Source organism: Schistocerca piceifrons, chromosome 9, assembly GCF_021461385.2.
Source record: "Schistocerca piceifrons isolate TAMUIC-IGC-003096 chromosome 9, iqSchPice1.1, whole genome shotgun sequence".
Classification (NCBI taxonomy): domain Eukaryota; kingdom Metazoa; phylum Arthropoda; class Insecta; order Orthoptera; family Acrididae; genus Schistocerca; species Schistocerca piceifrons.
In genome coordinates this window covers 189,377,095-189,449,183 of record NC_060146.1, presented here as the reverse complement: position 1 = coordinate 189,449,183, position 72,089 = coordinate 189,377,095, and the positions used below count along the sequence as shown (strand labels likewise).

At 43.8% G+C, this 72,089-nt stretch overlaps 2 protein-coding genes across 2 annotated transcripts; both read left to right on the top strand.

The window, feature by feature from the left end:
* Positions 1 to 24,387: 24,387 nt before the first annotated feature.
* Positions 24,388 to 32,482, top strand: LOC124717084 (cuticle protein 65). Its single transcript, XM_047243781.1, has 3 exons — positions 24,388 to 24,520; positions 30,389 to 30,679; positions 32,071 to 32,482. Exons 1-3 carry the CDS (start codon positions 24,509 to 24,511, stop codon positions 32,320 to 32,322), a joined length of 555 nt encoding a protein of 184 aa, XP_047099737.1. The 5' UTR covers positions 24,388 to 24,508; the 3' UTR covers positions 32,323 to 32,482.
* A 30,020-nt stretch (positions 32,483 to 62,502) lies between these two features.
* Positions 62,503 to 71,124, top strand: LOC124717234 (cuticle protein 63). The gene is made up of 3 exons (XM_047244034.1): positions 62,503 to 62,625; positions 67,893 to 68,192; positions 70,669 to 71,124. The coding sequence occupies exons 1-3, from the start codon at positions 62,614 to 62,616 to the stop codon at positions 70,963 to 70,965; spliced, it is 609 nt and encodes a 202-aa protein (XP_047099990.1). The 5' UTR covers positions 62,503 to 62,613; the 3' UTR covers positions 70,966 to 71,124.
* Positions 71,125 to 72,089: the final 965 nt, after the last annotated feature.

The following is a 72,089-nucleotide window of genomic DNA, read 5'->3' as shown; positions in this document are numbered from 1 at the left end:
ATGAATAACAAATCAAACATACTACGCTCCACTCAAACTCTTCAGTGGAAGCCAAACCAAAATGAAGATTCCATTAACTGACTAGCACTGAAGTCACACTAAAGCTCATCTCTGTGTTCCCAGACACACATGGGGCAAACTTATACAAGACTAGATTTTGAAGGGAGCACATCAGTAAAACCGGTAGTGGAACTAACTCTTGCCTCTGAAAATTAAGCTACTAGACCGGGGCACAAGGTGGTATACAATGAGTTTGTCTTAGTGCTATACTGCGCTCCAAAATATTAATTCAAATGACCAATTCAAAATTAAGTACACATACGCCAGCATTAATTAACGAGGAGTGACACCAGGTCGCTCGAAGAGATGACAACACTTAATTGAGTAACATCAAACACCTTCTTCGAGTTTTAACCAGGAGTTGCTTCCCGCTATACAAGTAAACATTTAACCAAGCACAAGGAAGGAACCCCAAAGAGAAAATTCAAATAAAACCCCCAAAAGATTATAAAGGACAGGGAACTCCAACTATTTAAATTTAAAAGAATTAGCTCTCCCCAAAGGCAGTGTAAACGCTAAGGCCATACTTAAGAGGCCACCGAAATTGGTTACAAAAAGTTTATACATTTGCTACTTTTCTTTAAAAGAAACACAAGGCTGCTTAACTTCCGCTGGACGTCCGGTATGGCTCGTGTAGGATACACCACGCAGCAACCCAAGCTAGGCGGTGCAAGGCACGGCGAGCAAAATCAGGAGAGCAGACAGGCAGGCAGCCAGCACATATCCTCCCTGCTGAACCGGCAGACCGCGTACAACCAACTCCACATACACGTGGTTGCTTCCCACCTCGTACCTCGCGGCGTCTCAGCAGGTAGCCCGAGCAAACTTCAACTGCCACTCGCCCCGCGAATGCGGAAAACAACAAGGCAAGCAAAGATAAGAAACATCGAAGGATTGATAATGGACATCCAAGAGACTGGCGCGCCAGTAACGAGCGCCATTTCTCAAAATTCTGTTCGACATTTGATGTATACTTTAAACAGTGAAACGAAGAAACCAAACCTAAATTTTCAGGAACCCACATCTTAAAAAATTAAAAAGGATGACAATTGGTCCTTTGTTCCCGGCCTGAGGCAGAACGGAACCACATTCATAACTCTAATATAGTGTCCTGGCGTAACGACAAGTGTTGCACGCCGGTCAGGAACGTTAGAACACAGAGGGGGTTGTGAAGAAGACGTCAGCCTATAGTACGCTGACCGAGCCAGCTCTAGGACGACAACGAGACAGCAGCGGCCTCTAGGCGAAGAGAACATAAACGACACGCCGCCTGACCGCAGCCTAGTTGAAGACTAGCCGTTCTACGCAGTGACTTAGCGACTGTGTAATTTCACTTGTATTAGGCATTGTCTATACTGATGAGACTTCTTATTTTGTCTGTCGCCCATTGCTTGCGACACATCATTGTAAATTCTCAAAGGTAAGTATTGTCGTTTATCTCTTACCGCAACAAAAATTCATTGATACAATTTGCTTGAATTGTAGCCTAGCGATCCGAGAAAGCAGGTTTGCTAGGCACACCATATTCGACAAGTAGGCAGGACACAGTACTTACAAACTGAACTTTAAAATCTAATCAAATTTTCTAAAATCTACAAAAACACAATCGGAATACGAGTTTCATTGGCAGAATGTTAGATTTACTATCAACAACAGTCTTGATCACAATTTATTTACACTACTGGCCATTAAAATTACTACACCAAGAAGAAACGCAGATGATAAACGGTTATTCATTGGACAACTGTATTATACTAGAACTGACATTGATTACATTTTCACCCAACTTCGGTGCATAGATACTGAGACATCAGTACCCACAACAACCACCTCTGGCCGTAATAACGGCCTTGATACGTCTGGGCATTGAGTCAAACAGAGCTTGGATGCCGTGTACAGGTACAGCTGCCCATGCAGCTCCAACACGGTACCACAGTTCATCAAGAGTAGTGACTGGCGTATTGTGACGAGCCAGTTGCTCGGCCACCATTGACCAGATGTTTTCAATTGGTGAGAGATCTGGAGAATTTGCTGGCCAGAGCAGCTGTCGAACATTTTCTGAATCCAGAACGGCCCGTACAGGACCTGAAACATGCGGTAGTGCATTATCCTGCTGAAATGTAGGGTTTCGCATGGATCGAATGAAGGGTAGAGCCACGGGTCTTAACACATCTGAAATGTAACGTCCACTATTCAAAGTGCCGTGAATGCAAACAAGAGGTGACTGAGACGTGTAACCAATGGACCCCATACCATCACGCCGGGTGATACGACGGTATGGCGATGACGAATACACGCTTCTAATGTGCGTTCACCGCGATGTCGGCAAGCACGGATGCGACCATCATGATGCTGTAAACCGAACCTGGATTCATCCGAAAAAATGACGTTTTGCCATTCGTGCACCCAGGTACGTCGTTGAATACACCATCGCAGGCACTCCTGTCTACGATGCAGCGTCAAGAGTAACCGCAGGCATGGTCTCCGAGCTGATAGTCCATGCCGCTGCAAACGTCGTCGAACTGTTCGTGCAGACGGTTGTTATCTTGCAAACGTCCCCATATGATGACTCAGGCATCGATACGTGGCTGCACGACGCGTTACAGCCATGCGGATAAGATGCCTGTCATCTCGACTGCTAGTGATACGAGGCCGTTGGGATCCAGCACGGCGTTCCGTATTACCCTCCTGAACCCACCGATTCCATATTCTGTTAACAGTCATCGGATCCCGACCAACGCGAGCAGCAATGTCGCGATACGATGAACCGCAACCGCGATAGGCTACAATCCGACCTTTATCAAAGTCGGAAACGTGATGGTACGCATTTCTCCTCCTTACACGAGGCATCACAACAACGTTTCACCTGAGAACGCCTGTTAACTGCTGTTTGTGTATGAGAAATCAGTTGGAAACTTTACTCATGTCGACACCGACGCCAACCTTGTGTGAATTCTCAGAAAAGTTAATAATTTGCAATCACGGCATCTTCTTCCTGTCGGTTAAATTTCGCGTATTTAGCACGTCATCTTCGTGGTGTAGCAATTTCAATGGCCAGTAGTGTATTACGGTGACCGGTTTCGACAACTACTGTGGTCATCTTCAGACCACTACTAGGAGTAGTGATTTACCACCAGAAGGAGGTTCTTGCTCATTGGTCTGAAGATGACCACAGTAGTGGTCGAAACCGGTCACCGTAATACATAAATTGTGATCAAGACTGTTTTTGATAGTAAATATTTGCAACACATTGATTAATGTGCACTGCCACATGTATTCAAAAGTAAAGAATGTTAGATGCCACGAAAGAAATTGAATTATCTAGTTAGCCGGGGGCTTCAGTTCGTTTTTCTGTGCCAGCCGAAAGCTAACACTCTGAACCCCTTCATTGTCAGTCCAAACCATCTTCCATCCGTGTCTTTTAAATAATGGACAAGTTGTAACTCTTGCTCATTCTAGAAAACACGACGAAATTTTCCTCGTGAATGGTCAATTTGGTAAGTCTTATTTTGAAGTCTATTCTGAACTGCTCTCTGAAGAGTTGTTTTAGGAACGTTGAACTGAGTACTACCTTCGCTAAGTCCCATTCCCTTTTTTACAACAGGCTGTCACTGCCTCTTCCATGTTTTCTGTAGACAACATTTAACGATTAGTCACTATCATCGGCAAGGAAACCGAGAAAATATAGTAATGTGTCGTAGAAGTATTAGAATATATATGAATACTAAAAAGAAAACACTAGGTGAGAAATCCGCTTTCGAGTCCCTGTCTCCCTCAAATTTTCGTATATTACCAATAATTTGATAGTCGAAGTGTAATGTTATTCGCAATTGGAAATACATTTCTTCTATGGCAGACTGCTGTATATGGTAGCAGTGCCCGTGTCTTCACACATGGATGCGTGTCTGGAGGACGTTGCATAGTACACTATAAAACACACACAGTCCAAAGTAATAATAATAATTCTATAGAAACGTTCAGACTTTTGAAACCAGCTGTTATAAATGGTGCTCTGGGTCTTACGCAATGGTACAATCGGTTTTCACCAACAAAAAGTGGTCGTCAGTCAACCGAAGATGACCCTCGACCAGGAACACCTTCGACTTGAGCTGATGTCTCACATGTTCAGAAAATGAACGATCTGGTGTATGCAAATCACCGATTGATTGTCAGAGAGATTGCAGAAGAGGTTAGCATCTCAACTGGGTCATGACATGAATTTATGACGAAAACATTGACCGGTATCGAGCTGCAGCGAAATTTGTTCCCTTTTGATGACAAAACAACAGAAAGAAAATAGAGTGGGCATGTGTCGGGAAGTATCTGAACAAGCCAACAGCGATGAAACATTCGTGCAAAGGATCATAACTGGAGTCGAAATCTGGTTTATCACACAGCACTGAGACGAAGTTCAATCATCGCATTGGACTGGCAACAAATCCGCACGCACCAAGAAAGCACGTCAGTCTCGGTCTAATGCCAAAGTGATACTCAATATTTTTTTTCGAATTTAGTGGAGTTGTGGATCTTGGATTCTCGCTTGAAGGTCGAACAGTGAATCGTGTGTCCATTCAAGGCTTTTTGCAGCTGTTACACGAAAGGGGACCTGAGTTGTGGCAAGACAACTCACGATTCTCGCCCACAACACTGCCCCCGCAGTTTTGCGCCAAAAGTCAGATGAGTCCTCTCCCCCCCCCCCCCCTTCCCTCCAACCACCGCGCAGCCTTAAACTCGCCAGGCCTAACTTCTTACGATTTTTCAATATTGAAACCCATGCTGAAAGGACACCGTCTTCAGTGTATTTATGACAAAAAAGCAAATTCCACCCCAGTCCTTAAAGGCCATCTCAAGTGCAGCCACGCAGGACTGCTTTGCGAAGTGGGAACGTCGCTGAGAAAAGTGTGTGAACAAGGAAAGGCAGTCATGTAGCAAGTACGGAGGCAACTAATACGGCCGATAAGCAGCGAATACAATATAACCATCTTCTTCCCTTGCAGTACAATGCCACTCGCGGAGTTTCCACGTTCTTTCCACATCTGTTCATTTCTGACACAACACGTGTCGGTTTTCCTCTTCAGTAATTATGTAGCATATTTGCTATACCAACTTTTCCATACTTTTTTTTCTAGCCCAGGGAATAAACAACACGCTGTGCTTGATTGTACCAGGCGCTTACAATTAAAGTGGAGCTGATCGCGAGGTCCAGTGTGGGCTGTAAATATCCTATGGCCGCGAAACTTAACAGATATGGTAACGCGCTAATGCGGAACCGATTTACTCTGGAAAATAATTAGTTACGCTTTTGGTCACCAGGTGCAAATTTGACGCTTACAGCATTTCGTCGACGTCTCTGGCGCTCATACTGAACAAACTGAGTAAGCCAAAGTTTATAACAAAATCAACATCCTTTCTCACTTGTTTGACCTTTTGTGTCCACGTTCCGCTCCTAAACGACTGCAGATCGAAAGATTTCTGTATGACTTTCTTGCATTCACAGCACCAGATCTGCCAAAATTGGAACTCATTTTTTCCCGCGTAAATTGGTTCCTCATTAATGCACTCGAATATCTACCAATTTTCACTGCCATACAATAATTACAGCCCATGCTGGAACTCTGTGGGTGGATGCACTCAAGTTTTAAACCACACAGTAGTATATATTTTACATCATGTGCTTAATATGAACCACTTCTTTCCGTTTGTGGGTGACCCCCGTAGCTTGCAGGATCTCCTTGAAGAAAGCACTGTCAAAATGTCTTCGTGAAATAAAAGCAATTCTGTCTTTGTACGTAATTTTGGACTAGAATGTGTTCAGAACGTGCCGCAATATGCTAATATACTCTACGCTATCGAATAAGTGGTAAGTCACTTATAACGATACAGGGAATATTCTTCTCGATGTAGCACTGAGTCCAATGACGCATACTTTCATATTTCAGTGACCTGGCATTTTGTGCTTAATAGGGATTTTTCTGAGTGCATCGCACTATCACTTATTTTCTAACATAAAAAGTATTCAATTTTAACTTCACCATTTCTTTAAATGTAGTATTATAGTCCTTTCTAGTCTCAGAATAATGCATTGACCACTAATATACAATTTTCAGTTTGTAACTCTAAACTCAGGACTGAGGACGCTATAATATGAGTCTTGTTGAAAGAGTATTTTAAGTAGTTACTTTGTTACCTGCAGAACTAAAGTTTTCCATCACTACAAAGACTTCGAAAATGACCACTGTTATACGCAGCAAGAATGAAAAGAAAAGTAAAAACCTTTCCACATTCAGTGACACTATATTTTTATAGTAACATCTGCAACGAACTGTAAGGGTATCATATTTCCGTTGACGTTAGAAACTTTGGGAATTTGTTTCAATAATAAGAGTATGTACAGACTGTAGGCACGCAATCCTGTCATTATGCTCAGTCATTGTCACCTACTTAGGGGCCCATCCCTTTCCAGTTACTGAATATTCTAGTGTTGATATTTAAAAAGCTACAAGAAAAGTAATAAAAGACTATCACTGTCAGTTTTGTTTGTTTGCTAAAAAGATAATTGAAAGTAATTAGTAATGATACCTCAAGAAGTTAACAGCGTTGTTCAATAATATTCAGAGGCAATATCATTCCGGCTAACCGAGTGAAGAGAAAGGAAAGTAAAGTGGCTTAAAATTAAAGTAATTCTGGCAGTTTCAAATCAAAGAACAGAGTAAATTACAGTTTGATATTGCTTAGTTCACGTATCTGGACTGTCAAACTGTTGAAAGGCAACAGTTGCTTATTTGATGGAGTAAATTTTCGTAGTAATTGCAATCTATTCGAAGTATGTTGCTTACCATGTCCAGGAATCTAGTCACGTAAGTAACGCTAATCTCAGGTTACGTAAATTTCTGTCGTAGCAAAATAACTACCTCCAGTCAATCGTTCACTTTTCAATCACGAATTTAAGTATCCTTTTCCAAATTAACAAATCTGAATATTAATGATATAAGCAAATTATATTTTTATCCATTATTATTACGTAACTTGTTGTCTTGTCATGTATTCATTGCTTTCTGCGTTATTGATCAGATACAGAACAGACAGTGTTCCAATTTCAATTAATTTCTACACTGTCTCAATTAGATCTGATGTGGACCTTTGAGGTGGGACCCCTTCAAGTTGTGTGAGTGATGGCACTCTTTTAAAATATTAAACCAAATCCAAAGAAGTAGAAAGTACTGGAGTAGAATGAGTTGTTCATTAGGATAACTTATTGTACACTTCTCTGCACTGGTCAAAATTTTCTTCGTCCTAAATCAAGCTCATTGGGAAAACACACTCACGGGCATATTATTGCATTACCCGATTAATAAAGGGAAAGTTGGAAGAAATTAGTAGAAATGAAATGAAATGTCGTGTGACGAGGGCCTCCCATCGGGTAGACCGCTCGCCTGGTGCGAGTCTTTCGATTTGACGCCTCTTCGTCGACGGGGATGAAATGATGACGATTAGGACAACACGACACCCAGTCCCTAAGCGGAGAAAATTTCCGACCCAGCCTGGAATCGAACCCGGGCCCTTTGGATTGACAGTCTGTCGCGCTGACCATTCAGCTACCGGGGGCGGACAGTACAGAACGATTGTGACTCTTTAACAAGTAGGAATGCACGTAGCTTGTGTACATAGTAGCCATCTTCGCAGACTACCACGTAACATTTAGATTAAGTACACAACAATGCTGAAAATGTTTAGAGGTGAAAATGTAAAACTACCACCGAAACAAATACAGGACTTACAAACTGGATGGAAAGGGAGAGATTGTACTATATGCCAGTTTGCAAACTGCAGTACAACGGATATGAAGTCTTATGAGGGGCAATAGAGAACAGTAAAGAACATTTTCGCGGAGATGAGGCGCAACAGCAATTACGTGGGAACGTATACATCCCGTAGCAACTCCTTTAAAGCGCGATGGAACGTTTAAAGGGAACGAAACATAGTAATGTAAACTGTGAGAGCCGTGTTGAGAGAAGCGGCGGAACTGCAAAAGGAAATAAAGTCAGCAACAAAACAACAGAGTAGTTACATTACGGAGTATACGAACTACATTTCGAAAATGAAAACAATGAGATTATGTTGTTAGCGTTCATCATCGTTAAAATTTCAGGAAGAGGCATGGCTGCGCTACTAAACTAGGACAGATTTGTGTAACTGCTCAAACACAGAAAATAGAGATGGTTTTTGCAGGATAGATAGAACATAACATTCGCTGGCGTAGAATTTAATGTAATCAACTGACTAATGCAATTATTGTACAATAATAGGACGACAATGAACGAGTAGATAGGTTGGCTGATGAGCTGTTATTTCAGTTTCAACCCCATAGTAACGAATTTGGGGTGGGAAATATGCGTCCGAAAAAGGACACAAGCACTTTTGTTTTTGTTGTTCCTGAATTTAATGGATGAAATTTAGAATTAAGGGCACCTGAGAAAGTCGGTCAAAAGGTAATACTTTCTATTTTTCTCGTTAAATAAAGTTTATTAAGTGAAAAATTTGATTAGAGAGCAATTCCGACTTTGCAACATTCACAAGATGATTATGAAAAATTTTGTGCTATTCCGCAAAGCTACTCCAATCCACTGCAGTAATAACTTTCTGTGTCAACAGATGTCAGTACTGCAATCTCTTGCAAAATGGCCGACATAGATGTTTGTATTACATAGCGTTCTGTGAAGTAATTTTTAACTACAGAAGGGGAAACGCCTATTTGCATTCATGAAAGAATAAAAAATGCGCATAGTGATATCAGAAATGTTAGGCAATGGGTTAGTCATTGTACCGAAGCCGAAGGGAAATCATCTTTGGCTGGCGAAACGAAGAGCGGCAGGCCGATGAATGCAAGGAGTCCACACAACATTGAGGGAGTTGATGACACCAGTCATGGCAACTGCCGGGTGACTATAGATTATTTGTTGATTTTTCTTGATGCAGTAATTTACCAACAGCCGTATGTATTGTAGAAATTTATTTTATGAACTTATTATGTGCTACCAGTTTCGGAATTACATTGATGCCATCTTCAGGCCCCACACGTCATAGTCGTAAAATCGCTATACACGGAAGGAGCCATATAACTGGATCCGTGAATCAAATCGTTATGCAACAGCTCTTGGTGGCCAGGCGACACAGATCATTTGCGTCGCATTACCTCCCTCAGTAAAAGCAGTGTGATGACGATTATTCAACAACTGGAATACTCAAAGGTACGAAGAATATTAAACGAAAAGATTAAATAGACAAGAAAAACAATTGCCGTCCAACTCATGCAGCGCTTGCTTTTGGAGAAAGAAGAGTGTTGAAAAAAATTGTGATCGGAGATGGAACATGAGCTCATTTTCTAAAAATCAGAATCGAAGAGGCAGTCAGTAGAATTGTATCTACAACATCAACGAAGAAGAAAAAATTAAAAAACGTGCGATGGACAGGGAAAGTTATGGGTACAGTAATCTGGGATGCAGACGACGTGGTTATTGTTGACCTTTTTGAGCAAGGATACACAATAAATTCTGTCTAATGCGTCATAACCCTCAAAAAGGGTTAAAGTACGTCTTTACCCAGTTCAACCAACAAAAGCCAAGGCGGATGTTCATCTCAGGCGTGACAATACAAGACCATACACCAGTCGTCACATCACCGGTAAGGCTGACAAAACTCGATGGGAAGTCTCGCCTCATATCCCATACAGCACTGACCTGCCACTATCAGCCCGCCAAAAGAAGCTCATTGTAGAATTCACTTTGAAGATGAGGAGGTCGTGAAAATCGTGAAAACATCGGTGCGTCAAAGGCTTCGAAAGTAGGACCGTGCTTTTTACTACACTGGAATACATGCCCTTGTGAAAAAATGGACCGAAACTGTGGAAATGGATGGGAATTGTGTTGAAAAGCCATAAATTATTCGTAAATGTTGTGGTTTTCAATTTATGTAGCTGCATTCGAAATTCTTGCCAAGGAGGCATTACTTTTTGACTGGTTCTTGAACGTGAAGAAACTATTTACGCTACTGGCCATTAAAATTGCTACACCAAGAAGAAATGCAGATGATAAATGGGTATACATTGGAAAAATATACTACAACTGACATATGATTACATTTTCACGTAATTTGGGTGCATAGATCCTGAGAAATCAGTACCCAGAACAACCACCTCCGGCCGTAATAACGGCCTTGTTACGCCTGGGCATTGAGTCAAACAGAGCTTGGATGGCGTGTACAGGTACAGCTGCCCATGCAGCTTCAACACGATACCACAGTTCATCAAGAGAAGTGACTGGCGTATTGTGATGAGCCAGTTGCTCGGCCACCATTGACCAGATGTTTTCAGCTGGTGAGTATGGCGATGACGAATACACGCTTCCAATGTGCGTTCACCGCGATGTCGCCAAACACGGATGCGACCATCATGATGCTGTAAACAGAACCTGGATTCATCCGAGAAAATGACGTTTTGCCATTCGTGCAACTAGGTTCGTCGTTGAGTACACTATCGCAGGCGCTGCTGTCTGTGATGCAGCGTCAAGGGTAACCGCAGCCATGGTCTCTGAGCTGATAGTCCATGCTGCTGCAAACGTCGTCGAACTGTTCGTGCAGATGGTTGTTGTCTCACAAACATCCCCATCTTTTGACTCAGGGATCGATACGTGGCTGCACGATCCGTTACAGCCATGCGGATAAGATGCCTGTCATCTCGACTGCTAGTGATACGAGGCCGTTGGAATCCAGCACGGTGTTCCATATTACCCTCTTGAACCCTCCGATTCCATATTCTGCTAACAGTCATTGGATCTCTACCAACGCGAGTAGCAATGGCGGGATACGATAAACAGCAATCGCGATAGGCTACAATTCGACCTTTATCAAAGTCGGAAACGCATTTCTCCTCCTTACACGAGGCATCACAACAACGTTTCACCAGGCAACGCCGGTCAACTGCTGTTTGTGTATGAGAAATCGGTTGGTAATTTTCGTCATGTCAGCACATTGTAGGTGTCGCCACCGGCGCCAGCCTTGTGTGAATGCTCTGAAAAGCTAATCATTTGCATATCACAGCATCTTCTCCCTGTCGGTTAAGTTTCGCGGCTGCAGCACGTTATCTTCGTGCTGTAGCAATTTTAATGGCCAGTGGTGTATATGCACGAAAAAAACTGCGAGATTTATTTTTTCTGGCGTATTAGCGACGGCAGTGACAGATTGAACTAACAACTGTAAAGAACAGACCTCTCATTTGTAAGCAGGCAGCGTTAAGTAGTGGATGTGTGACCGTTGTGTGTCAGCGTCGTCGTGTGACAAATCACAGTCGAGCAACATTTCTGAATGAAGTGTGCAAGATATTTTCCACAATTTTATGAAGAATACAAAGGTATTTTGGTAAGTGTGCACACCTTGAGTCCTGATCCAAGCCAACGATGTGTCGACGATTGCTGCATGTTAATTGCAATGTAAGCTGCGAACAATTCTTCTCTGTAAAACTCTGCGCACCGGAGAGAAGCTCACAAAATGTCATTGAACTGTTCTGTCTCATCTACCCTGAAGCCTGGATGTCACATTGTTTGTCACATTGTAGGATGCACTACATGGGAAGCAGTACGTGGCGATGGGGGGCTTATCGATGCAGGAAGACCTTGAAAATGTTCAAATGTGTGTGAAATCTTATAGGACATAACTGCTAAGGTCATCAGTCCCTAAGTTTACACACTACTTAACCTAAATAATCCTAAGGACAAACACACACACCCATGCCCAAGGGAGGACTCGAGCCTCCGCCGGGAACAGCCGCACAGTCCATGACTGCAGCGCCTGAGACCGCTCGGCTAATCCCGCGCGGCGAAGACCTTGACTCCGATGTCTACCAGCAATTGGTACCATGCAGGCAGAAAGGCCCTCCCGGTAAGGTGGTGTAAGGCCGTCGCATTGAACGGAGATTATGTTGAAAAATAGGGTTTTGTAGCCAGAAGAGTGGGGAATAATATGGTGCACTGGAAGCATGGACAAAACCAATCTGCTTTCAGAAAAAAAATGTTTTGCATTATGTATTGAACACCCCTGAGAACCAGTGGCTGTGTCAATTCTCTAGCAGTGGGCCCGAGCAGTGTCCCTGTGTGCCGTCATCCTCGCGAGCTGAATTTTATATTAATGCTCCCTGGTACTTCTACCGGTTTTCGCCATCTGGTGTACAATGATCAGCCAAAACATTGTGTCAGCCTACCTAACAGCAGATATGTCCACCTTTGGCACGGATAGAAGCCGGGACGCGTCGTGGCATGGAAGTAATGAGGCCTGGTAGGTCGCTGGAGGCAGCTGGCGCCTACTACCCGTAAATTCGTGGAGGGAGCCTAAGAGCTCTGAAGCCACAACCCTGATGTCTTCGACCGCGTTCAGATCGGGCGAATTGGAGAGTCAGGACATCGGTCAGAACTCGCCACTGTGTTCCTCGAGCCACTCCATCACACTCTTGAGCTTGTGGCATGACATATTTTCTCGTCGAGAAATGTCGCAGCCGTCGGGAAACATGATCGTCATGAAGGGGTGCACGTCGTCTGCAACCAGTGTACGGTACTCCTTGGCCCTCATGCTCCCTATCACTAGCTACACTGGACCAATAGATGCTCAAGCCAATGTTCGCCAGAGCATACTGGAGCCGCTGCCAGGTTGTCTCTGCAGTACAGACGTCAACGTACTGTTCCTCTGGAAGACGACCGATTCGCGCCCTCTTACCGGCATGGTGAAGAAGATCTCTGGATTCATCAAACCATAGAGCCTATTATATCTCTTAAAAAAAATAATGTAACTATCTGTTTGAGAGGAAACACTCTCCTAGTAAATTTGTTCGTCCTTTGATTTATCGTGATCTGTTACTGATTTTTAGTGAAGTTAGTTTTTACGTTTAGCTTTCAAAAAAATACAAAAGAGATATAATAAGCAAAATAATTAATTTCGTAGGTTGCCAATTTCGTATTATATCTGCTTTTATTGAGCGCCAGGCTCCCTACAAATTACTGTAAATGCAATAGCGTATTATTGCTCAGCTCCAGTTCACTGATCTGAAATTACTACCATCACAGAAAATAGACAAGTTTTAATAAAATTATTTCACTGGATTCCTTCAATTACTCTCACTGAATATTTTTACATAATTTATTCCGCTCCGGCTATCAGACATTGTGCTCTGAAAAAATATTTTTAAACGTACCACGTAATGGCGGCTAATTGTTAACAGTCAGAGATCACTGTTACTCGCTCCGCAGCAGCTGGAAACATGCTAAATAATTTTCATTAAATATTCTTTTCATAAGATAAATGTGGCGTAGGTTCTTGAAATAACACACGGAGATCACTTTATACTAATATGTTCTTACTAGGACACAGTTTACGCCATTAAATATTTGCAATTACGTTACGACAGAAACAAATGCTAGCGCAGCAGAATAGCTTGCGTACCTTATTCCGGCTAACACCAGAACGAACAGAACAAAACAGACTAGACAGAAGAATGAGCATTGCATTGCGTTTTATACTCTTACAAAGATAATAATACTTCTATTAATTACTTACACATTATAACCTCATACAATAAAAACAATGTCTTTCCTGCATCTATCGATCTATATCGTATATTTTTACAGTTAGTGTTATTACCTTTCGCAGATAAATCGATGTTCGCAGTTCATTTTGAGTCACATACAGTAATTTTTATTTATGTTTCACCTCGATAATGGTGAATATTGCAAAAGGGACACTACAAACGCTCTGACACGGTACCAACGTCCAGTACCGATAGTCAAGTGCCCATTTCGTTCACAGTTGCAGATGACGTGATGTTAACATTGGCACATGCGTGGGTCGCCGGCTGCAGAGGCCCTTAGCGAGGAGTTTTCGGTGCACTGTGTGTTCAGACACACTTTTCCTCTGCCTAGCATCAAAGCGCGATGTTAGTTTCGTCAGAGTTCGCAGCCTCTCCTGTTTTACCAGTCTGCTCAGCCTACGACGTTCGACATCTGTAATGAGGGGTGGCCGATCTTCACCACCTGTTGAGGACACTCGCCACAGCACTCCTGGAACACCCGACAGACCGCGCAGTTTCCGAACTGCTCGTGCCGAGGATCCAGGCCATCACAATCTGCCCTCACTCAAACTCAGATAGGTCGCGTGTCTTTCCCATTCTACACACGGACAGCAGGCTCACTTGTACTACATGCACCGTGAGTGTCTCTGACTAGTAATCTCTGACTAGTAATCATTCCTCGCCAAGTGACGCTCCTGTCACCTGGACGGGGTTATATCGATAGTAGGTCGGTGATTGTAATGATCTGGCTGGTCAATGACATTTAGTTTTCTTGCAAACTGTCCGTCTCCATAGCGTAGCGGTAGCGTTACCGCCTACCTCGCAGCGGCCCGGGTTCGATTCCCGGCAGGGGACTGAGTGTTGTGTTTCCTTCATCATCATTTTCATCATCGTTGACTCGCAAGTCGCCGCTGTGGTGTCACCTAAAATGGACTAGCAATACGGCAGCCGAACTCTCCCGAAAGGGGCCTCCCGGCCAACAATGCCATACGATCATTTCCATTTCCATTTCTTGGAAACTAAAGAAAAATGAGGCTTTGATTTCTGACTGGCCCTCGTGGAAGGAATTTACTTGCGAATTAAGCTACTGAGCTAACACTCATTTCTTGGAGGACCTTCAGTGAAGCGTGAAATGCAGAAGGCCGGCCGCTGTGGCCGAGCGGTTCTAGGCGCTTCAGTCCGGAACCGCGCTGCTGCTACGGTCGGAGGTTCGAATCCTGCCTCGGGCATGGACGTGTGTGATGTGCTTAGGTTAGTTAGGTTTAAGTAGTTCTAAGTCTAGGGGCCTGATGACCTCAGGTTGTAAGGTGTCAGGCAAATCCAACACCTTCCATGAAAACCCTGACATGATAAGCAAATCCGGCAGTATGTCACATAGATCCGAATAAATCCTGACATTAAATTAACCAAAGTAATACGAATAAAGAGTGAGCAAATGGAATACCACAGACTAACACAAGAATGCCTAAATGCGTGTCATACCTTCCCACCGTGAGCCAGACGCCGTTCCGAGGGGAGAAACGTGAACAGAAGCCGAGAGCAGAACCGTGTTAAGCTAGAAGGCCCTACGATAAGGGACGGACACCCACGTTGCCAGCTAACCGACAGGACCACCCCCCAGCCCATGTTAAAAGCTAGAGCCCTCCAGAAAAACAATATAGATCTTACAATAACACGAAAAGGCCCACACCAGCCGCAAGTTTTAGCGTGAGACTTTTTCGCGTCTGTGTTACGGTGCAAACGTTAAAAACATTGCCCCACCACGAAAAGTAACCGACAGGACCACCCCCCAGCCCATGTTAAAAGATAGAGCCCTCCAGAAGAACAGTATAGATCTTATGATAACACTAAAAGGGCCACACCAGCTGCAAGTTTTAGCGTGAGACTTTTTCGCGTCTCTGTTACGTTACAAACTTTAAAAACATTACCCCCACCACGAAAAGTATAACGTTTCTCATTGCACTGACAGAATTTTTGTAGGCGGAGCTTAAGGTTAACACTGAGACCCTGATTGGTCAGATGAAAACACAGCCAGATACTTTTTTTTAAACCAACTTCGGTAAATTGTAGTACGGAGAAGTTAGGAGAGAGTTGCTTCCGGGACGGCGAGATGTGAGGAGCTGCGCCGCCCTGACGCTGCCTAAACACCGACGAGGTAATGAACGCACGCGATGCCGCATTTTTGAGCGCATAAGGCTTCACTCAGAACTGCAGAAGTCTCATCTGTTACATCCCCGTTTTGCGTAATACTAGTGTCGATCGTCAATTAAAGCTCATGGTATTCACATTTGCTACGTAAGTTAAAATCTGAAACGCGATGATTTTTCTGTTATATAATTATTGAGAAGCCACATCAGCCACTGTAATTTACGACAAGTTAGATAAGTAATTAAAGATAATTGAGGGTCACTGTAGACCATTTTGATAGTTTTCTCTTTTGTGAAACTTAATTTAAACTTAGATTATAGATGTGATATGGCATAGGTCATCCTTCGATCCATTGTAGAACTTGGAAACCCATTCAGGGAATATTCGTTCACATTTTTGTGAATTTGCTTGCGAATTAAGCTACTGAGCTAACACTCATTTCTTGGACGACCTTCAGTGAAGCGTGAAATGCAGAAGGCTGGCCGCTGTGGCCGAGCGGTTCTAGGCGCTTCAGTCCGGAACCGCGCTGCTGCTACAGTCGATGTACAGGACAATATTATGGAAATGGAAGAGGATGTAGATGAAGACGAAATGGGAGATAAGATACTGCATGAAGAGTTTGACAGAGCACTGAAAGACCTGAGTCGAAAGAAGGCCCCGGGAATAGACAACATTCCAGTAGAACTACTGATGGCCTTGGGAGAGCCAGTCCTGACAAAACTCTACCATCTGGTGAGCAACATGTATGAGACAGGCGAAATACCCTCAGACTTCAAGAAGAATATAATAATTCCAACCCCAAAGAAAGCAGGTGTTGACAGATGTGAAAATTACCGAACTATCAGTTTAATAAGTCACAGCTGCAAAATACTAACGCGAATTCTTCACAGACGAATGGAAAATCTGGTAGAAGCGGACCTCGGGGAAGATCAGTTTGGATTCCATAGAAAAGTTGGAACACGTGAGGCAATACTAACCTTACGACTTATCTTAGAAGAAAGATTAAGAAAAGGCAAACCTACGTTTCTAGCATTTGTAGACTTAGAGAAAGCTTTTGACAATGTTAACTGGAATACTCTCTTTCAAATTCTGAAGGTGGCAGGGGTAAAATACAGGGAGCGAAAGGCTATTTACAATTTGTACAGAAACCAGATGGCAGTTATAAGAGTGGAGGGGCATGAAAGGGAAGCAGTGGTTGGGAAAGGAGTGAGACAGGGTTACAGCCTGTACCCAATGTTATTCAATCTATATATTGAGCAAGCAGTAAAGGAAACAAAAGAAAAATTCGGAGTAGGTATTAAAATTCATGGAGAAGAAGTAAAAACTTTGAGGTTCGCCGATGACATTGTAATTCTGTCAGAGACAGCAAAGGACTTGGAAGATCAGTTGAACGGAATGAACAGTGTCTTGAAAGGAGGATATAAGATGAACATCAACAAAAGCAAAACGAGGATAATGGAATGTAGTCAAATTAAATCGGGTGATGCTGAGGGAATTAGATTAGGAAATGAGACACTTAAAGTAGTAAAGGAGTTTTGCTATTTGGGGAGTAAAATAACTGATGATGGTCGAAGTAGAGAGGATATAAAATGTAGACTGGCAATGGCAAGGAAATCGTTTCTGAAGAAGAGAAATTTGTTAACATCCAGTATAGATTTAAGTGTCAGGAAGTCGTTTCTGAAAGTATTTGTATGGAGTGTAGCCATGTATGGAAGTGAAACATGGACGATAAGTAGTATGGACAAGAAGAGAATAGAAGCTTTCGAAATGTGGTGCTACAGAAGAATGCTGAAGATAAGGTGGGTAGATCACGTAACTAATGAGGAGGTATTGAATAGGATTGACGAGAAGAGAAGTTTGTGGCACAACTTGACTAGAAGCAGGGATCGGTTGGTAGGACATGTTTTGAGGCATCAAGGGATCACAAATTTAGCATTGGAGGGCAGCGTGGAGGGTAAAAATCGTAGAGGGAGACCAAGAGATGAATACACTAAGCAGATTCAGAAGGATGTAGGTTGCAGTAGGTACTGGGAGATGAAGAAGCTTGCACAGGATAGAGTAGCATGGAGAGCTGCATCAAACCAGTCTCAGGACTGAAGACCACAACAAACAAATTTTTGTTGAACGCAGTTGGTTTTTATCATCCTGTATTAAAATATTTCCTTTTATCAATAGTGCAACTTATAAACAATGTTTTGTGAGTAGAATAAAATTTCCAATGGTAAACTTAACTGGTTTTTCGACGTTATTTTACCAGCAAACTAAAAATAGAAAAGCCTTGAACCCCTTCCACGAAATTTAGTTAGTATTAAGATTCTTTTACAGAGATTACAGTGCAGCTGACGCAACTCTACATGTCGTGTGTGAACTGGCGTCTCCTTACCAGCAACAGGTCCCAGGTTCCAACTAGTCAATTCCCTAAAAAACACGCTCAGAGCGTCGTTGCGCGAAAGTGGTAGGGAGACACGACATAGAACAACAGACACCACGCAGAATGTTAGAAGATGTTAAGTCCCATAGGCCATTTGAACAATTTTTTGAACCACCTTCACAACAATTCTCTATTATTCCAATCTCACACAGCGCGCAGATAATTCGAACACCTATATCTTGTTGTGCGAGCTATGATTTCCGTTATTTCATTATGATAATCGTTTCTCCCTATGTAGGTCGGCGCCAACAAAACATTTTCGCACTAGGAGGAGAACATTCGTGATTGAAATTTCGTGAGAAGTTTCTGCCGCAACCTTTGTTTCAATGATGTCCACGCCATGTCCTGTATCATTTCAGTGAAACTCTCTTCCCTATTTCTCGATAATGCTACACGGATAAATGTCGTCCTTGGGTCACTGTAGAAGGACATGGGATAATTTTAATCGATTCCTATTACGTGTGCTGACTGATAACTTTCTGTGAATACACAAAAAAATTAAATTCATTCAAATGACTAGGAAAAGCTGTCCTATAACGTTTGAATACATATTGACGTGTGTGCTGCTGTGACACTTTCACGTTGATTAAATACGTGTACGTAAAGTTGAAAAGTCATATGAAATGGAACGACTACATAAAGATGGTCGAGTTCCGTTAACTCGGGGAGTTTTAGGAAAGCGTAGCTAATCTCATTCTTGGATACGTCGCAAGTCTTAGGGGTCACCACTAGGTTAAGGGAAGACACTGAAACAGTTCAGCGGCTTTCTGCTCGATTTGTTACCGGTGGGTTCGATCGACACATGAGTGTCACGAAGATGCTTCGTCAACTCTAACGCCAAACCCTGGAGGGAAGATGACGTTCTTTTCGCGAACTCCTGTTGACGAAACTTTAGAAAGCAGACATTTGGAGCTGACTCCTGATCGATTGTACTACCGCTGGGTAGTAGGGTTGGTAAAAAACGACCAGTTGAAACTGATACCGGTACTTTAGTTCTAAATAGCAGGTATTATTCGATATTCGTTTGGTCTCGGTTATAACAGGTTTTTGTAATATGTTACTAATAACTACGTCAATTTGTCTTAGTAACTGTGCTAAAATTTTTGCTTTTTAAATAAAACTGTTTTAAGAAGAGTAATGTTTGTTCCTCAATTTCAATTCCTTTGAAACACTGGGTTATTATAAAAAGTGGGAAAAGCTATCAGAGCTATTTTAACAAGAAGGCCGCCAGTTAGAAACGAGCAACAAACACACGGCATAAGAATCGGTATAGTACTACTGAAACAGTAATGTACCTGTTGTTCTTTGCCACAGAGATGCAGTGTGCCTTTCGTTTTTTGGTAGCACAGTAGAAGGTGGATGCCTTGCTTGGCACTTGTGGACCGAAAATATTTGCCGTCTGTAGGAAGTTCTGTGGCTTCTGAAGGATTAGTATTGTTTTTGAGTGATACTCTTTCTGATGAAAGGAGTCGACCGACAGAGCAGTATACTGGACAATAAATATTGGTCAATGGATTAATTATTACCGAAATTGTAACTGTTGCCAAATAATGGTTCCCGGTAAATGTTCTATTTTACCTACTGTCTAAATTGTTCATTTTACCGTTTTTGTTTTGTCATAAAAATCAATAGTATCAAATTTCTATTAAAAAAATAAATATATTTGACTATAAAACGAGGTTTTCATTCGAAACAATTGAAGAAAAAGGACGCAATAAATTTAACAAAAGATCTTCTTGTTTGTCTAAATATGTGTTAAACAATAAAAGAGAAATAAAATTAAGGCCATAGTAATAAATTAAAAACTTAACAATTCATTCATCGTTTATAATAAAAATAGAAAAGTAGCTGTTCTGCTGTCTGTGTCTACATACTATGCTTTTGTCTGTTAGCAGTCCTTGCAAACGGATAGGTTTCAACATTTAACCCCTGCTGTTCTTAATGCTTAAACAGTAGTATGATCGTCGAGTTCAACATGATTTTTGAGAAGAATTTCAAAAAATTTCAAAAGATAGGAGAATTCCGATTCTTATGCTATGCAGCCCCTCATTACTTTTCGAGAAAAGCGACGAGCTCTTTACATATCTTAGGTATCTTTAAACTGATATTGAAAAAGTGTGGGGGAGTCTTACAATTGTTCAATCTTTATTAGATGTCTACAGCTGTTAGTGGAAATAGTAGCAACAGAAATTGAAAACGGTTATTTCAGAAACCGGTTACTTTGAGCTGTTTTAAGGGTCAGGAGATGAGTAAAAACGGCACAGCCAAAAACAGGTTGTTTCAGCGGTAACTGCCATTCCTGCCCTCCACGTACATTCCGGCTGAGAACCAGGCAGACGAGATAAGAGAAACCAAAGCTCGTACCCAGGCATACAAACACTCGTTTGTCCCTCGCTCTATTTGCTACTCCAATAGGAAAGGAGCTACCCTCCGCCATAAATCATACGGTGGCGTACAGTATACACGTAGTAGGTGACATTGTCAAGACGGGTCGTTTATTTTGTTTGTTTATTTATTTGTTTGCTCCCCATATAACAATCAGTTTTAGGACAATTTCATACATTTTAATTCACATATACGAGGTTTAGTAAACGTAAATAAGTGCACACATTGATATAAGTCGTGAAGTTAAGAAATTATCGTTTTTTGTCGCAGAAATATACTTATGCTATATACTTTGTTTTAGGGAGAGACATTACAATTTGACATGCAATACATACACTACTGGTCATTAAAATTGCTACACCAAGAAGAAATGCAGATGATAAACGTGTATTCATTGGACAAATATATTATACTAGAACTGACATGCGAATACATTTTCACGCAATTTGGGTGCACAACGGCCTTGATACGCATGGGCATTGAGTCAAACAGAGCTTGGATGGCGTGTACAGCTACAGATGGCCATGCAGCTTCAACACGATACCACAGTTCATCACGAGTAGTGACTGGCGTATTGTGACGAGCCAGTTGCTCGGCCACCATTGACCAGACGTTTTCAGTTGGTGAGAGATCTGGAGAATGTGCTGGCCGGGACAGCAGTAGAACATTTTCTGTATCCAGAAAGGCCCGTACAGGACATGCAACATGCGGTCGTGCATTATCCTGCTGAAATGTAGGGTTTCGCAGGGATCAAATGAAGGATAGAGCCACGGGTCGTAACACATCTGAAATGTAACGTCCACTGTTCAAAATGCCGTCAATAGGAACAAGAGGTGACCGAGACGTGTAACCAATGGCACCCCATACCATCACGCCGGGTGATACGCCAGTATGGCGATGACGAATACACGCTTCCAATGTGCGTTCACCGCGATGTCGCCAAACACGGATGCGACCATCATGATGCTGTAAACAGAACCTGGATTCATCCGAAAAAATGACGTTTTGCCATTCGTGCACCTAGGTTCGTCGTTGAGTACACTATCGCAGGCTCTCCTGTCTGTGATGCAGCGTGAAGGGTAACCGCAGCCGTGGTCTCCGAGTTGATAGTCCATGCTGCTGCAAACGTCGTCGAACTGTTCGTGCAGATGGTTGTTGTCTTGCAAACGTCCCCATATGTTGACTCAGGGATCGAGACGTGGCTGCACGATCCGTTACAGCCATGCGGATAAGGTGCCTGTCATCTCGAATGCTAGTGATACGTGGCCGTTGGGATCCAGCACGGCGTTCCGTATTACCCTCCTGAACCCACCGATTCGATATTCTGCTGTCATTGGATCTCGACCAACGCGAGCAGCAATGTCGCGATACGATAAACCGCAATCGCGATAGGCTGCAATCCGACCTTTATCAAAGTCGGAAACGGGATGGTACACATTTCTCCTCCTTGTACGAGGCATCACAACAACGTTTCACCAGGCAACGCCGATCAACTGCTGTTTGTGTATGAGATGGTTCAAATGGCTCTGAGCACTATGGGACTTAATATCTACGGTCATCAGTCCTCTAGAACTTAGAACTACTTGAACCTAACTAACCTAAGGACATCACACAACACCCAGTCATCACGAGGTAGGGAAAATCCCTGACCCGCAGGGAATCGAACCCGGGAACCCGCGTGTATGAGAAATCGGTTGGCAACTTTCCTCATGTCAGCACGTTGTAGGTGTCGCCACCGGCGCCAACCTTGTGTGAATTCTCTGAAAAGCTAATCATTTGCATATCACAGCATCTTCTTCCTGTAGGTTAAATTTCGCGTCTGTAACACGTCATCCTAGTAGTGTAGCAATTTTGATGGCCAGTAGTGTACATTGATATAGTGTATGAAGTTCAGGAATTATCATTTATGCGTTGCAAAAACAAACTTACGCTATATACATTGTTTTATAAAGGGAGATTACAACTTGATATCTCCTACTGAAATAACAGATTGTCTCTGCATGTGTTAATAAATGCTTAAGTTTATTCTTTAAAGTGTTTAAATTAACTGCCTTGAGGTCGAATGGAACTCTGTTATAAAAGATGGTTCCTGTTGTATGTGGGCTAAGGTCTGCAGCCTTTCTTTTACTTGCAATTTTATGAAAATTTTCCCTTCCCCGTGTACTGTGCCTGTGTGTATTACTATTTGTTATATTTTATTCAGGATTTTGTTTCCAAACATTATTGCCTGCAGGTTGTACATAGAGTAGTTGGTTAGTATTTTGTATTGTCTGGAGTTTGTCTTTTTATCTTAGCTGCCACTCTTACTGCCTTTTCTTGTAGTCTGAAGAGCCTGTCTGTATAGACATTAGTGCCCCGCCCCAGATCTCAACACCGTACTGAAGATGGGGATGTATCTCTCCGAACTATGTTTGTCTCGAGCTATCATGGTCGAGGAAGGCTGAGACCCTTTTCAGTAGATACACGTTTGCACTGATTTGCTTACAAACATGGTCTATGTGCTTTTTCATGAGAGGTGTTCATCAACAATTATGCTCAAAACTTTGTGTTTGTTCGTGTAGCTAAGGGCCAGTGGAGGTGTAGATAGATTTCTAATTATGCTCTGACTATAACTAAGCATAAATTGCGTTGTTACTGTCTTCTCTTTATTTGCGAGTAGCTTATTTGCGGTAAGATAACTTGATTGATTTCACAACTGTTTGTGGTAGATTGCATATAACGTCCCCAGTTGACAAAAGATGTGTCTTCTGTATAGTTACAACCTTGCAGTTTCTGGGTTCAGTTAAATCATTTACGTGCACAAGAAACGGAAAAGGCCCCAGTATACTTCCTTGGGACACACACCACATTGATTTGGTTGTTACCAACTGTTCATTACTTTTATAAGTCAGCTTGGGACTCTGTTCCCTGTCTTTTAAATAGGAGGTAAGTAGTTGTAAAGCTATCCTTCTGATCCCATGTGCTTCTAATTTATGCTCTAGAATTTTATGGTCCAAAGTATCAAAAGCTTTACTCAGATACAGGAAGGTGCCGGTTACTTTGTCTCCTTCATCTAGCTTCTTTAATATTTCATGCATAAAAGTTGCTACTGCTGTTACAGTGGATCTTCCTTTTCTAAAATAGATTATGTTTTATGAAATACGCCTCAGATTGATTTAATATTACTTTTTTCCTCTACTAAGTTTCTTAAGTTAATGATATCGGCCTATAGTTTTTTCATATCAGTATTTATTCCTTTCTCATACACCGGTACAATTTCAGTGAGAAGATCAGGGAATTCTCCACGGCAGAGGGAGGTATTTCATGTGTGGATAGCTCGGGCAGTAAGAGAGTCGCCTGTGAATGGCAAGCATTTTGCCTTCGACTCACTGTCTAGCGTACAGTTTTAATCCGCACAAGAAGTTACAAAACAGCGCACGCTCTGTGACAGGGAGATCCATTCCGGATGATTCCAGGTAAATGCTGGGTTGGTTCCTTCGGGAAGGCCACGAGCTACGCCTTTCTCCGTCCTTCTGTCACTCGGCAGGCACTCCACGTGTAACGACCTCGATTTGTCTGGCCGTTACACCCTGGTCCCTTCCCTTCCCTTCCCCGCCCGCAGCGGCTGGAAGCCGAGACAATGGCAGGCGGGCTGGTCTGCGTCACGGAGTGTCGCGTGGCTCAGCGTGACGTCACAGACGCCCGGCCGCACGCTGCCCCGTCGCCTTTCACCCCGGAGCCCGGCGTTCTGTTCCTTACCGCACCTCCGCAGCTGTGAAAGGTTTTGCTTTCGTGGGTAATCCGGCGTTCCCCTCCAGCATATATATAGCACCCTTTGCAACCGCTCTGGACATCAGTCTGCAAGCAGCCACAGCAGCAAGCACAACAATAACAACAACATGAAGGTCCTGGTGAGTATACTGTGCTGCGGAGTTATCACATAAAGTGTCGCTGTCATCGCTGAGGGCTCTCGACGAACGGGACAGAGTTTCCGCGAACATCGATTTTCTTAAAACCTTTTATTGGCATTTAGCTTACGTGCAATGTAGCTGGACAGACATGGAGGGGAATGAATGGGAGTCAGTAAGTAGTAACGGGAAGGGGTAGGACAGAGTCGTCACACCTTCCCAGATGCTATCATTGTGTACATGAAGCAAGGGAATCGAAAAGAAATTTGGAAACAGATTCGAAGTTGATTGGAAAAGGAGGACAACTTGAGTGGATCGGATGACATTCTAATTCTGCCTAAGAGCTTACAAGAGCAATTGAAGGGATTGAACGGTGAGTTGAAAAGAAGCAGTAACAAGAAAATCAACAAAGTAAAACAAGGATAAGGCAACGCAGTCGAATTAAGTCAGATGACGCTGAGTGAATTACATTAGGAAATGAGGCGCTGAGAATAGTACAAGAATTTTGCTAGGAAATTAGTTGGAGACGGCTGAAGAAACGGGGACGTAAAATGTTGGCTGGAAATAGCGATAAAAGCTTTGCTTTTGTGTTACGAAGACTTTTCGTAAAGTATGTTTTTGGACTGTTGCTTCATATGGAAGTAAGAAGTGTTGATCGAGGAGGAGAGGGGGGGGGGGGGGGAATTGTTGATGAAGACCAAAACTTGAACACTGTGAGCAGATACAAGTGGATGTAGGTGACACTGGTTACGCAAAGACGAAGACATTTATAAAAGACAGAGCAGCGTCAAGGACTGCATCGCAGTAGTTTTTCGAATGTATATCGCACCAACAAACATCAGCTTAATTCTCTTTTGCATAGACTATGCGTCTGACGATTAAAAATATATGTGCAAGGTCATTATTATAATATATAAATATGCAAAAAATATAATAATTTTCTCAAGTAACTGAGGAAAAAAACGTAAAGTATATTACAAATACATTAATTTGTTCTGAAGTAATATCTTTACGTAAACCTGAACCAGACAGTATCCGATTATACGGTAAGAGGTGAACTTCTGGGGCACATAAAATACGGATAGGAACATACACCTAAAATCTGTAAAAGATCCAGAGGATGGGAGACTTGGAGCAGTTAGAACAGATCTCGGAAAGTATAGTGCATTTCTAAAGAAAATCGCTTACAAAATGGTAATGCGCGCAGTTGTAGCATATAGTCTTGTAGCTTTTGGACTCCTTATGAGATGTGCATGACAGCAGATGTCAAACAAGTTCAGAACCTCAGCTATGATCATAACAGGTACTATAGCAGTGATCATCGAAGAACAAAGGAGTTTAGCAGTGATCATCGAAGAACAACGTAGGGAATATCTGGGGCACCGAAGTCTTAATTGTCACGAAATCGTGTTGCATTTGGGAAGACTGAGTGACAGTCGTTTTTCCTGCATCGTGTACTCTGTCGAGATCCGATCTATTGTAGAATCTAGTTCTTTTCGCCGGCCGGAGTGGCCTAATTGTTCTAGGCGCTACAGTCTGGAACCGCGCGACCGCTACGGTCGCAGGTTCTAATCCTGCCTCGTGCATGGATGTGTGTGATGTCCTTAGGTTAGTTAGGTTTAAGTAGTTCTAAGTTCTAGGGTACTGATGATCTCAGAAGTCAAGTCCCATAGTGCTCAGAGCCATTTTTTAAATTATTTTCGGCCGAACACCAGGTAACCCGGCAAAAGAGGGTTGGACCACTTCTGCACAATGGCACCTCTAAGGAGTTACATTTATGTGGAATCTGACGCTCTTGCTGGGCAGTCAATGAATCTGAAAAAAAAAAAAAAACTTTGTTGTGATGACAGTCCGAGCTTAGAACGAGATCTAAGTTAGTTCGAATCTGACAGGTTGGCTATGTCTTGAAATGCCAGCGGATGTTACAGTAAAAAACCTGGCTGTGGTGACAGATTGGTATGAAGCTTAGCACGAGGTCTGGGTTATGTGGGAATATGACACTCCGACTGTGAGCTGGCAAGCCAACGAATATTATAGTAAGAAACCTGGTATGGTAACAGACTGATCGGTAGCATAGCAAGAGGTCTGGGTTACGGTGAAATGCGACAGTTTGGTTGTGGCTTAGCGAGAAAACGAATGTCACAATAAGAAACCTGGTAGTGGTGGCAGACTATTGTTTACCTTAGTCGGAGGTCTAAGTTAGGTTATGAGTTTGCGAAGTCTAAGGAATGAGAAAGCAACTATATACCTGAAGTGTCTTGAGCTCTGCAGAAACGTCAGCACAGCCTGAGTCTGCACAAATATCATTATGCACAACTGTCACAAACTCGACAGAAGGTGTCCCAACAGAGAATATTTGCGAAAGAATACATCGATCAGACTTATTTATTGTAGTTTTCATTCTCTACGCCCAGGGATGGGACAGGTTGTTTCAGATTATAGAGCCTCTGTTCTTTTCAGATATTTACTGAGGTAATTGGAAATGGGGCAGAGGTGTTCACAATTGGGAAAGAACTGCCTGTGATTACAGTTTCCAGCATTTGCATTCTAATCAAGGGAAATCTCCCAAAAACCAGCACCCAGGAATCAGCAGACTGGAACTATTTTTCATATATTTTGGGATACTGCTGTCTATGGCCAAGGAGAAAAATAAAACAAATGTGTTTGTGTGAAACTGCGGACATGTTGTATATGAATGAGACCAACCTGACAGTTTTATGTTCTTTTCATCGTCTACTCCAAAGGAAAAGGCGTGATGTTTGAGGTGCGATAGATTACAGAGGCTCGGTTATTTTCGGCCAAATACCAGGCGAGCTGCCATTGGGACAGAACGAGGTCCAGGTGGTTGCAGGTGCTGGTGTTCTCTGGTGGAAGTAGCTGGGCAGCACAAGACACAGACGGCTTCAAGCAGTTGGCTACACTGTTTATTTTCAAATAGTTTATTACAGAAGACTTATGCCCACACCAGGTAGGCATCGAACCCACAATCCATGGTGAGACATAGTGAGCATAGCTATACCCAACTCGGCCCAGTGATGGGTAGTTTGGTATGCGGCGATACTGGGCTTGGTCAGCAGCCTGGTTAGGTTGTAGGTAAGGTGTCTAAGGACGGCACTGGACTATGGAAGATGCAGCTGGGGGAGGCCACAGTTCTACACTCAGCACATAGGTGCTGTGCCTGTGCCCCACTGCCGAAGTCACCATTGCTCGTTGAGTAAATGGTCATGCTGATGTATTGACAGGCAGGATGGTGCAATGCTGAGTGGACTGCTTACGGCCATCAGTATGATTACAGACCTTGTCTCGGCTCACGCCGCTTTTTCTTTGTCTACTCCTTTGTGAGAAGAGAGCTGTTTCAGATCTGTGCCCTTTACAGAGCCACAGTTCGTTTCAGTCAAATACTGAGTGAGCTCTTGGTGGTGGAGATGAGTTTCCATTTGGAATAGAAGGGGGGTTACCAGATCCGGTGTTTACCTTACGGTCATGGGTATCTCTAGGCTGAGTCAGGGCCTGTTCAGCGTAATGCCATACGAGCTGGTAGCGGGACCGCCACAAGTGGTTGGGAATATTTTTGAAGGGCTTTCCATTTCCAGCATTTTTTTTACAATTAAGGGAATTCTTCCCAGTATCTTTGTCAGTACTTGGGGTAAAATAATTTTTAATGTAATTGTGACACAATGTCCTAGACAAAAAAATTATAACCTAGTGCATATGAAGGTGTATTTGATTACGTGTGTTCAGAGTAAAGTCGAGGTTTTGTTTAACATCTGCAGTATCACTGCAGTAACCTAAACAACCTAACCTAACCCAATCTAAAATAACGTAACCCAACTGCAATTAAACCAATCTAACCTGCACCCTCCTAACCGACTGTAATGCATCCAAACCTAACATAGCCCAGTCTAATGTAACAAAACCTCCCCCAACCCAATCTAAACTAAACCAGTCTAATCTAAACCAAACTAAACTAAACCAATCTAACCTAAACCAACCTGATGTAAGTGAGTCTAGTGTAATCCAACCTAATATAACCCAACCTAACCTAACCGAGTCTAATCTCAAATAATCTAATCTCTGGCTATACGACTGTTCGTGAAATGCTGGATGTGTAACCACCAAAAGATTTCTTTTTAATATTTTTTTCATTCCCTGCCCCTAAAGGTTGAGTATGCTAAAGTCTTGACCCAATGGAGAGTCAGGAGCTCTGCAGCCCAGTGTCATAAAAACTGGTGGTGATGCAGAGACTGTCCTAGGTGGCAATGAAAGGATTTCTACTCCTAGGAGAAAAGTGACCTGATTGAGATCCAGCCTATTGTAGTGTCACAGTTCTTTTAAGCCAAACGCCAAGCGAGATATAGTGGTGCAGAGCGATCGCCAATTGGGTAGATATAGGAGGGGATTTGAAGTTCCAGTACTTACCTTTTTATCAAGAGAAACCTCCTGAAAACGTTGGTCAGAAGTGGGGGATGGCAACTATGCTCTGTAGCAGTCTGGAACAATATGCCCGAGACAAAAATATGAGAGATTAATGTGTTTGACTGTACAGTTGATTATTTACATTTGCTTATAAAGTTTATGACTTATCACCTACAGAATCTCAGTCGAAACAATCAAGTAGGCTACTCTACCTCGAACCCACTGCGAAACAGTTCGTGTATGCGATACAAGATTATCAGCCAGGGAATAAAAGTAACACTCGTCGTTACAGCAAGTGTGTTTCTAAACCCTCTGTCTGATTCACCAGTGGATGACAGGACAATTCCTTAAACAGGACACAAGTTAACGTAAAAGTTTTCAGGCTATTATGTCGCACCATATTGTTAAATAACTGTCGCTAAATAAAACCAACGTTTTGACCACGTTTGCAGTGACCTTCTTCTGGTCAGTACACAAGTATTTGTTTGGAGTGTGCTTTATATACAAGTAAAATGTGGAAGATAAACAGTGCAGACAAGAAAAGATTAGAGAGTTTTGAAATGCGGTTCTATGGAAGAATGCAGGGGAGGTGATGTACTGATTCGAATAGGGGAGAAAGCGGCTTTGTAGTTCCAATTAACTAAAAGAAGGAATAGGCTGACAGTGGCACATCTTCAGACAATACATTGAAAAGATTTATGTTGTCTAAATTTTGCCAGAGAAACCTACACACTTACTGGACATAAAAGTTTCACTGTCAAAGTGATATGAAATTCTAACCTCCTTCCCTTCTGTTTCACTATGAGGTACCTGTTGTATTCACCATATGCACTTGAAGCAAACATTTAAATGTGGCAGGAAGAAGCTCGCTACTGCCGAGTAGCTGCTGTGCCGAGGTGTATGGCTGCAGCAACTATACAGTTTTTTCACAGGGCCAAATACGTTTGGACAACAGCTATGGTAAAAACATATGGAAACACAGATTAGCAACAATTTACAACGATTTCTTGAAAGAAGTTTTGCAGTATTTAACTGCAGTTTGAAGACCGTGTATGACTACATAGGTTAATGTTTCCTTGCACTAATCTGTGTTAAAGCACTGGTAGGGTCATAGATCTAACGAACGATATCTCACATCGCCTATATAAAGTCCATTTGGCCATTCTTGGCGGCTATTGTAACTGAGTTCTTTGTTACTCGCTGAGATTTTGCCTTGAAGTACTGCCTTGCCTATCTAAGTGCTAAGCGGAGCTTTATGTTCTTCTAGTGTGTGCCATCTCTGGAGTGTAACTTTAAAAATATTGCGCCTGAATCGTATGTATCATAGCTCTCTTTCATGTAGGCTGTGACCTATCTCTTCTGGAGGACACAGCAGTGCCGAAACACGTTCACCATCAAACGTTACTGATACCTTGGAGCTTTCAGTTAAGTTTCCTACCATCTCTTTGTCCCCAGGCTATCGTAGTGCTGGCTCTGGCCGCCGTGGCCTTTGCTGAGGAGGAGAAGAAGCAGGAGAAGCGAGGCCTGCTGGGTCTGGGATACGGAGGCTACGGAGGATATGGAGGATATGGAGGCTACGGACACGGCCTGGCCCTGGCCGCCGCCCCCGCAGCCATCGCCGCCCCCGCCATCGCGCACGCCCCCGCAGTCGCCGTCGCAGCCGCCCCCGCCATCGCTCACGCCCCCGCAGTGGCTGTTGCCCCAGCCATTGCCCACGCCCCCGCTGCCCTCTCCACCGTCTCACAGGTATGTGCCCTGTACACTCCACTGCTTACCACGTGACTTACTGTATGAAGTATTTGAGAAGTGTATAACAATTGTATATCAAATATGAGGGGTAGCTCTGAAAGAAAGCAAGAATTCTCGGCGAATTTAATTGATGAAATCTTCTCGGATTATCAGCCGAGTCATGGCGTCGTGTTTTCGTAAAGTTTCAACAACATTCCCAGGCTCCTGAAAATGTCGAGTGAGACACTCATCAAAACATGGCGGAAAACGTGACGCTATGACTCGGGTGATAATCGGAGAAGATTTCATCAAGGGTAGCTATCAAGTTTTAATTATCAACAAAAACAAAGTTAAATAATTAATTGCCGGACTGCTACGGTCGCAGGTTCGAATCCTGCCTCGGGCATGGATGTGTGTGATGTCCTTAGGTTAGTTAGGTTTAATTAGTTCTAAGTTCTAGGGGACTGACGACCACAGATGTTAAGTCCCATAGTGCTCAGAGCCAGCCAAATAATTAATTTACTGTTTCATGAATGAAACCGTCCAGATCGCTAGATAATATAACGTTTTGTATTACGAATTTTCGGAATTGGCCATTATCAGATATACGAAAGGAGCACAAAGAGTGGCAGGTGTTTGTTATACGTAAGCCACATAAACTCATTTGTGTGGAACCCACAGCAGGACTAACAGGAGATATTGGATGTATTCGGAGATGCTAAAGACATTTAACTGGCAGACACATGAAGACAGATGCAACCTATTTCGAGAAAGAATACTCACAATGTCTCAGGAAAAAGCTTTAAACGACGAATGTAGCAGTATACCACAGTTCACCATGTACTGCTCTGTAGAAATCGTGAGCACAGGGGTAGAGTAATTACAGCACACACAGAGGCACTTACACAGCCATTCTTTCCGCGCTTGATGTGTGGAAGCAAATGGAAGAAGCCCTATTAAATGGTACAATGGAAAATACCCTCTGTCATGCACTTCACATTGGTTTTCAGGGTACGGATGTAGATGTAGAAAAAAATAGACGTAAAGTCTTTGGGGATGTGCTCTTGACCATGATGCGCTTGTAGCAACAATGGTTACCAAGTGCAGCAGGAAACTAAAACAAGTAAAGGAATTTTGGTTGCTCAGTAAAGTTTTTAAGGGAGCGGCAATGACACTACTCATGTTTTGATTCCAGATAAACTTCTGCTAGCTGGGAGAGTATTTCATACAGAAGCTAGTGGTTGGTCGTGCCCACACGATAGCAAATGTATCGAAAATGATTCGTGCGTGGGTCCATGTCAAAACGGACCTGTTTTGGTTCTATTATTACTTTCACACGTGTCAGTTCCCACTATGTCAACGAACTACCACGATGGATACCAACGTTTGGGTGTTTTTTGTCTGAGCAGGTGAGCTACGGCACGACTCACTACGCCCCTGCAGTGGCTAAGGTGGCCGCCCCCGTGGCAGTCGCCGCCCCCGCCATCGCCGCCGCCCCCGCCATCGCTGCCGCCCCCGCCATCGGCCTGGGCTACGGTTACGGACACGGCTTGGGCTACGGACACGGTCTCGGTCTGGGATACGCCGCCGCCGCCCCCGCCGTCAGCCTGGGATACGGAGGATACGGACACGGTCTGAGCCTCGGCTACGGACACCATTAGGGCCTCAGTGGACCGCGGACCATTACACGATGCTAGAACCACCAACTTCGACCACCATCACCCATCATCGCAGCACTCAACATGGACACACACTCATTACCCTGCAGCTTCGCTATGCATCACCGCAAGGCCAATAAAGTATTATTTTCATTACACGTTACAATGTGTTTCTTTTCTCTGGAATACCTTATAAGCCCTAGCAAGCCATATGCTGAAGCTGCCTGTGATAAGTCGACAGAAGCGGTGGAACCGAATATCTTATTTGACGCAGCGTCATCCATTGCCACAGCATTCTGTAGCATCCCTTATGCTTGCCACCTTCCATCGTGACTAGGAATTATGCTCTAAATTTTTAATAAGATGTTATAGTAGTAATTCCATGGACAAGTTCGATCTGAGGAAACTTTAAGAGAGGAAGTTAGATTCCGTCATTAGTGAGAAGAATGCGGAACTGGACTACAGGGTGTCCGAAAAGTCTTCCCCTGATTACATAAATTGATAACTCAGGCTAGAAGTAAGATACAAATATGAAACAGGCCTAATTGTTTACAAACTATGGTTGGTTGGTTTGTTGGATTAAAGGGACCAGACTGCTAACGTCATCGGTCCCTCTTTACAAACTATCAAAGTTTTTTTCACACATCAGTAAACTTCCACATGAACACCCTTGGGTAGCACGTAGCACATCTAGGCGATATTCAATTTCCGTCCATACATTAGCCAACATCACTGGAGGGATCGATTAAACGACTGTGGTTATCCGTTGCCGCAGGGTTTCAAGACGTGGTACACGTGGTCGATAGACCTCGTCCTTGACATAACTCCATAAAAAGAAGTCTAATGGGGTTATGGCAGGAGAGCGTGGAGGCCAAACCGTTGGCCCATCGCGACCAATCCATCGCCCAGGAAAGGGCATATCGAGATAGGCACGGACGTCCAAACCCCAATGAGGCGGTGCACCGTCTTCCTGAAACAAGACATCGGGGTGATACTGAAGCAGCTGAGGAACAGCATACAGTTGCAACATGTCCAGATACACTGCAGATATGATGGTAGCCTCAGCGAAGAAGAATGGCCCGATAATTCGGTCATGCAATAGCGCGCACCAAACATTCACCTCCGGACTGCCTCTGGTGCACTTCATGACCTCGACAGAGGGTTGTGAACCCCAAATGCGCACATTATGGCGATTTACTACTCCACTGACAAAAAAGGTCGCTTAGTCGGAAAAGGCAATTCGTCTGAGATAACCATCATCGTCCTCAACACGTGATAGCATTTCGACCGCAAAGTCATATCGACGTGTACTGTCATTGGGCAACAAGGCCTGAACGATTTGCACTTTGTATGCACGAAACAATAAACGTTTGTGTAAAATGTCATGGAAAGAGCTTTTTGGTAATTCACGTTAGGCGCTGCTCATAGGTTTCTTCGGACTTTGCAGAAAAGACTGCCTTACAGCTTCCACACTGTCTGCTGAGGTTCTTGGTCGACCAGACCTCGGAAGGTCAGCAACCGATCCTGTGTTCTTGAACTTCTCATACCAGGCATTAATGCTCTTGACATCAGGTGGATTCCTTCCAAATGTTGTCTGGAAGTGTCTCTGCACTGTGATTGGTGATCGTGTCTCATGATACTACAGGACACACAGTGCCTTCTCCTGATTGGTTAACATGGCTTCTTGGGCACTGCACCTCATCCACTACTTACGTACTGCGAACCTAAAACAGAAAAAAACTTTGATAGTTGTAAACAATTCGATACAAGTTTCATATTTGTATCTTACTTCTAGCCTGAGTTATCAATTTATGTAATCAGGGAAAGTCTTCTCGGACACCCTGTGTATTCCCCATTGTATCAGAACGAAGTAAGTGGATTTAACTAGCAAAAATTAAGAATGGCTAAATTAATGGTATAAAAATTAGAAATCACATAGTCACTTTTTGACAGTCAAGGAAAAAGAACAAATGGAAAAGATGTACAAAATATTTTATTATCATTTTACAACCATTAATATTTCCAGTTATTGTTATGTTTAGAGCTCCTGCCTCAACTGCACAGTTCAGTTTTTTTTAAAGATCAGCTCCACATTGAACTGACTTTCCTGAGGACGAAAGTATCGCAATTTAGAGAAGCAGTGGTGGATTTTATAACTCAAGGCAGACACACATTCTCATTTCCCTCCATCTTCGCCATGCGACAACACAAGCCCAATAAAGTATTAATCCCATTACGTGTTGAAAAAGTGTGCATTATTAAAAAAAAAAAAGCTCACACATTGAAGCTTCCTGAGACGGCTCAGCTGAACCTTCTAAATCCACACGTCGACTCTGGAACATGATGTAATGTAGCTGTGCCGTGTGACGTCTTAGGTACTGAAGCAGAGAGAGAGAGAGAGAGGACAGAGCACTAACAAGGTTTCTTTTGCTTCTACGTTGTGATCCAGTACTTTACCAACAAAATTTTGGAGGCTATTCAGGGATATTTCCTGTTCTGGTATACGAGGCTCTTGCTCTCCGGTGGCTTGTTACAGAGTCGTAATGTCACTATGATTTTAGAATTTTGTACACGGGTGGAGCAGCAACCGTAAGATAATATAATGTTGTAGAATTTGTAAACAGTCAACTAGTTGCAAAATGTAAGGGTTATCTAAACCCCTTCACCATGGTTGCAGTGCGAATGATACGACAAGAACTAAATACACTGTTAGAAATTGACCAGGCCCAAACAGAATGTCTGGTAATATCACAGAATGATATAAATATGGAAATAAAGTGGCACATCCACCTAGCTGATAAATGCTGTTATTGGCTGGCCCCACAATTTAAGTCCAGAAGTCTGTGCTGGAGGACAAAGTGTCAATTCTATAAAACATTACCTTTTCCAGTATTAACATATGGCTCAGAAACGTGGACACTGACACAATAGTGTGAAGAGCTAGTTGGATGATAGAATGTTTTGAAGTAAAGGTTCTACGCAATGTGTATGGGGCAACTAATGAACATGGAGCACGGCGTAGACGATTTCATTTTAACTTTACAGATTATCTAAGATCTTGAAATCTGCAATCATGAAGTGTATTCTGATTCACCATCTATGTTTTTTTATGTTTAGGTTGCTATAGGTCTATGTTTGGTTGAAAAGTGAAAGTTTCGTTGTGAGTTAGCCAGGTCCATTTTGATCCAATTCACACAAGCTGCCGCTTGTGTTGACAAGTTGAGACGGTGCAAGATTTTTGTACAGAGAGTATCACAGCTAGTATCAAAAACCCAGATACGTGAAAGAGTACAAGGGCAAAGGGGAAGACGGGAAGGGTGTCAACTGGTACGTCGCTTTTGTGTAAAAGTGTTCTCGAACCTAGTGTGACAAATATGATGTTATGAAAATACCTAAAATTTTTGTAAGGGACCTATTTTACATATACAGGATTCAGATGTGTTGTTTACATATGCCTTTATCATAAGGTCATGGGTCAAAGCATACGACTGAGATAAACCTGATCAATATTTTCCACAAGAGTACTCACAACCAACATATGATAAGCGTAGGCCAACGACATTAGAAAATTGTAAAAAAAATTATAACAAGACTATTACTTGTTCCAAGGACTCGCTATTGCCACTTAACATAAAACAATGCGGTGCAATAGTGACAAGAACCAGTGTAAACATTCGAGTATATCTGTTCAGATACTGTAGGCAGCACCAACCAATTAAACCATACAGTGAACTAACCAGATGTCATATTGTGAATGATTGGACGAATCGTAAGAGATTGTAACTCACACACGTAGGACTTTACTTTCAAAATCATCGTGCAGTCAAAATCTGGATATTGTCCAGTTCTCTGACGGAGCTGAATGACGGAGGTGACAACGAAGATTCCAAGAAGGGTTGCACCAGACGTAGCGAGAGAGAATCACAGAAAAGTTCGAATAACTCCTGTAGGAAACAGAGACCAATAATCTCAAACTACTGATAACTTACATACGAGTACAAATGAAGAAAGTTATTACTGCTCCAAGTTCAAATATTCAACACAGTACATAGATCGCTTGTAGAGAACACAATCTTAATTTTCAATATAAAATTTATTTGTCTTGATCATACAGTGTTTCGATTGCCTGAGTTTACATCCTTCAGATTTAAAAGAGAAAGTATTATAGGTAAAACGTTCTAACTGCTTACAATATGTACAATAAGTATACCGTACAGAAAAAGTGACATACAATTAAAGCTTTCTTTAAAGTTAGTATTTCGTCACATGTAGTACGGACATGAACGGCGCCATTACAATTACTGTGCATTCTATGATGCTTCTATTCAAAACACAGAGAAACTGCTACAGGGCAGAAATATCCGTACAGTTATATGATTAAGTTCATCGTATGAAAACAAAATTTAACTATGTTAATTTTTCACTGAAATTCGCATTATAAAAGTTAAAAAAGTTCCAACAACAAATTACAGTAACAATCTAAGGAAGAAAGTTAATACGAAGCATGTTTATTAAGTAAGTACCGTTTTGAAATTAAAAAAAAAACACGTGCTAAGATATCTCAATTATTTTATTTTTACATGAAAGCCTGTACCATAATCCACTTTTCTTCATAACGTTGTACCAGTTTTTGAATACCCTCCTCATAGAAGTCTGTCGCCTGACGTGTTAACCACTGGATCACCACTGTTTTGACTTCGTCATCGTCTTGAAGACGCTGACCGCCCAGGTGTTTCTTCAAGTACAGGAACAGATGGTAGTCACTGGGCACAAGATCGGGGCTGTGCGGTAGATGATCTAGAGTTTTCCATCGAAAAGATGTGATGAGATCTTTGGTCTGATTCGCCACATGCGGACGGGCATTGTCTTGCAGCAAAACGATTCCCTTGCTCAACCTCCATGGACTGTTGCTTTGAGTCTGGTGTGACGTTTGCCACCCATGTTTCATCGCCCGTAACAATTTCGCTTAAGAAATCATCACCGTCGTTGTGGTACCGCTCAAGGAAAGTCAATGCACTGTCTAAACGTACATTTTCGCTACCCAACGTGCGCACAGTTTTCGGTAATTCAAGTGCTCGGTCACAATGATATACAAAACACGACGAGAAACATTAGGAATGTCAACCCGCAATGAGGAAATCGTAAAGCGGCTGTTTTCTCTCAACTCATTGTCCACTTCCTGCACCAAAATTTCATTAACGAACGTTGTTCATCATGCACATTTGTGAGGCCATCATTAAATGCTCTCACCCACTTTCTTACCATTCCATCACTCATAATGTTCTCTCCGTAAACTGCACAGATCTCACGATGAATATCGATCGCTTTTAGGCCTTTAGCACGAAGAACTCTTATAACAGCCCGTACTTCACAGTCGGCAGGACTCACGATTATCGGAGGCCTCTTAAACACTGAGTACACAACGTAAACAAGGAAGAATAAGACTGTAATGGCGTCAGTGCGTAGATTAAGGTACACGCTTTCATGTAAAAATAAAATTATTGAGATACCTTAGCACGTCTTTTTGTAATTTCAAAACGGTACTTATTTAAAAAACACGCCTCCTAGTACAAACGTTTTACTTTGAGAATATGACAAAATATCTTCTAAAGTATCGAACCCACAGATTCCGGAAGTGAGACATTAAATTGAAATCTATAAACAAGAGAAATCCATTTGCCCCTATAGCGAATGCCATACCGGCGATCTTCGCAACAGCGGTCGGCAACCCTTTGAGCACCTAGGTCACGTGTGTAGCCTACACGGTCCCTGCACGCCTCAGCGACGCAGACTCGGCCTTTCGCAGTAACGGACGGACACCAGGCGGCGGTACCAGCGGCTAGCAGAGGCCGCCACCTCCTAGGAACCTATCCGCGGCCGCCACGCAAGTGACCAGGAAATAGTGCCGCGAGTGTTCCGCCGCCGGCCGCTATAAATGTCAACGTCACATCTGCACAAGTCAGTTCTTCCGGCTTCGAGAGCCCCTCCTTTTCTCAAAAATCACTTACATGATGTGTCACATACAGAACCCAAGGGAAAACTACTTAATGTGACGGAGTAAATTGCAATCTTTAGCAATAAAACGTTGCGATTGCTAGTGAACAGTACGAGGTTAGAATGATATTTTAACATTACTGAGAAGCTGCTTTAGTTATCTGGTATTTTGACATCGTGTGTGAAAATTTGGTGGATTTATACAGGGTTGTCAGAAACAGCATGGAAAGCTTATGATGGTGTCGCAGAGTAGATTGTGCTGAGAAATAACTGTTAGGAAAAGGAAAAACAACACGTTGCGTCATGCGTCATTCCCTACTTAATTAGCGTTGACGTTAGCGTAACAGGCTGTTGCGCGTGCAAGTTCGAACTGCCCGCCAGAGACGTTGTCGCCAAACGTGTTCGTTTGGTTTCCTAAAAGAGTACAAGAGAGTGGTACAAAAATTTGACGTGGGACGGTAGCAAAGATTGAACGCAAGTCAAAAGCTGAGTAGTCTGGTGCGCTATCGTCTCAGAGAACAGCTGACACTAATTGTATTTGGCCAGCAGCTTGAACTTTCGCGTGCAAATTCCTGATTTGGTAACGTCAATGCTGAATAACTCGGAAACGGCTGAACGTATCGATTTTTTTCTTAACAATTAATTCTCAGGGCAACCTGCCCTGCAACAGCCTCCCAAGCTCTTCAGACTTCTTCTGACCACCATGTTCACAGGAACGTGAGTGGTACTAACGCTTAGTGCCTCGTGCGAAGTATACTAGTCAGCGATACGGCTTCCGCGTGCGTTCATCCACGAGAAGTCAGAGTGTGCCTGAAGAAAGCGACCCCTGCTGGCTGCATTCAAATCAACTGTTGCGCAACGCTTCCTCTCTGTCCTCTTACGTACATTACTTGCATTTTATTTATTTAATTTCATATTTGATAGAATGAGATTTTTCACTCTGCAGCGGAGTGTGCGCTGATATGAAAATTCGTGGCAGATTAAAACTGTGTGCCGAACCAAGACTTGAAATCTGGACCTTTGCCTTTCGTGGGCCAGTGCTCTACCACCTGTGCTACCCAAGCACGACTCACGACCCGACCTCACAGCTTCAATTCTGCGAGTACCTCGTGGTAGAGCATTTGCCCGCGAAAGACAAAGGTCCCGAGTTCGAGTCTCGGTCCGGCACACATTTGTAATCTGCCAGGAAGTTTCATATTTGATAATTACGTTGTGGAATTGTTTTACTGCACTCGGTTGAGCTTCTAACATTCTTTTTCTGTGTATTTTGTTTCACTTTATTTTGATTCGATAAATTTAATCATTACCTGTGCATACTAGATGCCCTCTAGCAGCTGTCCTAAAACACTGAAATGAACGCTAGCAAAATTGCTTTTAGCTCTGTTTGAAATAGAAGCATCACAGAACAGACTGTAATTTTTATCACACAACGCGTGTTTGTACTGAATGTGGTGAGATAATGGAATTGTTCGGTTCTCTCTCACATTCTTCTCTTTTCATAGTGTACCTTCTGTAAGTAGGTAGAAGTTTTTACTAACAATATTACTCGTGCAATCGAAACCGTTCATAATTTGACACCGAGCGGTCTCGGGCGCTGCAGTCATGGACTGTGCGACTGGTCCCGGAGGAGGTTCGAGTCCTCCCTCGGGGATGGGTGTGTGTGTTTGTCCTTAGGATAATTTAGGTTAAGTAGTGTGTAAGCTTCGGGACTGATGACCTTAGCAGTTAAGTCCCATAAGATTTCACACACATAATTTTACAAATTAGTTACCAGGATATATACCGGTGCTCAAAACGTAAGGGCGAAAGCAACTTTCACATGATGGTTCACCGCCAGTAACATGGACCATTCATATACGGTAGAACTAGAGTACAATGATGTACAGTGCCGTAAATGTAAGAAGGTGCGACAATAAAGTAATGAGACTGACGTGAAAAAGTGTTGCTTACCGTTTTAGTCATGTTTAGTGATGTCTCCTTCAAAGTAGTTCCCTTCTGATTGCACACACTTTTTCCAGCGCTTCTGCCATGGATGGTAACATTTCTGGAACTCATTTTCTGTAAAATCCAAGACCCTCGTCACAGCTTTTTGGACATCTTGTGTTGTCTGGAAATGGTGTCCCTTGACCGAAATAGAAAAAAGTCGCACAGAGCGATATATGGTGAATAAGGTGGCTGTGGTAGTACTGAAATTTTTTTTGAGGTTAAAATATGCTGTAATGACAGAGGAGTATGGGACGGCGCATTATTGTGATGCAGAATCCAATTATCAGCAATTCTGGCACGGACACAAAGAACTCTTTTATGAAGTCTTTTTAAAATTTCTTTGTAGTAATATTGGTTAACTATTTGTCCAGGATACACCCACTCTTTATGAACAATTCCCTTGGAATCAAACAAGCACACAAGCATGCATTTCACTTTTGACTTTGACATGCGAGCTTTTTTTGGTCTGGGTGATCCCTCTGAGCACCATTCCGAACTTTGGCGTTTTGTCTCTGGATCGTACTGAAAAAAAAAAAAACAACTTTCATCACCAGTGATAACACGGCTAACAGTTCTGGATTGATTTCCGTTTGCTCCAACAGATCGGCTGCCACATTTTTCCGCGTTTCTCGGTATTGCTGTGTGAGATTTTTGGGGACCATTTTTGCGCAAATCTTTCTCATACCAAGATCTTCAGTTATTATTAGACGCACCGTTTCTCGATTGATATTCAGTTCTTCCGCAATCATTTTCACAGATAATCATTGATCAGATCGTACGAGTTTACGCACCCTGGCTAAGTTGACATCCGTCCGTGAGGTTGATGGTCGTCCACTGCGGTCTTCATCTTCAACAACTGTTCTGCCTTCACTAAACATTTTATGCCAATGAAAAACTTGAGCTCGTGACATAACCTCCTCTCCGAAAGCCTTCAGAAGCATACTGTAAGTTGTCGTCGCGGCTTCACCCACTTTTACGCAAAGAGAAATGGCATACCATTGCGCAACGTTATGCAGTTCGATTTCCGTGACAAGAGACACAAACACGTGTTAACTTATTACAGCACAACTCACGACTGAGCAGTTGAATCGATGTGCTGCTTGGACTAGAAGCAGCTTATAGACCAAGGTCAAAGATATTCTGCCTATGCAAGCCTGCAGGGTTTGCCACATCTTGCAAAGAAAATCAGTCTCATTACTTTATTGTCGCACCTCGTACGTGATGAGACGAACAGGACTGTCAGTCGATTTATGATGCTCCTCTGGACAAAAGAAAAGGCGGAAAATGGTTCTTAACAGGGTGTGAGATCGTCACGTATGGCAGTTCAAACTCTTCAGTGTGCTCCCATGCTGGCCATAAGGTTGATCTAGAGTTCTTCTGGTAGGGCGTTCAATGCCTCCACTAGCACGGTTGACAACTTATGGATTGTCGTTGGCGCACTTCGACGTGCTGCAATACGAGTGTGCAACGCGTCTCACATACACTCGATGAGATTTCAGTCTAGAGAACGGACAGGCCAGTCCATTCGCAGAATATTATCTCGTTCGAGGAGCTCCTGCAACTGCGCTGTTGGATGCGGCGCGCATTGTCACAAAAAAAGAAAAAAAAAGAATTAAAATAAAACATTCAACAACCAGGACGGGGTAAATATAATTTTTTATTTAAGACAACCTGTTTCAGCAGACTTTCCTGTCATCTTCATATCTTAAAAGCTTTTTGTTGTAAAACATGTTCATTTTACGCTGAACCTCACGCACAAGATGTGAGTTGGATAGAAAAAATAGCACAATATAATTGTTTTGTCATAGCTAGAGTACTTAATGGGAGCACAACCTGCCTATCTAACCCATGTTAATTTAGGCAAGTCTTTGACCTATTTCTGAAAAAACTATTTGATGTAGGACCTTAATATTTTTACTGTATGTTACATGATGCTAATAGAGTCAACTGTACTAAAACCTACTTTATCCATTTTATAGTTTTTAAGAAATACTTTTTTAAATTTCTTAACAAAAGTATTAAGTTTTTTCTGCAGAAAATATTTTTGTGAACTTCCTAATGGGGGAATATTAATGAATGTAGTACCGGAGGTGCCTTTTTACGTTATGCAGAGCCTCTCAAAATTTCATTCATTTATCTATGATGGTTTCTGATAATGGGACATATGTAATGAAAACTTTAGTTTGCGGGAAATTCACTTTAAAGAAAAAATTTTAGAAATTTGTTACTTACAGTTAATTAAAACTGTCCTGCTGCACATGATGGCCCTTCTTTGGCCCCTAGCAGGTCTTCCAGCATCTTTTTCCACCTTCCTGGATGTTTGTCTTACTTTCTTGGCCATATCAGATGCAGACCTGTCTGCACCGGCTATCCACATTTTATCGCAATGTTGCAGCCCAGTGACCATATTTTCACCAGGATTAATTCCCAGCTTTTTCAGCACCCAACACTTTCCAATATTACCACAATTGAATGTAATAACAGCATCATGAACTCGTAGTTTCATTGTATGTATGCCTACAAATACAGTTTTAGGAACGCGGTTCCAAATTATGCTGTTGAAGCATTCATTTCGGTTCTGTGTCTGCCCATGCAGACATTTCCTTAGAAGCTCAGGATGAGCCAGGTCTCTGAAAATAGGTTTAATTGCTGTAATAACAGCAGCAGGAAGAGAATGCTGACGAGAATAAGATTCTCCAGTTGCCTGAGCCCTATTGTATTTGCACCACGAATTTTCTCTTGATGGACACAATCCATGACATGGCTTATCATCAGTAGAGGATTTATGGAAGAATACGGCCCAAACATCTTCATTGCCTCCAGATTTTCTTTATTTCTCCGAATTGCCTGCCCATAGCATACCTGAAAGTTTTCTATTTCAGTGTCAGTCAACCGACCCTGTCCGGTCAACAATTTTCCATCTTCTAATTCTTTTCCTCTCATACCAACAGTTAGTTTTCCCAACCGTTTTTGAACATGACCTACACGTTCTATTTTGTTAATAATGACATCTCCGTATGGCTTAAAGTTGGCAGTGGGTGGGTTAGTGGGTAACAGAAAAGTGGGCGTGGCACATAAACACACGTGGTAGGAAAATGCTCTTTAAATGCTCGAAATAAATTTGTTTTCAGCTAAGTCCTTTTCAGAGTACTTAAGTAAAGCCTTAATCCATCGAAATATGATGAAAACCGAAAATCGATTTTTTTCGACCTGAACCACGGTGTGGTCCCCTTAAAAGAACATAAAGCACCTTTAAATATTTTATCCTTGAAAAACCATTGATAATGTGTTGCATTTTATCAGTTTGACGTCTTGTGCTTGAGATTCAGTGTAAAATGAACATTTTTTTACTACATAAAGATTTTAAGATCTGAAGTTAACAGCAAAGTCTGTTGAAACCGGTTTTCTTAAATAAAGAAATATTTTGCGATCTTGGCTGTGGAATGGTCTCTTACAATTAAAACAGGTAGCCCTTCATTACTCTGAAAATGAGAAAATTCCATAAAAATGAAGTCTGGGCCAAATGTACTAATGAAAAGACCCACACAGGGAAAACAGTACACTGCCACAACAACGGTGAACGTTGAGCGTGCCTTCGAAGATTTGAAGGTCAGTACGCCCATGCGACGTTATTCGAGGCATTCTCAGAAAGTAAGGTACGCGAAATGGAAACCACTGTCAAATTCGATGGAATTTTGCACAGATATGTTGGGCAGTGTCTTTAGTGTGTCTGTCGATTGCTTCACGTCGCTCTTTTCAGTTCAGAAAGCAAAGTGATAACGTAGAAGTGCCTAAAACAAGTGTCTCCTGGCAAGTAGATATGGTGAGGGATTTCGCCTGAAGCTACGGAGCCTACGTAACGTAAATGTCAAGCGTTTCTTTCTTCAACACAATTTTCAGCCGCTTTCTGCAGGGGCAATGAAAACACTCCTGCAGTGTTTCCGATGGGAACTGTTTGATCACCCACAATATAGCCCTTAATTGGCTCCCTTTGACGCCCATCTCTGCTCACAAGAACCGCTGGCTACAAAAACAGCATTTTGGCGCCAACAACAATAGGCAGACCAACGTAGAGAATTGGCGGAAAGCAAAGGCGGCTGCTTTCCATGACGTGGGTGCTGGAAAATTTCTACAACGCCGACAAATGTCTAGGTTTGAAAGGCGACTATTTAGAGAGGCTAACTGCTGCGAATAAAAAATATTTAATTTTCACTGTTCTTTTCACGCCAGTGTACAGGTGATATCAGGTTTTGTGCAATTAGCACAGTACGATGAGGGGACTTGGGGACGCGACGGAATGGTAAAAAGGAGCTGTGGTGTTTGGAAGCACTCATGACCACAATGTGAATGTAGGTGCTCCATTCATGGATACATCAGCCTGTCTACATCAGGAATTCTACACCTTTCGCGGCCCCGCTGTGGTCGAGTGGTTCTAGGCGCTTCAGTCCGGATCCACGCGGCTGCTACGGTCGCAGGTTCGAATCCTGCCTCGGGCATGGGTGTCTGTGATGTCCTTAAGTTAGTTAGGTTTAAGTAGTTCTAACTCTAGGGGACTGATGACCTCAGATGTTAAGTCCCAAAGTGCTTAGAGCCATTTGAACCATTTTGAACCATTCACGGCCATGCAACACTGCCTAAAAACGGTGGTCTTAAAAATAACCTAACAAACTAAAATACGTCGTCGGTGACAGTCGGTTTCAAATATGACAGGAATTGCCACTGTCACTGAGTGAATGTCCATCTCAAACAGTTTCCGAGCGAGCAGTGGGGAGGAAGGTCATGCAGTGGACATTTGAATCGGGTACGTCGTCCAGCGTCATTGACAGCGGCAAATAAAAAATGGTTCAAATGGCTCTGAGCACTATTCGACTTAACTTCGGAGGTCATCAGTCGCCTAGTACTTAGAGCTAATGAAACCTAACTAACCTAAGGAGATCACACACATCCATGCCCGAGGCAGGATTCGAACCTGCGACTGTAGCGGTGGCTCGGCTCCAGACTGTAGCGCCTAGAACCGCACGGCCACTCCGGCCGGCCGGCAAATAAAACTGCAGTCTAATGGGCGAAGGAACGGACGGTAGCTGACTGTAGGTGCGTAGTGTGGTCAGACGAGTTGGGATTTCGTCTCTTTTTCCAAAGGACGTAAGGATATCAACGACAAGATTCGCTGATGATATTGCTATCCTCAGCGAAAGTCAAGAACAATTACAGGATCTGCTGAAGGGAATAAATATCCTATGATTACATAACATGGACTAAAAGAAAATCGAAGAAAGGAGAAAGTAACGAGCAGTAGCAGAAATGAGAACAAGGAGAAACTTAACATCCGGATTGGTGATCATGAAGTAAGCGAAGGTAAGAAGGTGTGCTACTATTATTGCTGAATAACCGATGGGAGACATAGCAAGGAGGACATCAAAATCAGACCAGCACTGGCAAAAAGGACATTGAAGGCAAAGACAAGCATGCTAGTATCATTAATTTGAGGACGAAATTTCGGAGAACGTACGTTTGGAGCACAGCATTGCATGGTAGCGTAATTTCGATTGGGCAAACGGGAAAAGAAGAAAATGGAAGCATTTCAGATGTGCTGCTACACAACAATGTTGAAAATTGTGTGGACTGATAAGCCAAGGAATGACGAAGTTCTCCACAATCGGAGAGGAAGGGAATACATGGAAAACACTGACAAGAAGAAGAGACAGGATGATAGGACATCTGCTAAGACATCAGCGAGTGATTTCCATGGAACTAGAGGGAGATTTGAAGGGTACGTAGTGTAGACGAAGACATAAATTTGAATAGATTTAGCAAGTAATTGAGGACGTAGGTTGCAGGTGTTACTCTGAGATGAAGAAATTTCCACAGAAGAGGAAATCATGGCAGGCGGCATCAAAACAGTCAGAAGAAAACAAAGGCGCCGAGGGTATCTGTGGCACAGTACTGTGTTTAACGCACAGGCTGTGGAGGCCGAGAAGTGGTTCTGTGACGTTTTGTGGGTCTTCTTCGTACAACAATATGGAACGCCTTATTCCGGCTCTCTGATCGTGAGCCAGGATGTTAATTTCAACATCCACGATGAACAAGTCTCGGCATTTCTTCTACATCTCCACAGACAATATTCTGAGGACACTCATATCTATATGTACGTCTACCATACACACTCCACAGCCCACCGTACTGTGCGTGATCGGGGATACACTGTTTCACTAGCAGTCATTTGCTTTGCAGTCTCATTCGCAAATAGACCAAAGGAAAATCAACTCTGTATACTGAAGAGCCAAAAAAACTGGGCCCCCGCGGGCACGAAGAAGAGCCGCAATACGACGTGACATGGGGTATACCGAAAGTAGTGCTGGAGGGAACTGACACCATGAATCCTGCACGGCTGTCCATAAATACGTGAGAATACGACGGGAAGGAGATCTCTTGTGAGCAGCACGTTGCAAGACATCCCAAATATGCTCAATAATGTACAAGCATGGGGAGTTTGGTGGCCACGGAAGTGTTTAAACTCAGAATGTTCCTGGAGCCACTCTGTAGCAATTCTGGACGTGCGTGGTGTCGTATTGTCCTGCTAGAATATCCCAACTCTGTCGTAATGCACAATGCACATGAATGGATGCAGGTTATCAGAAAGGATGCTTACGTACGTGTCACTTGACAGAATCAAATCTAGACGTATCAGGGGTCCCATATCACTCCAACTGGACATGCTCCACGCCATTACAGAGCCTCCACCAGCTCGAACAGTGCCCCACTGATATGCAGCGTCCACGGGTTCATGAGGTTCTCTAAATAACCGTAAACATCCATCCACTCGATACAACTTGAAACGAGACTCTTCCGAAGAGGCAACATGTTTCCAGTCATCAACAGCCGAATGTCGGTGCTGACGGGCACAGGCGAGGCGTAAAGCTTTGCAGCGTGTAGTCATCAAGAGTTGGCGTTCGGCTCAGAAAGCCCATATCGATGACGTTTCGTTCAGTGATTCGCCAGATCACACTCGTTGATGGCCCAGCATTGAAATCAGCGGCAATTTGCGGAAGAGTTGCACTTCTGTCATGTTGAACGATTCTCTTCAGTCATCGTTGATCCTGCTCTTGCCGGATTTTCTTCCGCCCGCAGCGGTGTCCTGATATTCACGGTACACTCATGAAATGGTCCTACGGGAAAATCCACACTTCATTGCTATCTCGGAGGTGCTGTGTCCCATAGCTTGTGCGCCGACTATAACACCACGTTCAAACTCACTTAAATCTTGGTATCCTGCGATTGTAGCAGCAGTAACCGATCTAACAACTGCTCCAGACATCTGTTGTGTTATATAGACGTTGCCGAGAGTAGTGCTGTAATCTGCCTGTAAATATATCTACACTACTGGCCATTAAAATTGCTATACCAAGAAGAAATGCAGATGATAAACGGGTATTCATTGAACAAATATATTATGATAGAACTGACATGTGATTACATTTTCACAAAAGTTTGGTGCATAGATCCTGAGAAATCAGGATCCAGAACAACCACCTCTGGCCGTAATAACGGCCTTGATACGCCTGGGCATTGAGGCAAACAGAGCTTGGATGGCGTGTACAGGTACAGCTGCCCACACAGCTTCAACACGATACCACAGTTCATCAAGAGTGGCGTACTGTGACAAGCCAGTTGCTCGGCCACCATTGACAAGACGTTTTCAATTGGTGAGAGATCTGGAGAATGTGCTGGCCAGGGCAGCAGTCGAACATTTTCTGTGTCCAGAAAGGCCCGTACAGGACCAGCAACATGCGGTCGTGCATTATACTGCTGCAATGCAGAGTTTCGCAGGGAACGAATTAAGGGTAGACCCACGGGTCGAAACACATCTGAAATGTAACGTCCACTGTTCAAAGAGCCGTCAATGCGAACAAGAGGTGACCGAGACGCGTAACCAATGGCACCCATACCATCACGCCGGGTGATACGCCAATATGGCGATGACGAATACATGCTTCCAATGTGCGTTCACTGCGATGTCGCCAAACACGGATGCTACCATCATGATGCTGTAATCAGACCCTGGATTCATCCGAAAAAATGATGTTTTGCCATTCGTGCACCCAGGTTCGTCGTTGAGTACACCATCGCAGGCGCCCCTGTCTGAGATGCAGCGTCAAGAGTAACCGCAGCCATGGTCTTCGAGCTGATAGTCCATGCTGCTGCAAACGTCGTCCAACTGTTCGTGCAGATGGTTGTTGTCTTGCAAACGTTCCCATCTGTTGACTCACGGATCTAGACGTGGTTGCACGATTCGTTACAGCCTTGCGGATAAGATGCCTGTCATCTCGACTGCTAGTGATACGAGGCCGTTGGGATCCAGCACGGCGTTCCGTATTACCCTCCTGAACCCACCGATTCCATATTCTGCTAACTTGTCATTTGATCTCGACCAACGCGAGCAGCAATGTCGCCATACGACAAACCGCAATCGCGATAGGCTACAATCCGACCTTTATCAAAGTCGGAAACGTGATGGTACGCGTTTCTCCTTCTTACACGAGGCATCACAACAACGTTTCACCAGGCAACGCCGGTCAACTGATATTTGTGTATGAGAAATCGGTTGGCAACTTTCCTCATGTCAGCACGTTGTAGGTGTCGCCACCGGCCCCAATCTTATGTGAATGCTCTGAAGAGCTAATCATTAGCATATCACAGCATCTTCTTCCTGTCTGTTAAATTTCATGTCTGTAGCACGTCATCTTCGTGGTGTAGCAATTGTAATGGCCAGTTACATTTCAGATGTGTTACGACCCGTGGCTCTACCCTTCATTCGATCCATGCGAAACCCTACATTTAAGCAGGATAATGCTCGAACGCATGTTGCAGATCCTGTACGGCCCTTTCTGGATACAGAAAATGCTCGACTGCTGCCCTGGGCAGCACATTCTCCAGATCTCTCACCAATTGAAAACGTCCGGTCAATGGTGGCCGAGCAACTGGCTCGTCACAATACGCCAGTCACTACTCTTGATGAGCTGTGGTATCGTGTTGAAGCTGCATGGGCAGCTGTACCTGTACACACCATCCAAGCTCTGTTTGACTCAATACCTAGGCGTATCAATGCCGTTTATTACGGCAAGAGGTGGTTGTTCTGGGTACTGATTTCGCAGGATCTATGTACCCAAATCTTGTGAAAATGTAATCACATGTCCGTTCTAGTATAACATATTTGTTCCATGAATACCTCTTTATCATCTGCATTTCTTCTTGGTGTAGCTATTTTAATGGCCAGTAGTGTACTTAATCGACGTGATTGCGCCCAGCAGCACACTGCTAATGCTAAATCCGAACATGACGGATACAAAATTAGCAATTGATACTAATTTTATATGTTCACTATGAACCATTCTTAAGCGTTTGCGAGCTCTAATTGTATTAATGGATGCAGTATTGTATCACTTGCTGCTCCTGTATACTTTTTAGGATCATGAAATTTTGCTGTATGCATCGTTTAGTTCACACTCGCAAATAATGCGATAGATGTAGCCTTCTGAAGAAGTAAAGAAATTAAATTTGTTTTATGCTACTCGTTGCTTATTATTTCGTTATATACAAACCGATGCTCGCAGCTTGCTGCAGTCTCTCCAGACTGCTCAAATTTGCTGGTCGAATACGCTCCTATTAACAAGATTGTAGTCTGAATTATTCTGTTCTGCTGTGCTGCCCATGGCTAAAGGCGACACGAAAAGTACCTTTGTGTTTCTAGCTGCGTCAGGCTATGACTCGAACTTTACGCTCTCAGCGCTCTGATTGGCCGTCACCGGTCAAAGCACCGGCGTTGCAATGGTTTGCTTTTGTTCTTTCCTGTCTGGCAGAGATGTACCTCTCCCTCGGAAAGACATGGCTGATGAATGACAATGTGGGAGTCAGCCAGTGACGTACGTATAATACGGAGGCGCGACATACAAGGTCCATCTGAAGTAGTCGGTGAATGGTCTCAGAAGATGAAGGAAAGAAGAGTAACGGACGAAATAACTTTACTGGCCTCCAAGGCAATCACAGTTACATACAACACACTTGTAAAGCTGTAAAGCTGTTTCCAACTGTCAGCAAACGCTTTTTGTGTAATTGCCCGAAGCACCGTGGTAAGGCGTTGTCGGATATCCGCAACATTGATGGAGATGCTCCTAGGAAAAGGCCAAGTGACAAAAACTGAGATTAAGACAGCTCATCGCCTTTTTCGACACAAAGGGCTTGATTCATCATGAATTTCTATCCTCAGATCACATCTCCCGTAATGATGTGGATCGGGTATCCAAAAACGTGTGACCATGGCGAGCCGAATGGTTCCAGAAGAAGTGTGTGACAGTTATAAAAGCTTTACAACCCCTGATGTCACAAGTGTGTTGTAGCTAAGGGATATTATTTCGAAATTCAGTAAACGTATTTTGTTTGTAACTCTTGTTTTCTTTATTTTCTGACACCTTTCAAAGAACTTCCCAGACGCACATTGACTGAAAGCAACTCGCTGCAGAGCGACAGCCTTTTAATATATTTTTGCTAATTTCTTCTGTGCCTTCATTCACTTTCGTAAGTCACTTGGGTTCGACTTTTAACTTTTCAAAATGCTATAAAATTTTCCTTGTCAGTGAGCTACACTATGTGATCAAAAGTATACAGACATCTGGCTGAAAATGACTTACAACTTCGTGGCGCCCTCCATAGGTAATGCTGGAATTCAATACGGTGAAGGCCCACCCTTAGCCTTGATGACTGCTTCCACTGTCGTAGGCACATGTTCAGTCAGGTGCTGGAAGGTTTCTTGGGGAATGGCAGCCCATTCTTCACGGAGTGCTGCACTGAGGAGAGGTCTCGATATCGGCCGGTTAGGCCTGGCATGGAGTTCCAAAACATCCCAAAGGCGTTCTATAGGATTCAGGTCAGGACTCTGTGCAGGCCAGGCCGTGCGTTACGAACAGGTGCTCGATCCTGCAGTCGCCATCCCCGAATTGCTCTACAACAGTGGGAAGGAATAAGAAGCTTAAAACATCAATGCAGTCCTGCGCTGCGACAAGGGGTCCGTGAAAAACACGACCACGCCATATCACGACCACCTCCGAATTTTACTGTTGGCGCTACACATGCTGGCAGATGACGTTCACCGGGCATTCGCCATACCCACACCTTGCCATCGGATCGCCACATTGTGTACCGTGATTCGTCACTCCATACAACGTTTTTCCACTGTCCAATCGTGCAATGTTTACGCTCCTTACACCAAGCGAGGCGTCGTTTGGCGTTTTCCGGCGTGATGTGTGGCTTATGAACAGCCGCTCGACCATGAAATCCAAGTTTTCTCATCTCCCGTTTAAGTTTCATATTACTTTCAGTGGATCTTGATACAGTTTGGAATTCCTGTGTGATGGTCTGGATAGAAGTCTGCCTATTAAACATTACGACCCTCTTCAAATGTCGGTGGTCTTTGTCAGTCAACAGACGAGGTCAGCCTGTATGTTTTTGTGCTGAACGTGTCCCTACACGTTTCCACTTCTCTATGACATCGGGAACAGTGGACCTAGGGATGTTTATCAGTGCGGAAATCTCGGTACAGACGTATGACACAAGTGACACCCAATCACCTGACCATGTTCAAAGTCCTTGAGTTCCGTAGAGCGCCCCATTCTGCTCTCTCACGATGCCTAATGACTATTCAGGCCGCTGATATGGAGTACCTGGATGCAGGTGGTAGCACAATGCGCCTAATATAAAAAACGTTTTTTTGGGGGGTGTCCGGATACTTTTGATTATATAGTATGTAACTCACTCTTTGGAAGTGTCAACAGAACATTAATCTTGTCTTTCTTCTAGTTGTAACGGCCATGCGTTGCTATGGCTCACTGGTTAAATGGAAAAGAGAGAAAAGAGAAAGGACAAGTCCAATATGTATGGGAACTGGATATGCCTTCTAGTTTCCTTCTGCCCCTGTCTCTGTCCCTCTCTTCCTCGCCCTCTCTTTGTCTGCCTCTGGCTTCTTCCCCCTCTCTCGTCTAGTACCTTCTTCCCCTGTGTCCATCTACATTCACCTCTCTCTCCATCTCATCATGCACGATCTCTTTTAACTTACGCCTTGTTTATTGTTATTGCAGATTTTGTAGCAGTAGCCCAATCACAAGCCAATAGGCCAACGCTTCACAACTACTTATTTTATTGGCCTGCCTTACCGATCTGCTTTGTCTCGCTGACTGTTCCCAGCCCCTGATGTATAGGCTGCTCTGCGTCACAGGACTGTTGTGTTGGAGTAGTATCAGCCTGGCTGGAGTGATGGATAGGAAGAGAGGGAGACAAGAGGGGACAGATAGACAGAAGGGAGAAGGTGGGGATGGAGAGGGACAGGGGTGCAGGAGAAGGACAGAGTGTGAGGGAAGGCGAGGTGGACAGTGAGGACAGGGGCAAAGGAGATGACAGAGAGAGGAGTTGAGGGAGTTGTGCAGAAAACAGGGGAGGATTATAGTGAGGGGATACCTGACAGGTATGGAGGGGATGGACAGATAGAGGAGGTGGAGGATATGAAGAGACAGAGTGGGGAGGAAGAAATAGACAGAGGTGGGAGGATGAGAAGGACAGAGTGATGGAGGAAGAGGTAGAAACAGACATGGGGCGAGGAGGTGTGGGCGATATTGTGTCCAACGCATAGGTGGGCAAAGCTGCAGGGGAAAGTCGTTTATATACAGAGCCTATGTGTGTTCATGCGTTTATTAAACTGTAAAAATTTCAAAGTAAATAGGTCAAGTAGTTTTTTAAATTGTTGGTAACAATATATCACCTTTATATGTTACATGTATTAAAGTACACTACTGGCCATTAAAATTGCTACACCAAGAAGAAATGCAGATGATAAACGGGTATTCATTGGACAAATATATTATACTAGAACTGACATGTGATTACATTTTCACGCAATTTGGGTGCATAGATCCCGAGAAATCAGTACACAGAACAACCATGTCTGGCCGTAATAACGGCCTTCATACGCCTGGGCATTGAGTCAAACAGAGCTTGGATGGCGTGTACTGGTACAGCTGCCCATGCAGTTTCAACACGATACCATAGTTCATCAAGAGTAGTGACTGGCTATTGTGACGAGCCAGTTGCTCGGCCACCATTGACCAGACGTTTTCAATTGGTGAGAGATCTGGAGAATGTGCTGGCCAGGGCAGCAGTCGAACAATTTCGGTACCCATAAAGGCTGGTACAGGACCTGCAACATGCGGTCGTGCATTATCCTGCTGAATTGTAGGGTTTCCCAGGGATCGAATGAAGAGTAGAGCCACGGGTCGTAACACATCTGAAATGTAACGTCCACTGTTCAAAGTGCCGTCAATGCGAACAAGAGGTGACCGAGACGTGTAACCAGCGGCACCCCATACCATCAAACCGGGTGATACGCCAGTATGGCAACGACGAATACACGCTTCCAATGTGCGATGTCGCCAAACACGGATGTGACCATCATTATGCTGTAAACAGAACCTGGATTCATCCGAAAAAATGACGTTTTGTCATTCGTGCACCCAGGTTCGTCGTTGAGTACACCATCGCAGGCGCTCCTGTCTGTGATGCAGCGTCAAGGTAACCGCAGCCATGGTCTCCGACCTGATAGTTCATGCTGCTGCAAACGTCGTCCAACTGTTCGCGTAGATGATTGTTATCTTGCAAACGTCCCCATCTGTTGACTCAGGGATCGAGACGTGGCTGCACGATCCGTTACAGCATGCGGTTAAGATGCCTGTCATCTCGACTGCTAGTGGTACGAGGCCGTTGGGATCCAGCACGGCGTTCCTTATTACCCTCCTGAACCCACCGATTCCATATTCTGCTAACAGTCATTGGATCTCGACCAACGCGAGCTGCAATGTCGAGATAGATAAACCGCAATCGAGATAGACTACAGTCCGACCTTTATCAAAGTCGGAAACGTGATGGTACGCATTTCTCCTCCTTACACGAAGCATCACAACAACGTTTCACCAGGCAATGCCGGTCAACGGCTATTTGTGTATGAGAAATCGGTTGGAAACTTTCGTCATGTCGCACGTTGTAGGTGTCGCCACCGGCGCCATCCTTGTGTGAATGCTCTAAAAAGCTAATCATTTGCATATCACAGCATCTTCTTGCTGTCGGTTAATCTTCGCGCCTGTAGCACGTCATCTTCGTGGTGTAGTGTATATAGCCTGTGTCCGCCCGAATGTTCGACTATTTTACAAAAATTTGAAGTAAATCGGTAGAGAACTTCTAGAGATCTTAGACAATAACGTTCCCCTTTTCTATTAGATATTTACTTATACAGTATGTTTTATGTACTAAAATATGTTTACAAAAACAGGTACGTATTTGAATGAAGCGTTGTGTCAAAATTTCAAAGCGACAGGTGTAGAACTTTCAGAGATCTACGATTTGGAACAAACGTACATTTACATTTTTCTTTATGTAGATTACGAAATGGATTAGCATTTTACAAATCCAAAAATGGTTCAAATGGCTGTGAGCACTATGGGACTTAACATCTGAGGTCATCAGTCCCCTAGAACTTAGAACTACTTAAACCTAACTAACCTAAGGACATCACACACATCCATGCCCGAGGCAGGATTCGAACTTGCGACCGTAGCGGTCGCGCGGTTCCCGACTGTAGCGCCTAGAACCGCTTGGCCACTGCGGCCGGCTTTGCAAATCCGGACTGACGCCAACCGTCTGTGGCAGGTGAAAATTTTTACCGGATCAGGACTCGAACCCAGATTTCCCGCATTTCGCGGGCGGTCGCCTTCACCACTTTGGATATCCGAGTAAGCCTCCAGGACCCACTGGAACTGCCATACGTAACGATGCCCACAACACTTGACACCGGCACATTTCGTTATTCCAGCACGGGGGGAGGCAAATATTTTATCATCATTGTAGCCCATCGAGCCGCGGATACGTCGATCTAGTTACAATGTCTGTGTTTATTCAGTGTCCGTATGTTTAGCGTGTAATATCCATCAGACATGCGCGCCTGTCTGAAGCAACGGACACTGATTGTTCCGACCATTACAGCCATGGTAGTGATTATGAAACGGATTAGCATTTTACGAATCCGGATTGACACCAATTTTTCTGAGATAAGCGGGAAATACAGATTCGAATCCCGGTCTGGCACAAATTTTTATTTGTCGTAAAATCCTGACGTCAATCCGGATCCGCATAATTTCGTAATAATTATCACAGCTCCTACCACGTTCAGTTTTATGTTCAAAAATGTTCAGATGTGAGTGAAATCTTATGGGACTTAAGTGATAAGGTCATCAGCCCTTAAGCTTACACACTACTTAACCTAAATTATCCTAAGGACAAACACACACACACCCATGCCCGAGGGAGGACTCGAACCTCCGCCGGGACCAGCCGCACAGTCCATGACTGCTGTGCCATGGACCGCTCGGCTAATCCCGCGCGGCTGTTCAGTTTTATCCTTGAGAAGATAATATATGAGACTTTTAAATATAACTTTGAAGGGATCCAAGTCGAACCGCAGAACCTACTTTGTCTAGCTTAATCAACAGCCCTGAAGAGGAATTGAAACAAATGACCAACGGCACTGGAAATGGCTGTCATCAAATTTGTTCTGCTCATAAACGAAGCCTCGTTATTATTCGCCTACAAGACCAGGATACTGAACTGCGATTCTCGTAAAACCGGTCCTAAAAGAGAATCCGCAAATTGAAATAGCAATAAATAATAAACCAGGTCCACTCGAGGAGCAGTCTCAGGTCGCACCTGATGAAGGTCACGAGCTACGTGACTGAAATATCGTGCAAGTACGACGCTGATATCCGGCAGAACACCCGACAACCCAAGATGTCATGTTTGCGGTGGTAATGAAGTCTATGTTGCTGACTGTTTTCTGTAAGCTAAAGAATACGGTAACACCGTATGCGTTTCGCAGCAGTAGATCTCGTTGAGTCTCCTTGCTGGAACTACTCCACCTGAAATCGCTAAAGATAATTTATAGTTCTATGGAAATATATCGGTACAGCCAAGTGCTATGCCGTAACATGTGTATGGAATGTGGTGTCCAACTTTAGTTCGTGAAATTATTTAGGTCTTCGGAGAAATATTCTCGACGAATACCAAAACGGTGTAAAACTGCAGGTTTGCACCATCAAACCACACAACACTTCCGAGCGACTTGCGTATTTATAATCACCGAATATTTCTTTTCAAATGATTATGGGCTATGAACTCTACACACCTGATACTCCTTTTGTGCTTTTATATGTATTTATTTTCTTCAATACGATAAAACATAGATTACTGCCTTAATGGTGGCTTCCAACAATGTCCTCTCCATCCGACATAGAACATCTCTCCTCCAATGTCCAACATGTAATAATTATCTCTTTGCCGTAGCTTAATACAGTCTGTATATCTTTGTTATCGAGTTCGTGTTGTTGTTGTGGTCTTCAGTCCTGAGACTGTTTTGATGCAGCTCTCCATGCTACTCTATCCTGTGCAAGCTTCTTCATTTCCCAGTACCTACTGCAGCCTACGTCCTTCTGAATCTGCTTAGTGTATTCATCTGTTGGTCTCCCCCTACGATTTTTACCCTCCACGCTGCCCTCCAATACTAAATTGGTGATCCCTTGATGCCTCAGAACATGTCCTACCAACCGATCCCTTCTTCTGGTCAAGTTGTGCCACAAACATCTCTTCTCCCCAATCCTATTCAATACTTGCTCATTAGTTATGTGATCTACCCATCCAATCTTCAGCATTCTTCTGTAGCACCACATTTCGAAAGCTTCTATTCTCTTCTTGTCCAAACTATTTACTGTCCATGTTTCACTTCCATACATGGCTACACTCCATACAAATATTTTCAGAAATGACTTCCTGTCACTTAAAACTATACTCGATGTTAACAAATTTCTCTTCTTCTCTCTTCGCAGAGATGCTTAAATTCCACAGAGTATTTATCTCTCGCGCAAGTATTTCATATTTATCGTCATATTAACAGTCCGTCGCACTTTGTTTGCATCACGAAACGTTCTAAATCGTTGGCAATTCTCCTTTTTCTTTTTCTCTTCAATGTTGCTTAAGTATATCCTCATATGTAAAATTCTGGTGTCACATTGTTAGTTGCCATAATCCGAAAGGACTCGATCGATTCTGATGAGATTTTACATGTATATTCGCTACCTCTGAGAATCTGTCGTAATATTTTTTCATACCCCTAAGTGATAAGTGTGGTTCACCCCAAAAATTTTTCTAATTTTTTTGTACAGAACTTATTTTTTTATTTTTTTATGATGTGGCAATACAAAATACACGCAACCCTAAGTTTTCACGCTTCAACTACCAACCCGAATTTTAGAACAGCGATTTTAGTAATTTAATAACTTTTAACTCTGGTCGATAACTGATCAATTGATCAGTTATCCCCGCCAGGTGTCTACCGGTGATAGACTTTCACTTTTCGATAGATAGGTAATTGAGGAAAACGCACCAAAAGCAACGACTCGAATATCCCTATTTGAACTAGACCGAGAAGTTTAACTAGGTAGCACGCGTCATTCACCAAACCGATATTTAGACCTAGCGCAAATACATCGACTTTTATAGAACGGAAATATATCGTACGATCACACTCTTTTAGTGGAAGAAAGAAGTTCCTATGCTCTCCTTTGCTCCTCCAAAAGAATTTATTCGTAAAATATTTTTACGTACGATAAAAATCGATGCGTGTGCGCTTGGCCTTATTCATAATACTGGCGAACACGTTTCGACACGAAACTGCCGCATAGGTTTGTATACTCATGGACGAGCCGTGTATCGGTTGCAATTGTTAAATCCGCGGGGTCTATCGTAGAAACGCCAGAACTAATAGTGGCCGATACTGCCGGACATCTCCCTAAGCCTTTTCTCATTCCCTACACAGTTTTCGTCCATTATTATTGTTTGTTTCACGAGCTCCCGCCAACAACGGCTATCGTCTTACACGTATACATTATTCTTAATAGACTAGAGATAATTTATATGGCAAAACAACGATTGCCGGGTCAGGTACAACATATAAAGATTTTCTGAGGCGGAACGAAGTTCACCTACAAAGAGAGCTCAAGGCGCCGCTCACTGAGCTCGGAAACCAGCAATGGTCAAACCGCCTCACGGCTCTCAAAGTGCAGGACAACAGCCTCTGGCAAGCCACCAAGCATGTCACTAAAAGACGCGCTAGGATGCCGCCTCTGCATGGCGAGAGAGGACTAGTGTTCAGCGCCCAAGATAAAGCCAACGCACTCGCCGACGTCTTCGAGAAACAATTCACCCCATCAGAGGCGCGAGACCGAGAACACGAGAGAACAGTTAGACAACAGCTAACTGCATTTCTCGCAGCAGAGGATGACGTCGCTGTCGATATACCTGCCTTCCTCAACCGAGGAGGTAGTAAAAGCCATCAGATCTCTACCCACAAATAAAGCCCCAGGTCATGACCTCCTCACCAATGAACTGCTAAAACACCATCCCCAGCTAGCGATAGGAAAACTGACAGAAATATTCAACGAGATCACGCGAACACAAAAATTCCCGAAGCAGTGGAAACACGCGGAAGTGGTCGCGGTCGCTAAGCCTGGAAAAGACCCCCCTCTTTCCCCAGCACCAACGTCCCATAAGTTTACTCCTCACTCTCAGTAAACTTTACGAGCGCCTCCTTTTGGTTCACATCGAACGATACATACGTAGAGAAGAAATGCTCCCCCAATTCCAGTTCGGATTTCGCAACAAACACTCAGCACCCCAACAACTATGAGAGTAGTCGGAGCCGCCACAGAAGCCTTCAACCGGAAAGGCTACTGTAGCCTAGTGCTACTCTACAAACTTTACACATTAGGGTTCCCCGGCCAAGTCGTTAAGCTACTGCGCAGCTACCTAGCTAATCGTACATTTTCTGTCAAAGTAGACACTGCTAAGTCGAGCACACGAGGCATACGGGCTGGTGTCCCACAGGGCTCGGTGTTAGGCCCTGTGTTGTACAACTTATACACAGCCGATACACCGACTGCCCCACAGACCCACACAGCCAAGTATGCCGATGACACGGCCTATTTTGCCACCAGCACCAACAGGACACTTGTTACAAGAAGACTACAAAACCGCCCCAACAACACTGAAACATGGGCCAAGAAATGGAGAATAACAGCGATAAAACACAAGCGATCATGATTACATAAGGAAAAGGCAAACGATCCATTGCACACCGTCGAAGACAGAACAGAACACTCAGACCCCATAGGCGTGAAATCCCGTGGAAAAAAACCGCGAAGTACCTGGGGGTCACTTTAGACCAACGCCTTAGCTGGAGAACGCATATAAACGATCTCCGCAATAAGGCAAGTGCCAGGTTGAATGAGCTATATCCACTACTAAACAGCAGCAGCAGTCTCGCAGCGACAATTGGAGTCAGGCTCTACTGCTGCTTAGTAAGACCGATATTCGAGTATGCCTGTCCGGTGTGGGGATATGCAGCTAAGTCGCACATAGCGCGGCTGCAGAGAACTCAAAATAGGGCACTGCGACGGGCATTACACGTCCTCTCTCGATTCCCCACGACAGACACACACGAAGCCGCGGCAATGAAAGTGCTCACACAAAGATTTCGAGAACTCGCGGCCGTATTCTACCGAACCGCGCGCAACTCCGAAAACCCACTCATAAACACACTAGGGAACTACCCCAGCAACCCAACAAAATTCAGGAGACCCAAAGCAATCCTGGACTAAACAAAACACGATATCAAAAAACCACTGCATAAAAAGTTAGGCCAGAACAAAAGTTAGGGGCATGCCCAGCATGCCATATAATTGCACAGTTAAGTAGAAGAAAAGTCAGAAGACAAAAACCCTTCACCACAGATATTCTCACATTTGTGAGAAAACCATACAGAGTGTTACAAAAAGGTACGGCCAAGCTTTCAGGAAACATTCCTCACACACAAAGAAAGAAAATATGTTATGTGGACATGTGTCCGGAAACGCTTAATTTCCATGTTAGAGCTCATTTTAGTTTCGTCAGTATGTACTGCACGTCCTCGATTCACCGTCAGTTGGCCCAATTGAAGGAAGGTAATGTTGACTTCGGTGCTTGTGTTGACATGCGACTCATTGCTCTGCAGTACTAGCATCAAGCACATCAGTACGTAGCATCAACAGGTTAGTGTTCATCACGAACGTGGTTTTGCAGTCAGTGGAATGATTACAAATGCGGAGTTGGCAGATGCCCATTTGATGTATGGATTAGCACGGGGCAATAGCCGTGACGCGGTACGTTTGTATAGAGACAGATTTCCAGAACGAAGGCGTGCAGACAGGAAGACGTTCGAAGCAATTGATCGGCGTCTTAGGTAGCACGGAACATTCCAGCCTATGACTCGCGACTGGGGAAGACCTAGAACGACGACGACACCTGCAATGGACGAGGCAATTCTTCGTGCAGTTGACGATAACCCTAACATTTGGTACCCGGGTTGCGTAGACAAGAGCTTTCAAATGCCCCCATAAATGAAAGTCAAGAGGGTTGAGGTCAGGAGAGCGTAGAGGCCATGGAATTGGTCCGCCTCTACCAATCCATCGGTCACCGAATCTGTTGTTGAGAAGCGTACGAACACTTCGACTGAAATGTGCAGGACCTTCATCGTGCATGAACCACATGTTGTGTCGTACTTGTAAAGGCACATGTTCTAGCAGCACAGGTAGAGTATCCCGTATGAAATCATGATAACGTGCTCCATTGAGCGTAGATGGAAGAACATGGGGACCAATCAACACATCACCAACAATGCCTGCCCAAACGTTCACAGAAAATCTGTGTTGATGACGTAATTGCGCAATTGCGTGCGGATTCTCGTCGGTCCACACATGTTGAAGGTGAAAATTTACAATTTGATCACGTTAGAATGAAGCGTCATCCGTAATGAGAACATTTGCACTGAAATGAGGATTGACACACTGTTGGATGAACCATTCGCAGAAGTGTACCCGTGGAGGCCAATCAGCTGCTGATAGTGCCTGCACACGCTGTACGTGGTACGGAAACAACTGGTTCTCCCGTAGCACTCTCCATACAGTGACGTGGTCAACGTTACCTTGTACAGCAGCAACTTCTCTGACGCTGCCATTAGTGTTATCGTCAACTGCATGAAGAATTGCCTCGTCCATTGCAGGTGTCCTCGTCGTTCTAGGTCTTCCCCAGTCGCGAGTCGTAGGCTGGAATGTTCCGTGCTCCCTAAGACGCCGATCAATTGTTTCGAACGTCTTCCTGTCGGGACACCTTCGTTCTGGAAATCTGTCTCGATACAAACGTACCGCGCCACGGCTATTGCCCCGTGCTAATCCATACATCAAATGGGCATCAGCCAACTTCGCATTTGTAAACATTGCACTGACTGCAAAACCACGTTCGTGATGAACACTAACCTGTTGATGCTACGTACTGATGTGCTTGATGCTAGTACTGTAGAGCAATGAGTCGCATGTCAACACAAGCACCGAAGTCAACATTACCTTCCTTCAATTGGGCCAACTGGCGGTGAATCGAGGACGTACAGTACATACTGACGAAACTAAAATGAGCTCTAACACGGAAATTAAGCGTTTCCGGACACATGTCCACATAACATCTTTTCTTTATTTGTGTGTGAGGAATGTTTCCTGAAAGTTTGGCCGTACCTTTTTGTAACACCCTGTATATGCAAGGAGAGAGAGGGGGGGGGGGGGGTATAAATTGTGTTGCACGTATACTTTATTCTTATCGACTAGAGATAATTTATATGGCAAAACAACGTTTGCAGGGTTAGCTATGACACGTAAAGATTTTCAGAGGCGGAACGAAGTTTGCCGGGCGTCGCTAGTTTCTCAATATATCTCCCAGAAGTGTTAGTTACCTGGTTTCCTGATTTCTCCATCTTGGGTTTTTTGTAATGGGCGGGTATTACATCTGTTAAGACCTCTCCGCTGCCACCCCCTCCCCCACCTCACAAAGGGCTACAAGCGGAGACAGACGCCGACTACTGTGCGTCAGCGCGGTGCGTCGCGTGGCACCGCGTGACGTCACAGGCGGGAAGTCGCTCCCGTCGCCTTTCACCCCGAAGCCCGCCGCTGAGTTCTGTTCTCTGCCGCCGACGCCCTCCGCGGCTGTGAAAGGACGGCCACTGGCCGGTATGGCCCACTATATATACTCGCCGCAGCGTCCACCTGGTCATCAGTTCACCAGCAGCCGCTGCAGCAACCACACGACAACAACATGAAGGTCCTGGTGAGTACGCTAACTCTCTCACCGAGCCAAGTGCTGATAGTACAGCACGTGACTCAATGGCCCAGTGCAGGCCTTTCAACTGGACGCCACTTCGAAGACTAGTGTGCCCCTGCAGCTTCCCACCTGGGGAAAGAGATCTAACGTGGAATCCGAATGTGCAGTGGAGACTCCTCACATCTATGAGAGGTGTTTAGATTAAAGGTAGACAGAAAAACCCTCTGTCCGGTCAGGATTCGTTTTCCCCATACGCACTCTACAACTAGACTACTTGGACCAACATTATTGACAGTCAGTGGGGCAAAGATTATTTTCAGTCCACCTATGCCTTTTTTCCCGAATTATTATTAAATTCATATATTTGCTTTTTTGTAATCCAGATTTCAGCTATTCTACCGTTTTAAATTTGTAAAGTTTCGTTTCCAAACTGTTTCCTGTGTAAGACAAATTACTTCCTAAACACAGTCACTGGTAGACATCTTCAATTATAACCGCTTGGTTGCACTTGTAAATTATTTCTTCGTACATCCACATTTAAACTGGACGAAGCTGCGACACAGCTGGTACAATTTTTATTAATAGTGAAATTCCTCCAGCTGTACTTAAGATTTTATATTTACTTCGCTAGACACAGTTTTAATCTGCCAGGAAGTTCATATGAGCGCACACTCCGCTGCAGAGCGAAAATCTGATTCTGGAAACACCCCCAGGCTGTGGCTAAGCCATGTCTCCGCAATATCCTTTCTTTCAGGAGGGCTAGTTCTGCAAGGTTCGCAGGAGAGCTTCTGTAAAGTTTGGAAGGTAGGAGACGACATGCTGGCAGAAGTAAAGCTGTGAGGACCGGGCGTGAGTCGTGCGTCGGTAGCTTAGATGGTAGAGCACTTGCCCGCGATAGGCAAAGGTCCCGAGTTGAAGTCTCGGTCGGGCACACAGTTTTAATCTGCCAGGAAGTTTCATATCAGCGCACACTCCGCTGCAGAGTGAAAATCTCATTCTCTACTTCGCTACTAGTTTCGACGTTGCGTCAACGACATCTTCACGCCCTTACACTGTAATGAAATCAGTTGTGTGTGGCTGTCTAGAATTCTGCGGTGAGACCAAGACGTGCTCCACATGGATGACGGGCGGTAACTGATTATTTAACGACCGATTTTGTAACCTGGAAGCTTAAATATGGCTAATCATGGTATTAAAATGCAACTTGGATCGGACTGAACAGTCCTTGTCTGTGAATAAATGATGGTATATGGGACACTAGTGCATCCAAGCCATCTTACGATGAAAGTGCAACCACGAAACCAGTTACGGTACTTTTTCAGTAAAGTAAATCAAAAATCAAATAGATCCGCCAATTGTGTCATTTATTCATAGACAAGGAATGCTTGGTCTCGTCCATGTTGCCATCCAGTGTCAGGATGCACGATATTTAACTTGATGATGAAGCTTCTAGGCCATAAAACCGGTTGTTAAATAAATTTTTTACAACAGCACGCAAATGGTTATAATTCAACAAGGCTACTTCCTATATGTTTTACTAATTTCTGCGGCACTGTGAAGTGGGTCAATGCGTATTCATTCCTGTTAAGACGACATTATTTTTGTGTCAACCACAGTTTTATATTTCCTGGCACATCAGTAACAAACCAGGGTTATTACGAGGGTCGTCCAGTAAGTTCCGAACGGTCGCGAGGTGGAAAGCACTGGGAAAATTCGGTAAACCTTTGCACAGGTGTGTTGGGCAGTGTCTCTAGAATGGCCGTCGATCGTGTCGCGTCGCTCTTTTCAGTTCTGAGTGAACAGTGAGCACGCAAAAATGCGTAGGGAATAGCGTCTCCTGCCAAATATGAGGGTCTGGTTAGAGATTTCGCCTGTGTCATGCAGCCCACATAACACAAATGTCGAGCAGTTCCTTCATCATGCCAATTCTCGGCCGCACACTGCAGGGGCAATGAAAACGCTCCTGCAGCGTTTCTGATGACAAGTGTTTGATCACCCACAGTACAGTCCGTAATTGGCTCCCTCTGAGTCTCATCTCTGCTCACAAGAACCGCTGGCTATGAAGACAAAATTTTTCCACAGACAAAGAGTTGCAGACCAGTGCAGATAACTTGCTGCTTTCTATGACGAGGATATTGGAAAGTTGATCCAACACTACGACTATGTAGAGAAGTAAGTGGAAGGTGAACCTAACTGTTGCAAATAAAACATTTCTGGTTTTCACTGTGGTTTCAATTTCCCGACCGATCGGAACTTACTTTCTGGACAACCCTCGTATTTCTTTATTGTTGTATTCCCCTCGCCCCATATGGGTGTGTGTGTGGGAGGGGGGGGGGGAGAGGGGGGGACAGTGCTGCAATCGACCTGCTCTTCCGGCAAAGGATATATAACATACACAAAGTCGAAAAACATTAATTTAGAAGGTGAGATACTTACCAACGATTTTAAGATATGTGATGATGGATTTAATGAAAGTTTTATATAAACTAAATCTGATTTTCTTCGTTTTTTAACTTTAAAACAGGAAATCTGACAGGTAAAACGAAACGATAAGAACAGATTTAAAACACGCTGTAAAACAGTGACTTAAAAATGAAGCACTGTACTGTCACTGAAAATTGAAGGTCCTGCTTTGAGTAAAATAATTTGTTGTTCGATGGGGAAGTGTCTGGTTGTTTGGTGTGTAGTATAGTAGCAGGGTAGAAGTATGGAGGACTGATGCGTAGCATCATTGGAGACAGACTACAGGTTGCATAGTCAGGAAACGAGTTGTTAGCAGTTTCTCGAAGATCACAAATGCAGGGGAGAAAAGGAGCAGGGAAAGATAGTCAGGGATGTGGAGTAAAGCTAGAATTCTTTCTTTTATGTAAAAAGGCCGTAGCATTTCACTAAGAAGAGAACAGTACTTCAACTAGGCATTGCAGCATGAATTTACGCAACCTACTACCCTCACCTTTCTTAGTACGAGGTGCATTCAAGTTCTAAGGCCTCCGATTTTTTTTCTCCGGACTGGAAAGAGATAGAAACATGCGCATTATTTTAAAATGAGGTCGCCTTCATTGTCAATACGTCCCAGAGATGGCAGCACCGTACGGCAGATGGAACTGTTTTAAATACTTAAAATGGCGACGTTTTTCTTAGTTGAACAGCGTGCAATCATTCGTTTTCTGAATTTGCGTGGTGTGAAACCAATTGAAATTCATCGACAGTTGAAGGAGTTATGGATGTGTCGAAAGTGCGTTCGTGGGTGCGACAGTTTAATGAAGGCAGAACATCGTGTGACAACAAACCGAAACAACCTCGGGATCGCATAAGCCGGTCTGACGGCATGATCGAGAAAGTGGAGAGAATTGTTTTTGGGGATCGCCGAATGACTGTTGAACAGATCGCCTCCAGAGTTGGCATTTCTATGGGTTCTGTGCACACAACCCTGCATGACGACCTGAAAATGCGAAAAGTGTCATCCAGGTGGGTGCCACGAATGCTGACGGACGACCACACGGCTGCCCGTGTTGCATGTTGCTAAGCAATGTTGACGCGCAACGACAGCATGAATGGGACTTTCTTTTCGTCGGTTGTGACAATGGATGAGACGTGGATGCCATTTTTCAATCCAGAAACAAAGCGCCAGTCAGCTCAATGGAAGCACACAGATTCACCGCCACCAAAAAAATTTCGGGTAACCACCAGTGCTGAAAAAATGATGGTGTCCATGTTCTGGGACAGCGAGGGCGTAATCCGTACCCGCTGCGTTCCAAAGGGCACTACGGTAACAGGCGCATCCTACGAAAATGTTTTGAACAACAAATTCCTTCCTGCACTGCAACAAAAACGTCCGGGAAGGGCTGCGCGTGTGCTGTTTCACCAAGACAACGCACCCGCAGATCGAGCTAACGTTACGCAACAGTTTCTTCGTGATAACAACTTTGAAGTGATTCCTCATGCTCCCTACTAACCTGACCTGGCTCCTAGTGACTTTTGGATTTTTCCAACAATGAAAGACACTCTCCGTGGCCGCACATTCACCAGCCGTGCTGCTATTGCCTCAGCGATTTTCCAGTGGTCAAAACAGACTCCTAAAGAAGCCTTCGCCGCTGCCATAGAATCATGGCGTCAGCGCTGTGAAAAATGTGTACGTCTGCAGGGCGATTACGTCGAGAAGTAACGCCAGATTTATCGATTTCAGGTGAGTAGTTAATTAGAAAAAAAAATTGGAGTCCTTAGAACTTGAATCCACCTCGTATAAGGGGCGATCAAAAAGCTTTCTTTTCATGGCGTTCCTTCAGCGATTACGCAACGTAGCGCGACTTCTACGCGGGTATACAAGCACTGACATACGGGCAAGGGATTAGTGTGGCGTTCGTGTCTTTGCGACTTGCATGCGGTATGAGTAGACAGTGAACTTTGGCGACTTAATTATCAAATGCGTCCAAAGAAGACCAACATGTTATTACTCTTTCCTTGGCTGCCGACGGACAAACGCAGGTAGGCATCCATCGCAAAATGAAGGAATTGTATGGATTAAGTAACTACCGTCGTGGCATGGTGCACCAAGTTCATGATAACGGCCGTTCTCTTATTTCAGATTTCGCAATGCAGAAGTTACCCTAACTAAAGTGAGAGACACTCGCGAAACCTCCCATTAGTCCTGATCTCGCCCCATGCGATTATCACGCCTCCGGTCCCTCAAAAAATGCCTCCCAAGTCTGCAAGCCTCAAACACCACATTCGTCTCCCTCCAACGGTTACCCCTTATCATCTAGAAGGCAGTGGTTAATCACATTTTCTAAGTAAAATAGAGAAAGGTAGGAGACATACAGCAGTCTTGTCTTAACCTTTTCCCTAGTTCCATTCAGTTAGAACCTTCATTGTCATTGGTACATTTTTACTTTAAATATAATGAGTTTATAAGTCGTCTGGTTTTACAATTCACTCTCTTTCCCCTAGTTTAAGTTGTAAGCTTATTCCAAGCCATATTATGAAATGCGTGAGTTTTCGAGTACAAGACGCGTAGTATAAAAAGTAAAATTCGAGAGGACTTATGAAGAGTCAATGTGCGTACCATTTCTGACTGGAACAGGAATGGGAGAAGTTAATATTGGAGCTCTGAGTACTGTCTATCACATGGCTCACATAGTGTGGATGTAGAAGGACTTGTAGGCTGGTACTGTAGACGTTGGGTCATCTTCACGCTGTCGTAGTACAGAAGTAGAAGGACACATAGGTGATACCATAGACACTGGGCTGACGTTTCTGACCTTCTTCTTCCTCAGGCTATCGTAGTCCTGGCTCTGACCACCGTGGCGTTTGCTGAGGAGGAGAAGAAGCAGGAGAAGCGAGGCCTGCTGGGTCTGGGATACGGAGGTTACGGAGGATATGGAGGATACGGAGGCTACGGAGGCTACGGACACGGCCTGACCCTGGCCGCCGCCCCCGCAGCCATTGCCGCCCCCGCCATCGCGCACGCCCCCGCAGTCGCCGTCGCCGCCGCCCCCGCCATCGCTCACGCCCCCGCAGTGGCTGTCGCTCCAGCCATTGCCCATGCTCCCGCTGCCGTCTCAACTGTCTCACAGGTACGTATTCTCCTCCATCTACTCACCACAGGTACTAGAACCATATACGTGGCCAACGAAGGTAGCTCTGTGGTCACCGCACCAAACTATCACCACACCAAGCTACAAATTCTTAAGTGATAAGCACTGCACATGGCTTTGTGTACCCGTCTATTTTTTCCCAAATATCGGGTGAGTAAAATAAAACTGGCTCGGAAAATATTTCATGCACCTTCAGACAGGCAACCAAACTTACATCATTCACATCTGGCCTTTCTTACCTTAAGGTAATTGAAATATTTTCTGAGCCAGCTTTGTTTTGTCAACGCTGTATACCCTGTATTCTGCGCCACCTTCCCTCATAGCCAAATGCTGAACTCAGTCTTCCATTAACTTGACTCCCTGTAGCGCACTGTACCCCCTCCCTCCTCTTCACCCAACCTTGAGGACTCTTCCTATGGCCCCATCCACTTGTACTGTGGGATGTCGGCATTCACCAGTTCTTTGGGTTTACCTCACAGATATCTATAGCTGTACATGTTGTCTCCATTTTTTAACTCTTTTATCTTTTAGGAATATTTTTATTATATTGGTTGCAGTTACCTTCAACACAGTATATGCGGCCACTTCATTCCGGGGTTACGACGAATCTTACCTCCTCACACAGTGAATAGCTTATGATAAGAAACCCTGTAGTGTACCAGTCTGAGAACAGATCTTTACGATACTATGGACAAGTTGTGTGCCTTCTTCTTTGAAAATCATTTCCGTTTCCTCATAGGGACTGTCCTGCCTGCCAGGTAGGATTTCAGCAGCAATATGTGCTACATGGGGACTCCCTTTCTATATTTCTAATAGTTTAAACATCAGCCCTTCGTGCAACATGGAGACGAGTGCTCTGAGGATGTCCTTGAATATTGTGCCTAGATACTATCGGGAATTACAAGACGTCTACAGCTTGCTCCACCAATCACAGTAGTTGTTAGGCTTTTGTATGAGCGCTTCTGAATCCGAACTGGAGGTGTAGAAGCAGATGTGTTGCTTTGACGTTCTGTGATAGGCCCACAGAGCATAGTCTCTCAAAACACTAGCATGTCGTCACGCTTGTAACAGCTCACCCAGTCTTCCTTTCTCCCTCAAGGACTTCAATTTCTAGCCCTCAACAATTTGCAGCCAACTGCCCTTTCCTAAGCCACCATTTGTGAGATTCACCTGTCCTACCAATTAAATTGTACAGTTTTACGAAAATGTGTGCTAAACAAGGATTAGTAGTCACAGTCTTGACTGTAACAGCCAAAGTTCTTCGGCTAGAGAACTGCCTTTCAAACTTAAGACTTAGAGTCTGCGCCTTGCGTGCCGTTTCATTTTGTCAGAAAGTTTCAAAAAGAGCCTCTTCATCTCCGTTTAACTACTGCAACCATCATCCATTTGAATGTGCTAACTATAATCAAGCCAAACTGCCCTCCGGATGTTTATTATTAACCAATCTCTCCATTTAGTCAAACTGTGATATTAATTTTTGTTGACTTCGAATTCCATTCAGTACCCCCTCATTTGTTATCACATCAGCTTATCAAATTTTCAGCACCATCCTCTAACACCAAACTTCAATAGATTCTACAGTCTTTGTGTCTAAACTGTTTGTTATTTACGTTTCTCTTCTACACATGGCTGTACTCCAAACAAACACTTGCTCAAAAGACTTTCTAAAATTAAAATCTGTGTACAACGTCAGCAAATTTCTCTTTTCCAGAACTGCTGGTATCAATTTTATATCCTCTATATATCAAGCAGCTTCAGTTATTTTGGTGCCTAAATAACAAAATTCATCTACCACTTTTAGTGTCTCGTTTTCTTTATCTAATCCCCTTACCTTCGCCTGATGTAATTTGACTACACTCTATTACTCCTACATTATTGATACTGGGCTTACAATTTGTCTTCAATAAACAATTCCTTCCATTCAAATGCTCATCCAATGGCTTTAGTGCCACTTACAGAAGAACGGCGTCATCGGCAAACACTAAGTTTCTATTTAGTTTCCCGGAACTTTTATTTTCTTTTCCAAAATTCTCCTGAGTTTCGTTGAATACAATGTACGAGATAAGATTGGTGGAACATGGGGTCGTATTTCCGATCAATTACGGTCTTTGTATTTATGGTGAAATATCCTCAGGTTATCAGGCGAGTCGTAGCGTCGTGCTGTCGCGACGTTTCGACGAGTTTCTTGCTCATCATCTTCAGGTGAAGATGGAGATGTCGAGTTGGAAACTTGTCGAAACATTGAGACAGCACGACGCCACGACACAAACGATAACTGGAGAAGATACCAGTGAAATTCGCCGAGGAAGCATGCATTCCCATAGCGTATCTGCATTTATGTTATGAAAATGATCGCTACCTTGTAGATGATGTGGATGATTATTGTGCAAAGATGCCTGACAGCCTGCTACTGCGTGATCACCTAGCGATGCTTTAACATTCTTCCTCTGCCCAGGTGAGCTACGGCACCACCCACTACGCCCCCGCAGTGGCTAAGGTGGCTGCTGCCCCCGTCGCTGTGGCCGCCCCCGCCATCGCAGCCGCCCCCGCCATCGCAGCCGCCCCCGCTGTCGGCCTCGGCTATGGACACGGACTGAGCCTGGGATATGGCCACGGGCTGGGCTACGGATACGGACAGGGACTGGGATACGGACACAGTCTCGGTCTGGGATACGCCGCCGCCGCCCCCGCCGTCAGCTTGGGATACGGAGGATACGGACACGGTCTGAGCCTCGGCTATGGCCACCATTAGGACCTCAAAGAGTGGAGACGACATCACCCCACAATCACAACCGTCGACGTTCATTGCCCATCACCACAGCGCTCAACATGGCCACACATGTATCACCTTCGATAGTCACTGTGCATCACCCCAAAGTTAATAAAAGTATTATTTTGAATACACGTTAAACGAATGAGTTTGTTTACTTCTTCTCTTGATTACCTTGTCCTTTACTGTATGGATAAATGATGATGGCGTCCTCTTGGGTAAAATATTCCGGAGGTAAAATAGTCCCCCATTCGGATCTCCGGGCGGGGACTACTCAGGAAGACGTCGTTATCAGGAGAAAGAAAACTGGCGTTCTACGGATCGGAGCGTGGAATGTCAGATCCCTTAATCGGGCAGGTAGGTTAGAAAATTTAAAAAGGAAAATGGATAGGTTAAAGTTGGATGTTGTTCAATCTGTATATTGAGCAAGCAGTAAAGGACACAAAAGAAAAATTCGGAGTAGGTATTAAAATCCATGGAGAAGAAACAAAAACTTTAAGGTTCGCCGATGACATTGTTATTCTGTCAGAGACAGCAAAGGACTTGGAAGAGCAGTTAAACGGAATGGACAGTGTTTTGAAAGGAGGATATAAGATGAACATCAACAAAAGCAAAACGAGGATAACGGAATGTAGACGAATTAATTCGGGTGATACTGAGGGAATTAGATTAGGAAATGAGACACTTAAAGTAGTAAAGGAGTTTTGCTATTTGGGGAGCAAAAGAATGATGGTCGAAGTAGAGAGGATATAAAATGTAGGCTGGCAATAGCAAGGAAAGCGTTTCTGAAGAAGAGAAATTTGTTAACATCGAGTATAGATTTACGTGTCAGGAAGTCGTTTCTGAAAGTATTTGTATGGAGTGTAGCCATGTATGGAAGTGAAATGTGGACGATAAATAGTTTGCAGAAGAGAATAGAAGCTTTCGAAATGTGGTGCTACAGAAGAATGCTGAAGATTAGATGGGTAGATCACATAAATAATGAGGAGGTATTGGAGATAAGAGAAATTTGTGGCACAACTTGACTAGAAGAAGGGATCGGTTGGTAAGGCATATTCTGAGGCATCAAGGGATCACCAATTTAGTATTGGAGGGCAGCGTGGAGA

Bases quoted from the DNA above. Each gene is read 5' to 3' on its own strand.
- LOC124717084 (XM_047243781.1), top strand. The intron at 30,680-32,070 runs GTATGTGCCCTG...TTGTCTGAGCAG, and splicing joins CCCTCTCCACCGTCTCACAG to GTGAGCTACGGCACGACTCA.
- LOC124717234 (XM_047244034.1), top strand. The intron at 68,193-70,668 runs GTACGTATTCTC...TCCTCTGCCCAG, and splicing joins CCGTCTCAACTGTCTCACAG to GTGAGCTACGGCACCACCCA.